The sequence below is a fragment of the Trachemys scripta genome, chromosome 3 (genome assembly GCF_013100865.1).
Source record: "Trachemys scripta elegans isolate TJP31775 chromosome 3, CAS_Tse_1.0, whole genome shotgun sequence".
Classification (NCBI taxonomy): Eukaryota; Metazoa; Chordata; order Testudines; family Emydidae; genus Trachemys; species Trachemys scripta.
Genome location: NC_048300.1, coordinates 196,839,197 through 196,910,111, shown reverse-complemented (window position 1 = coordinate 196,910,111; position 70,915 = coordinate 196,839,197). Strand labels below are relative to the sequence as shown.

General features: G+C 48.4%; 1 protein-coding gene across 4 annotated transcripts; it reads left to right on the top strand.

Annotated features, from left to right (window-relative positions):
- The first annotated feature begins 12,215 nt into the window (after positions 1-12,215).
- On the top strand, positions 12,216-60,357 carry ZNF395 (zinc finger protein 395). Of its 4 annotated transcripts, none has more exons than XM_034766756.1 (10): positions 12,216-12,289; positions 26,780-27,037; positions 34,969-35,228; positions 37,158-37,270; positions 41,823-42,058; positions 42,915-43,015; positions 46,666-46,924; positions 49,773-49,865; positions 50,254-50,357; positions 54,453-60,357. In XM_034766756.1, exons 2-10 carry the CDS (start codon positions 26,789-26,791, stop codon positions 54,562-54,564), a joined length of 1,527 nt encoding a protein of 508 aa, XP_034622647.1. In that variant the 5' UTR covers positions 12,216-12,289; positions 26,780-26,788; the 3' UTR covers positions 54,565-60,357. The 4 variants fall into 4 exon arrangements, with proteins under 4 accessions (XP_034622647.1, XP_034622648.1, XP_034622646.1 ...); XM_034766757.1 differs by lacking the exon at positions 12,216-12,289 and adding an exon at positions 13,831-13,886 and having other exon boundaries at positions 46,666-46,726; XM_034766755.1 differs by lacking the exon at positions 12,216-12,289 and adding an exon at positions 13,831-13,886.
- The last annotated feature ends 10,558 nt before the right edge of the window (positions 60,358-70,915 follow it).

Genomic DNA, 70,915 nt, shown 5'->3' with positions numbered 1-70,915 from the left:
GTTTATTGTAGGGTAGCAATAAACGACATGGCAATTTGTTATTATAGGCTGCTCGTGAATTCTGAGATGTCCACTTTGGTGTCTTAGAGCATGACTGCCCATGAACACTGAGTGTTATGGGAAGAAAGGCTATGTTATTTGCTCAGTCAGTGAGACAGTCATGTAGACCTTGGATTGGAACTCAGTTGTTCTTGACACCTGGTCATGTGCTCAGACAATTTGAGCACACCTTGCTTGTCACAGAAGCAGCACACAATAAACCCATCTTTTCCCAGAGGCCTTACTGAAACATTTCTGTGTCTCACACGTACACTACATACAGAAGCAAGCAAGCAAGATGCTGTGATCCTTCACTAACATACAGGTAGTCCAGGGGTGTGTACTGGGAGATCATTCTTACATATAACTCTTCCCATTCCCTGCTGTATTGAGAGAAACCATCCTGCACTCTGGCAATTGCCTGGTGGAAGCACTGTTACCCAGAAAACAATAAGGAGTTGTTACAATCTATTTTGAGTCCTTTTGCAGGGGCCTTAATTCAGCAAGGTACTTAAGCAGTAGTCCCATTGACACCTGACTAATCTTCATCAATGGATTTACTCATGTGGTTAACGTTAGGCATGTGCTTAAGAACCTGGCTGAATTGAAGCCAGAGTTGGGGAAATCTTTAATACGTGGCGTATGGATGTTAGGTCTGTCATGGCATAGCTGTTTTGTGTCAACGCATCCTAGATTCCATGGATCACGCGAGGGGTGACATTCTGGCCCCATTTAAGTTAATGGCAAAACATCCATGGACTTCAGTGGGGCCAGGATTTCACTTAAGAAGCAATTTTTGCCTCTGCCCAAATACAGCTGGCATGCAGATATGCTGTACAGAGGCAGATCTAGGATGAAATTTTAGATCAAGGCATTGTACTATCTACTATCAGCTACCATCTGTATGCTGATGACTCATGGATCTACATCTCTACTCCAGACCTGTCTCCTTCTGTGCAAACTAAAATCTCAACCTGTCTCTCTGACATCTCCTCCTGGATGTCTAGCCATCAGCTCAAGTTCAACATGGCTAAGAGCTCTTAATCCCCTCCCAACACACCTCTTTTCGATCACTGTGGACAACACCCCCATCCTGCCTGTGACTCAGGCCCATAACTTTGGTGTCATCTTTGACTCAGACCTCTCTCTAGGTCCTCACTTCCTTCACTGTCTAAGTCTTGCAGATTCTTTCTGCATAATGTCTCTTAAGATATCTGGCTCCCATGGCTCTATCATATCAAACATAGGCTACTTTTCTTCACTTTCAAGGCCCTCATGATGCATCACAGATGCCGGCTTCCTCCTTTCCCCAGGGGTGCTCAGCCCTAGGCCCCGCCCCCACTCCACCACTTTCCCCAAGGCCATACCCCACCCTGCCTCTTCCCGCCCACTTCTGCCTCCTCCCCAAAGCGTGCCCTATTCCCACTCCTCCCCCTCTCCCCAGTGCCTCCTGCAGGCTGCGGAACAGCTGATCGTGGTGGGTGGGAGGCACTGGGAGGGAGAGGGAGGAGTTGACCAGTGGGGCCGCTGGTAGGCGGGAGGAGGGGAGCTGGCTGATGGTAGGTACTAAACACCCACTAGTTTTTTTTTTCTGTGGGTGCTCCAGGGCTGAAATATCTAGCTCCTAGGTGCTCTACCTGAGCATTGAAGGCACACGGGCACTTTCCATAGAAGGGGGATATTAAAATCTAGACTTTTAGCCAAAAATGTCCATCTTTTGCTGTTTGCCAATATATTATGTGTGTGTGGTTCAGCAGAGATAATAGCATGTAGCTAATGATAAACTTTGTGGTTGTCCACATTCGTAGAGTTCATTTCATGCTGGGGAGCTCTGTGATTTTGGCAGCCAGTTTGTCTGGCTGCACACGTTGTTTAGATGTGTATCTGCCTCTGGCGTGATGGGTGTAATCAATTAGGTCTCATTTTTTTTAGTGTGTCAACCAATTTTGGGTGCCTGGCTTGATCATGATTCGAATTTCTGACTGACCTCAATAAGAGCTGCAGGTGCTTAACACTTCTGAAAAATCAGGCATGTGTGTGTCAAGTTGAGCACCTAAAAATAGAAGCATCCAGAATTAGTGGAAGTGTAGCCCACACCACAGAGTTCAGATTCTAGTACTGCCAACCCCAAGTGTTAAACTATCATGAGTTAAATTCCCCCAAAATGTGAGATTAGCTTAAAAATCATGAGTTGTTTTTTTTAAAAGTAGGCTTTTTTCAGTTACCTTTTGGTGTTTGAGCCTTTAGGTCTCACTCAATTCACACTTTCAAGCTTTTCTCTACAACCATGAGGCCTAGAAACTTACTTTTAAAAAACAATGAACGTTGAGCTTCTCTCCAAATCACATGCCTTCAGGAGCTGGAGCTGCAAGAAAACATCAAATACCACAAGACTTGTGATAAAGAATCACAAGAGTTGGCAACACTGTTCCGAATGTTTCCAGTTTGGTGGTGTTCAGATCTGGATTTGGTTTGGCCCATTATAGGGACCTAAAGCAAAAGTCTGCATGCACATTTCTCTGTATTTTGGAGGGTGTATGGGTTTGATGGTTTGGTTCAAATTCACCGCTACTAAAAACGAGATAAATTATATGAATGGATTCAAAATGTTAGTTAAGCAATTTGAGAGCTGGTATGCCTAGAAACAAAGCATCTGTAGAGGTTCATAGACAGATGCCAAAGTAAAATGTCATGCACAACAACAGGCAAATAGTGTTGAGCCACCTGTATTCAAGCAGACAACATTGTTAAATGCACACTAACATGTAATATTAATTGAAGTCACCTTAGGCTGTGATTAAATACCATTCTGTTGACATGTTTTATTATGTGTGGCATTTCTTGCTCCATTGCTTTTTGGTCTATATATCTTTTAAAGTGTTACCCAAATCTTTATTAATTTCGCAAGTTCTTTGGAACCATTGGAAAAGCTATAACCAGGAACAACTCAGGAAGAAAAAATAGAGACACTTCTGAATTCCTCTGAAATAGTGTAAAATAAGTTAATGCTACTACATAAACGTCAGAAGTAAGTTATTACCATATGGCACCTTTCTAGCCTGTGAAATTGGTGATTCTCAGTGCAAGTTCTAGTAGATTAAAGTCCACATATAACAAAACACATTTAGCACTAATTGTCACCCTTGCTGACAATCTTAGCAGAGATGCTAAAGTGTGATGGGAGAATCAACTCCCATCCTTCTTCTAGTTTATGGTTCACTAACATTGAGAGAGAATTTCGCTGCCTCTACCATATCTGATCTGTGGACAGAGGAATTCACACAAACTGTCAAGGTGGGACCTTTCTTTAGCACTAAACTTGCACATCCACACATTGCGTTCACTATATTCATAAATGCTGTAAATATTTTAACCACACCTATCTTGATTCCTTAGATCCATGCTTTATAGGGATGCCATGAGTATTGTGTGTGTGTGTACACAGATTCCACACTTATTCAGCTTGTTTCGTGTGCAATTTAACTTCAGCTGAAAATCAGTCTGACAACAAAGCAAGCATGAATCAAACCAGAAGCGGCAATGATTTTGCAGTTTGTTGTCCAGTAAGGCTAGGATTTTTGGGAGGGAGAGAATGGAGAAATACAGAAAACAATGTCCTGTTGGAAGAGCTTTCTACCACCAGAGAGGAATTTTGGTGGATTGGGGTATATATTTGATCAGCACAATTCTTACTAATTTATTATCTTGAGCTGATGTTCATTACTGGATTGTAGCCATGTTTAAAGCAAAGTACAAACTGAAGAAAATGTCCTCATAAATAAAAAACGTTTGCACATGCTACATGTTGGTAAGCGCTGTGGAGCTTTGTGGTCTTGGGATGCCCTGTTTGTGAGTTAACTGAGTGGTAATTGTTTGCAATTAAATGTCTTGTTTCTTTAAAAGAGGAAAAAAAAACACCACACTCCTACAATTTAACTGAACTTTTCCCCTTTTAATAGCATAAAAACAAACAGTGTCCCCCAGGGCTAGTTTGAGGCCGGACTAGAAGGGTTGCTGCCCTTCCTGAATTCTGCAGGATTGTCCAGATTTCAACAGTTGGCCACACGTTGTGCCAGGGTTTTTCACATTTTCAAGCAGTGTTGCAACCTGACACTCTGCCTTGCCAGAGTTCATGCCCCTCACTGAGGGGCATTGAGGAGGGGAAGTTTCACCCTGCAGTGCTACTGAGGGAGTGGGTGTCCTGCCCCTCACACTGGGGCTGCTGTGAGAGGAAGTGGGGGCCTTGTCCCTTGCTGCAGTGTGTGGGGTCCCACATCCTCCAGGGTGGGAATGCTGTGTGGAGGAGAGGGGGCTCATGCCCTGCAATGTCACGGGGGAGCACTGTGTGTGGGAAGGAGGGGGCTCATGTACCTTAGGGAGACAGTGCTGGGTGGGGGGGAAAGGTGAACCAAGCTCTGCAGTGTCCCTAGGAGGTTCATCCGCCTCAGGGGAATGTTGTGGGGGCAGAGAACCCATACTCTGCAGTGTCAGGGGTGCCATGCCCCTTGGGGGGGGATGCTGTGGGAGAGAGGGAGGGAGGGGCCCACACCCTGCAGCATCACGGGTCCAAGCCCATTGGGGGGGGGTGCTGTGTGGGGGAGGGGTTTACACCCTGCAGTGTCAGGGGGTCATGCCCCTTGGGGGTTGCTATGGGGGAAGGGGCTCACTCCCTGCAGTGTCGGGGTTCCAAGCTCCTCAGGGGGGTTGCTGTGGGGGGGAGGGCTCACACTCTGCAGTGTAGGGGTCCAAGCCCATAAGGGGGGTGCTGTTGGGGGAGGGGCCAACACTCTGTAGTGACAGAGGGGGTTATGCCCCTGGGGGACGGGTGCAGTGAGGGGGAGGGGCTCCAAGCCCGGGGGGGTGCTGTGTGGGGAGGGGCCCACGCCCCGCAGTGGCAGGGGTCGAAGTCCCTCGGGGGTTGAAGTGGGGGAGGGGCTCACGCCCTGCATTGTGGGCGGGCAATAAGTGGCCGCACTGTGCGGCATCCCCTGCAGCGACGCCCCGCCCCACACTCTGGGGCGGAACCCAGCACAAGCAGTGCTCGGGGTTGGGGTGGGGCACCGCTCCGCTGTCTCCAGCCCGCGTGTGGCTACGAAATGGAGTGGTGGGCGGGGCCTCACCGCTCCGGGGCTCTGATTGGCTGTTCCTTGCTTTCTTTTTCCTCCTCCCAGGCTCCAATTGGCTACTTCTGTTCCCCCTTCACGCCCCAGTTTCCGCTCCGGGTTCTGATTGGCTGCCCGCTCCCCGGTGCCCACCCACCCTCCCCCCTTGCCTGGCGCGAGTGTGCAGGGCGGCTGTTCTCGGGCCTTGGGGGGCGAGGCAAGTGGCTTTCCCGCCACATGGGGCTTAGCACGTAGTCAGCCCTGCGGGGGGAGGGGCGTTTTGGGGGAGCAGCCACTGCAGGGGGGAGGGGGCTTAGCAGCGCCTGACTGTGGCTGGGTTTGGGGGATGGCGCCAGTCGGGGTGGGGGAGCTGCCTGGAGCTGCCTTCCCCATAGGACAGAGGTGGGGGGAGAGAGAAATAAAGCCATCTTCCCTATAGGGAGAACTAGAGCCACCTTCCCCATAGGAACTGGAGGTGGGGAGGGACTGGAGACGCCTTCCCTATAGGAATTGGGCAGGGCTGGGGGGGATGACTAAAGCTGCCTTTCCCATAGGAACAGGGGTGGGGGCAAGAGCTGTCTTCCCCACAGGAACTGGGGGGACTGGAGCCACCTTTCCTGTAGGAACTGGGGGATGGGGGGGGGGGATTGGAGCGGTCTTCCCTGTAGGAACTGGCAGGGGGTTGTATGGGAGCCACCTTCCCCATGGGAACTCAGCTGGGGGGACTGGAGCTGCCTTCCCTGTAGGAACTGGATGGGGATGGGGGAGGGGACTGGAGCTACCTTCCCCATAGGAACTGAGGTGGGGGAAGGGACTGGAACCACCTTCCCCATAGGAATTGGGAGGTATGGGCGCTACATACACCTCCAAATGGCTCTGTACCCACAGGCCACGGCATAGATGCTGAACTGCCCTGGAGGAGAAGAGGGTGACTGTCTGGTTGACATACGCATACTGGGTACAAACCTCTTCCTTGTTGGAGGGAGAGATGTTAGATAGAAATTCTCTGGCGCCCTTCCTCGCTCATCCTGTCCACTGGCTTATAATGTGGGTATTTTGAAAAATGTTAGCTAACACCTAGAGTTGACAGGGCAGGCAGTATTGAAATGTGTTAGCTGGTCAAGCTGAAACTTTGACTCTCCTCCTAAGCACCTTGTCTTCGCTTGGACCTTAGCCACATTTTTTAAAAGCACTTTGGTCCCATTTTCAGAAGCGACGGAGGTGCTTAAGAGCTTGTTTAATTGAAAGTCAATGGGACTTAGGCTCTTAAGAGCCTGTCACTTTTGAAAATGGGACGTGGGCACCTCAGTCACTTAGGAAAATACAACTTCCCTGACTACACTCGAGTTTAAAAATGTATTAGTTAAAACAGGCCCAGAGTATTACCCTGATTGCAATGGGACTACTTATGGTATAAAGTACCTTCATTCACATTGAAAAGTATCACATTGACCCCTTGGTTGTACATTCTTTAGGGCAGGGACGTTCTTTTCATTATATGCGTTTGCACAGTGTCTAACACTATGTGGCCCTGATCCTGACTGGCCTCTAGAGGCTATTGTAATAAAAGTAATCATAAAAAGGAGAAATGACCCTGAATGAGAAGTTCCTCCCTTCAGATGCGTGAGGCTTGGCGGGTCTGATGTTAGGATATCATTAGATGTAACATCCCAGTAATAAAAAGTCTTGGATTAGGAATCGTTGTTCACGTGACCTGCCCCTATTCAAACAACATATGCATGTCTGTGATTTATTATTTATTTTTGTTATTAACAGGGGAACAAGGATCTTAATTTATTCTCAGAGAAACCCATCCTCTTTTTTCCTGCATCCAGATTGCTTCAGCCCCAATTTCTCTGGTATTGAATAATCTCATGCACACAGTGGGCCAGTTTAATCCCAGGAGTATTTATTATTACTTACTATTTTTATTACAGTGGTGGCTTGGGCCCCAGCACTCCCTGGTGCTAGATGCTGTACGTACACATAGTAAAACACAGCCTCTGCCATGAAGATCTTACAATCTAAATAAACTAGACAAAGGGTAGAAAAAGTGTTCTCACCTTTGGACAGTTGGGAAACTAAGGCAGAGATTAAGGCTTTGTCTGTACTAGAAAAATTGCATTGGTTTGACTAAATTAAACTGATGAAAATCCCTAATATAGAAGCACTTAAACTGTTTTTTCGTTGATTCCAAGGCCAAAAGGGGCCACCGTGATCATCTAGTTTGACACAGTCTAGAGAACCTTCCTTAAATAATTAGAGCAGATCTTTTAGAAGAACATCCAATCTTGATATAAAAATTGCTAGGATGAAGAATCCACCGCAACTCTTGGTGTAAATTGTTCCAGTGATTAATTACCCTCACTGTTAAAAATTGATGCTTTATTTACAGTCTGAATTTGTCTAGCTTCAGCTTCCAGACATTGGATCGTGTTATACCTGTCTCTGCTAGATTGAAGAGCCCATTATCAAATATTTGTTCCCCATGTAGGTACTTTTAAACTGTGATTGTCACCCCGTAATCTTCGCTTTGTTAAACTAAATAGATTGAGCTCCTTTAGTCTATCACTCTAAGATGAGTTTTCTAATCCTTTAATCATTCTCATGGCTCTTCTCTGAACACTCCCTAATTATCAACATCCTTGGATTGTGGACATCAGAACTGGACACAATATTCCAGTAACAGTTGCACCAGGCCAAAGATAGAAGTAAAACAACTTCTTTACTCCAACTCAAGAGTCCCTTGATTATGCATCCCATAATCTCTTGATTATGGCACTAGCCCTTTTGGCCACCGCGTTGCACTGGGATCCCATATTCAGCTGATTATCCACCACAACTCACAAATCTTTTTGAGTCACTGCTTCCCAGTAGAGAGTCCTCCATTGTGACCTACATTCTTTGTTCCTAGATGTATACATTTACCCATATTAAAACATATTGTTTGCTTGCGCCCAGTTTACCAAGTGATCCAGATCATGCTGTATCAGTGACCTGTCCTCTTGCTGGTTACCTCTTCCCCCAATTTTTGTGTTGTGTGTAAACTTTTATTAGTGCTGATTTTGTTTTCTTCCATTGATAAAAAGGTTAACTAGCATAAGGCCAAGAACTGACCCCACTAGAAACAATCCTGCTTATTTTGATTCCCTGTTTAGTTACATTTTGAGACCTCTCAGCCAGTTTTTAATCCATTTAATGTGTGCCATATTAATTTTATATCATTCTAGTTTTTAATAAAATGTTGTGCAGTACCAAGTCAAATGCCTTACAAAGTTTAAGCATATGTCTAAGAAGTCTACTTTTAACCCTCGCTTAATTCTACCAAAACAGAAGCTCAATTGATTTAGTCAGACTAATACAAGTTTTCTGGCATAGGCAAGGTCTAGAGGACTTGCAAAAGGTCACCTTGAGCCAGCTCTCCTGAGCCCCAATCCAGTGCCTTAACCACAAAGTCATCTTTGCTCTCTGATTGAAATTAAGGGAGTTATCTGAGGGTATGTCTACACTACAAAATTAGGTCGATTTTACAGAAGTCGATTTTGAAATCGATTTTATACAGTGGATTGCGTATGTCCACATTAAGTGTATTAAGTCGGTGGAGTTCGTCCTCACTACCGTGGCCAGCATCGACTTACGGAGCGGTGCACTGTGGGTAGCTATCCCACAGGTCCCGCAGTCTCCGTCACCCCTTGGAATTCTGGGTTAAGCTCCCAATGCCTGATGGGGCAAAAACATTGTCGCGGATAGTTTTGGGTACATGTCGTCAGTTGCCCCTCCCTCCATGAAAGCAACAGCAGACAATCTTTTCGCACCAGACACCAGGGCGATTAGAAGAGCACAGCAAGGCGTGCTGCGCATCAGAGAGGCTTTGAAAACCAGTTTCATGACTGGCCAGGCTTCGGTGTGAGAGTTGTGTGTTTCTCCTTGAGGCAAACCCGCCCCCTTTGTTGATTTTAGTTCCCTGTAAGCCAACCACCCTCCCCCCTTTGAAATAAAGTAACTATTGTTTTGAAACCACGCATTCTTTCTTTATTAATTAAAAAAAAAAAAAAAGAGATAACGGACAAGATAGCCCGGGTGGGGGAGGAGGGAAAGACAAAGCCACATTGCTTATTGTAGTCACACTAAAAATCAAACTGTTTGAATGACAGTCTTCTGTTGCTTGGACCATCCTCTGGAGTAGAGGGGCTAGGTGCCCGCAGCCTCCCCCACCCCTGTGTTCTTGGGCGTCTGGGTGAGGAGGCTATGGAACATGGGGAGGAGGGTAGGCAGTTATACAGTGGATGCAGCAGGGGTCTGTGCTCTTGTTGGCTTTCCTGCAGCTCCAACAGATGCTTCATCATGTCCATTTGCTCCCCCATTAGCCTCAGCATCGTGTCCTGCCTCCGCTCTTCGCTCTCAGTTAATTCTTTCCTGGCCTCTGCCACTGAATGCCTCCATACATTAAGCTGTGCCCTATCAGTGCGGGAAGACTGCATGAGCTCGGAAAACATGTCAGCGGGAGTGTGGGTTTTTTGCCTTTTAATCTGTGATAACCTCAGGGATGGAGATGATAGGGGGAGCATAGAAACATTCTACGCTCTACGATTCTCGGGGGACTACATGGTCACCTGTGCTGCTGAGTTCGCCACGCTGACCAAACAGGAAATGAAATTCAAAAGTTCCTGGAGCTTTTCCTGTGTACCGGGCTAGTGCATCCGAGTTCAAAGTGCTGTCCAAAGCCATCACAATGGAGCACTCTGGGATAGCTCCAGGAGGCCAATACCATCGATTTGTGTCCACACTACCCTAAATTCGACCCAGCAAACTCGATTTTAGCACTACTCCCCTTGGTGGGGAGGAGTACAGAAGTCGATTTTAAGAGCCCTTTAGGTCAACGGAATGGGGGTGGTTGTGTGGACGCATTCATTTTTTAAATCAACCTAACATGGCTAAATTCGACCTAACCCTGTAGTGTAGACCAGGCCTAAGTGGATGAGTTTGTCTAGGGTTACCATATCCAGCAAATAAAAAAGAGGACCCTCCACGGGCACTGGTCCCGCCCATTTCCCCACCCCAACTCCGCCCCCTCCCCGCCCTAACTCCGCCCCCTCCTCCCTCCCACTCCCAGCCACGAGGAAAGGGCTGCCCCAGCGCTACCGGCTTCACGGTTTGCCGGGCAGCCCCCAGACACTGCACCCCCGGCTGGCGCTTGCCCAGCGCAGCTGGAGCCCAGGAGGGGAAGCGCCCAGCCAGGGGCGCAGGGTCTGGAGGCTGCCTGGCAAACCGTGAAGCTGGTAGCGCTTGGGCTTCGGGCAGCCCCCTTGCCTCCGGACCCTGCGCCCCCAGCCGGGCACTTCCCCTCCCGGGCTCTGGCGGCGCAGGGTCCAGAGGCATGGGGGCTGCCCGAAGCCGGTAGCGCTGGGGCAGCCCGGCTCTTAACAGAGCCGAAGAGTCAGGGGAGGAGCAGAGCCACCATTTTCCCGGACATGTTCGGCTTTTTGGCAATTCCCCCCGGACGGGGGTTTGAGTGCCGAAAAGCCGGACATGTCCGGGGAAAAAGAGGACGTATGGTAACCCTAAGTTTGTCCTATTCAATTCAAATTGCCTTAAAGATGTAACAAAAAAGCCTCTAGTATTCAGGAGTCTGTGGCAGGGAAAGATCTGAAATTACAAACAGAAACCCTTATCGATGGATTTGAGAAGGGTCAGAAATGGGGATAGAAAAAGTCCTATAACTGAAGGCCGTTAAATTACAGAGTGGCCACAGCGATCTTAAATGCATTCCATGTCTCTCTTCTCATTAATGCAGCAGGCCAACGCGTGGCAGACTACAGTCCCCGGCATGCCCTCCTCTATATTGATTTGGAGTAGCACAGAACTAAATGGGTGTGGATTTCAGCATGCCAAACCTCATCTTGAGCCAAGCGGTCTGGAGCCAGTAGAGGGTCTGAGCTCCAGCATATAATGTTTGTACTCGATCTTGGTCCAACACGAGCATGGGATGCTGGGATCTGTGAATTTGTGGGCAGGCTGCCCCTGCCCATGTACTAAAGATGAGAGTTACTGCTGCAACTACTCTCATTTTATGTTAAGGAGGTGCTGCTTTCAGCATCTGGCAGGCTGCCAACCTGTCCCCCCTCGGTTAAGCAAAATGTGGACGTTCTCCCTGAAAAAGAAAGAGACCTTCCAGCCCGTACAGCATAGGAAGCAACACAAAATATGAAGCGTGTTGCCAAACGCCACGCCTTCCCTGCCTCCCCCACCCCCCCTTCGGAGCCAGAAGCGTTTGGGTAAACAGGGATATTCCTGCACGTTTTAGAGCCGCATGGTGCCCAACCCATGCGTGTGCAAGAGAGCCGGAGACCCGGAGCGGGGTCTAGCGGGAAACTAACGCGGGTGGCTTAGGCGCTGCGGGCTGACAGAGCCATGGGGATGGAAAGTTGGCCTTGAGCTGGTTCAGCCCCCCGGGGAGGGTGTGGAGAAATCGAGCCAGGACCTTCCTCCCCCTCTAGTCCTGTCACCGAATTCCGGGGGGGAATTGGGCAGTGAGTGTTCCTTGTTCCCCTGCCAGCCACTGCATTGGGTGGGGGGGGGGGGATCACCAAGGGGGTGGCCACCCCCTCTAGTCTCCCTGCTGCTGGGAGAGGAGTGGGTGGGGGTAAATCGGGCATGGAGCGGCTCTCTGTCCCTCCCCTCCCGTGGGAGCAGCAGAAATGGAGCGGCTGGGTGATTTCAAGCTGCAGGATGTAGGGGGGGGTTGGTGGGGATCCCCCCCCCCGCTGCCATTCTGCTGGGTGCGCACCCCCTAAAAGCAGTGGCTGTCACGGCTTGGGCGTAAGGCCACAGGCGGAATGGTGCAGGACTGGCAGGGCGGAGCCAGGGGGAAGCCGCGGCAAGCTCGCCCCAGCCCCGCACTGTTTATTTTTTGCTGGCTTCGGTGGGGGCGTGTATTTAAAGGGAGCCGGGCAGCCAATGCGCGGGAAGGGGCTGAGCATGTGGGCAGCTTGTTTACCCCAGACCTTCCCGAAGCGCTTTAACCCGGCCGGCAGCGGGCAAGAGACAAATCCCGGCGCCGGGAGCACGTGTGTGTGGCGTCTCCTGGACGGGCAGCCCGAGGGATGGGCCAAGGAGCGCGGGGGAATTCCTAGAGCGCGCAGCTCAAGGTAAATAAGCCTGCAGTCTCCTCCGCAGGTGAGGCACAGGCAGGTAACCATGCAACTGGGGGGAAAGGGATCCCCCAGCCGGGAAGGGAAGATGTCCAAGGGCTCCCAGGTTGGCCTTGTGCAGTCACATGGGCTGCTAAACCCAGAGCTGCACCTGCTTCGATGGAAGGGCACCAGTGGTTGCATGCGTGCCCGCCTCTTTAATACACGGGTGGTCCATGGAGACAACTGGTCCCAGCTGCTGGTCCCACCATACAGGCTACTGGGTCTCAGCATCTGTGCATCCATCTCCAACCCCTCATACCTGTGGTCTCAGTGGAGGGTTTTTCTGTTGAAAGAGGGAGGGCCAGGAGGTATAACTCTGTCTCTGCAGACTGTGTTTGGCCCCAGGGCTGCACTTTGGCCAGCCCCTGGCCTGGATCAGGGAATTAGGCAGCTTGGAAGGGAGGTGTGAGGATGAGTTTTCCTGGTCCCCCTCTCCTGTAGAAAGAAGTGGCCAGCAAAGTGGCTTGAGCAGCGTCCAGGGTATTTGAGAGTAACCATTATGGGGACTATGCAGTGGGGCTGGAACAATTTGTATAGGGGGGGTGCCCACAGCCATTGAATCAAACTGTAAACCCTGTATATGATGGAAACCAAGCCAGAGGTGTTGCTGCATCGCCAGCACCCGTCGTTCCAGCGCCTATGGGAATGAGGGTGCAACAGCGGCATTGTTTTTCTTGGCAAGGAGAACGGTTGGGTTTTGGCTGCTCCTGTGTGCACGAGACCCCGCTTGTCTTTGTGTGCACCCCTGTGACTTTCCGTGCCTACGCTGGCTACCTAGGGGCTGTCTACACTTGTATAGCTTGCCATGCCAATAAAATATGAACATACTGGATTACATTGTGTGGCTGCACGTGTGTGTGGCAAATTATACGTATGCAGGCACGCTCCGTTGAGACTGCATATATGTGTGATGGCATACAGCCATGTATATGCACCGTGTGTGTATGTATGCCTGCTGTACCGGGCCTCGAGTGTGATCCATGTAGTCGTGTGTGTGTGTGGGTGGATGTATATGTGCGTGCCGTGCTGAGATCTTGATCTTCAGAGGTGCTGAGCACCTATAATTCCAAATGAATCAAATGCAAACTATAGTCAGCACCCCTGAAGATCCGGCCATGTGTCTCTGCTTAGCAGTATGCCTCTGTCTGCACTGACAAGGCCTTGTGTGTGTCTGCATGTGTCCCTGTTTGCCTACAACTGAGCATCTCCCTGTTAGGAACCGGTAAAGGTTCCTGTGTTCCTGGCCCCATAGTTGTAGCTGTTCTCTGCCTATCGCTGTCTCGGGGTGGGTGGCTGTTCGCGTTGTATCTGTGTGTGTGTGTGTGTGTCTGTCCCTGTGGCTCTCTCCTGGTGCATTTGATCTCTGTAGCTGTGGTGTGTTGGCAGCGAAGTCCCTCGCAGTCCCTTCCCAGCCGGCACTCCAGGCCGGGGGCTGCCGGCAGCCGCGTACGTGAGGCAGCCTGTGCCGGGGACAAGGGGAGGGGGGAAGGGGAAGGTTAATTTCAAAACAAGCCGAGCTCGGGAGGGAACGAGCGAGCGAGCGGAGCGGGAGGTAAGCGCCGCGCCGCGCGGCCGGGCAGGGGGGCGGTGGTCCCCGGGATCGGGGCACTGCGGGGAGCTGCCCCCGCGGGGCGCGCCCCGGGGGACCCGCTGCAAGCACAAGGCGGCGGGGGAAGGGATCAAGGCGTAGGGAAGGAGGCGCGGACCCGGCAGCGCGGGCTGCAGGGCACGGACCCGGGCGGCCGGAGGGGGTGTGTGCGCGCTGGGACTGCAACAGGCCGCCGCGTGCAGCCGCCCCGTGCACCCCCTGTTNTACCCCCCCGTATCCCCGTTCTCCCCCGCCGCGCGCACCCCCTGTTCTCCCCACCCCGCTCCCCCGTTCCCTCCCGCCGCGTGCAGTCGCCCCGTGTACCTCCTGTTCCCCCCCCGCTGCGTGCAGCCGCCCCGTGCACCCCCTGTCCCCCCACCCCGTTTTCCCCGCCGCGGGCAGCCGCCCCGTGCACCCCTGTTCGTGCAGCCCCGCCTTGCCCCCCGCCGTGCACCCCGTTCCCGCCGCCGCGTGCAGCAGTGTCGTGTATCCCGATATCCTTCCCCCACGCAGCAGTGCCGTGCACCCCTTATGCCCCCCGCCGACCACCTCTTGTTTCCCCAGCCAAGTCGTGCACCCCATGTTCCTGTATTGTCCCGCCGCACAACCGACCCGTGCACCCCCCATTCCGCGCTGCATGTAATGGCCCCTTTACCCCTATTCCCATAGCTCTCCGTTGCATGCAACCACCCCCGTCGCCCGCTGCACACAATTTCCCCTGCACGCACCCCCAGTTCTCTGCGCCGCGTACACCCTTATTCCTCGTTGCATGCAACCGCCCCTTCTAGTCCCTATTTCCCTCGCTGGGTGCCACCGCGCTGTGCACCCCCCATTGTCCCGTCCCGTCAGCCTCCCCTGCACCTTCTGTTCCCATCTATGTTCAGCTTCTCCATGCACCCTTAGTCCCTTTGCCCTCAACCTGCTCTACACCCTCTATTCCCCTTAGTATACATCTGCACACCGCACCCCCGTTCCCCTCACGTGGAGCTGTCCCGTTTGTTCCCATTCCCTTGTGCACCCTGTTTTCTCTGTGTGTAAACAACGTGCATTTCCCTTCCCTCCTGCACCCTTGTTCCCCTCTACATTTGCCCCCCAGCTCCCTCCCTGGCACCTCTCCCCCTGTGCATCACCTCACTTCCTTCTGCATGTAGCACTGTACAGGGATTCCTATTTCTCTTCTGTGCGGAGCTCCATTTCCCTCTGTGCAAATCCTTGGAAACTCACGTGTTTCTTTGGAGTATCCCCCCATATCCCTCTGCACATGACCCCCTCGCTTCCCTAGTGTTGCTCTGCTTGTTAGTTCCTCAGCCCTCTGTGCGTGCACCCGCTCCCTGTTCCTTTACACACACGCCATGACTCCACTTGCACCTCTTCCCTCCCGTACAGCACATGTCTGTTGCACATGTCCCAGGGTCCTACCCCTCCCTGCTGCACCCCTGCACCGGGCACTGCCTCCTGGCTGCACTCCTGCCCTGTTTTATGCGTGCCATGCCCCCTCCTGGCTGCACTCTTGCCCATTGCATGTGTGCCACACCCCCTCCTGGCTGCACTCCTGGCCTGGCGCACACATGCCACGCCCCCCTCACTCTGCTACACTCCCGGGCCCTGTGCACACACACCACGCCTCTCCCTTCTGCTGCACTCCTGCCCTCGTGCACACATGCCACGCCCCCCTCCTGCACCACCTCTGTTCCTGGAGCTTTAGAATACACACCACACCCTGGTCTCTGCTCTCTGTGTGCATTTTATGCTTCTGTCCATGACTCTTCATATGCCTTCCAGACCCATTCCAGCTCATCTGTGTGCATGTCCATCCCTTGTACCCCACTGCCCAATTCTGCATGCACTTCAGCGCCTTCCCCAATCCTCTGGCATGCAGGCCACGCCTTCTGTCATATTTTTCTGTTTGCCAGTTTGCAGGCATGCCACGCCCCCGTTCTGACATGCCACGCCCCCTTCTGTTGTTCTCCTCTCTCCTGAAAGATTGCCACACTCTTGGGCTGCCCCATTGCCTGCATTCCACAATCCGCCTTACAGCCCGTCCCCCGTGCCACTTTGCATGCCCCTCACATTCCCATCCTTGCCCTTTTGCAAGTGTGCCACAGCCCCTGCTGAAGACTCATCCCTGCCCCTTTGCAGTCATGTGCTGAGGGTATCAGATGGGAGTTTGCCAGCAGTAGGCTTGGTTTTGAGAAAGTAGCAAATCTCCACTTTTTCCTTCCCAGACTCTGTTACCTTAACCCCTTAGAGCCAGCTCTCTTTCTCAAATGCTAGCAGATGGCTGGTGTTGGTTGAGGGGCCTTCTTAGGGTGGTGGGCTGCTGCTGTTTTAGGGACAACCTGGTGTATGTGTAGGAGTCTGTGTGTTAAAGATAATATATCTTTACTGCCCAATTAAAAATTCTCTCTCCTCAAAATCCCTATCTCCTCCTTGAACTCAGCAGCAACGCAGACACCCACACCAGAGTGAAATGGGCAAGGCCCAACGGGAGGGCCAGAGACCCCTACCCACCCTAAATTAAGGCCATAGGAAAAATGCAGCAGTATGAAATGCCAAGTCTGAAGTTTTCTGAAACCTCTTTGCATGAGATGGGTGGAGATGAGACTTGTCGTAGTTGTTGTCAGCTTAGCCCCAGTTTTAACAAGGCTGTCTGGCATCCTCCAAGCTGGGACAGTAAAAAGTGTTTCTGATCAGAAGGATCCCAACAGTATTTCAAAGACCATGAATGAATACAGGCCGCGTGGCTAAAATGCAGCCACCTCTGAGATGGAGGGCAGCAGGCAACATAGCAGGTTTTGAATATAGGCCCCAAATCTTGCAACTGGCTCTGGGTGGACATCCATGACCCATGCAACAGATGCAGGATTGGGGCCATAGTCTATAAAGTGCTTTCTGAGCCTTCTGGAGGAAAGGCACCGTATGAATGTGAGTTAGTGGAGTTAAGGAGACAGAAGTTATATGTATCTTTCAGTCGGTCATAGTACCATTTCACTTTTGACACCCTTATTCGTGTTGAGTAACGTTTTACACCATGAGTAGTTCCATTGACTTCAGTGCAGTAAGATTCTGTGTCATGTGAGCTAAGCTTTAATGTGTGCTAATTGATATTTCCAAGATGATGAAACCTACAAACTTCTGTTTTTAAGAAACCGGGCAGTAGTCTAGTTTGTAAGCTCTCCGGGGCAGGGACTGCGGCTCTGTAATGTGCTTATACAGTACCTTGCTCAGTACGGGAGGGGCTTCTAGTCACTTCTGCGATACAAATGCTAATAGCAAAATTACTTTTCCGCTACATTTGGGTGCCCTGACTAGGGAGCATTAGTGGTTAGAATGTGGAACTGGGGGTCTAGTCCCATCTCTGCTGTGATTTGCTGTGTGAATTTGGGCAAAGTGCTTCACCTCTGTGCCTCGGTTTCCCCATTTGTAAAATTGAGTGACTGATAAAGAGTCACCTTCTCTGTCAAGAGTTTTCAGACCCTAGTTAAGCATCTAAACATTGCTGTTATTTATTAATATATGAATCCAGTGTGGAAAGACTGAAGATGGACATCTTCCCCACTGCTTGTTTAAAGCCGAACATTGACAATTGCCTCCAAAGTGTATGCTCAATGTTCAAGAAATAATTCTGGATCTCTGCTGATTCTCACTTGTGTGAAGTGTGATTGCTAGCAGCTGATAGGCACTGTGTGCATTCATAGGCAGTGTTCCTACAGGTCAGAGTCTAAGTAGTGGGCATCCAAGCAGAAGACACTGCGTTCCTAGTTCTGCCATTAGCTTGCTTTGTAACTGGGGGCCGGTCAGAGAGAAATTATATGTCTCTGTTTTTTCATCTGGAATATGGGGATAATGACCCCCACCTTGGTAAATTGCAGTTGCTGTATGTAAGAGGTAGGGTCTTTCAAATGCCGTTGTTTAGCCTCACTTTTTTGGAGCCGTGTTCGTGACTCTCCAGCACAAACCTGAACATTTCCCCTCTCAGAAGGGTTCTTGTTTCCTAGCATCTCAGCTGAGCTGCCACCAGAAGCTTTCACATGGGTTTCCCCTTGTTCTTCTAAGCGGGGTGTGGCTCTTGGCAGACTTCACAGCGGTGGATCCTAATACCTTCTCCACTCACCCTGTAGCATTCAGCTGAAGCCCCTCAGCAGTCATCTTTTCAGCTGAATAGCTGTGTTAGCATGTAAACTTCATAATCACAGGCCACGCGGTATGGGACATGGGGTTGAAACAAGAGCCACGTTTCAACGTACAGGGTCTACTGAAAGCAGATGTGGTGCTGGCGTTCCTGAGATCCCTACTCTTAAACTCTTTTTGCAAGTCAAAAATACCCCAAGCTCCTCTTCTGCATCAGAGCCAGGTGCTGCACTGAAAAAATAACTCAAGTTAAGGGAACCTTGCAGTCCTGTTGGTTTCAGGAGTTGTTTGTTTGCATAGGGGAAATGAGCAGGACCTTTTAAAGTGGGAGAGGACTGGGCTTGGCCGGCAGTAAAACCTGCAGGGAAGGGTTGTGAATAGAATTTACAAGGTATCTGGAAAGAAATAAACTTTCTGGAGAGATACTGAAGTGTTCATTATATCCCAACATTTCTTTGTACGGAGGAGTGGGGCCGGGCTGGTACAAGGGGAAGTCTTTAAACTGTCAAGCCCCTCAAACAGCATGGAATAAAATGCCACTTATAATCCAGAATCCACTGTTTGAACAGAGTTCTTGGCACTGACAGTGTTTGAGCGCAAGTTATTGAAAGCAGGAGGCGTGGTCTATGGGCTGACGTGTGGTCTAGTGGTAAACACGGAGTTAGGATAGACAGGCCTTACACAGGCTTGCTGTGTGATCTGTTGCAAGTTTCTTTATCTTGTTCTGCCTCTGCTGCCCTGTCTGTAGAATGGGGAATAACGAAACTCACCAATAGCACAGTAATGTTTGCAGGGGGTCAGATCTGTGAACCGAAGGCGATAGATCGAGATAGATAAATGCACATTTGGATTGTTGCTACACAGCTTCCCTCTGCCTCAGGGAACATGCATTTGTACCTTGCAAAAGTCCCCTGATGTCCTATTTTTAAATGTCATGGTAAATTGGTGTGGGTGAGTGCCCAGTCTGGGAATACGGTGGCTTAGTTGTAAGGAGAGAGAGTGATTCCCAAGAGCCCTGCTGTTCTAGTAGCAATCAGGTGTGTTAAACGTACTTGCTTGCAAGTTAGTTCGGATGCTGAGGGATTTCCCTGAGGTTTTAAGGAAGGGTGGGGAGAAGTCAGCAAATTTGTCTCCACAAGTTCTCTAAAATGGAAAAAAAAACTTGGTATAGGTGGGGATGGGTTTTCCATGTGACTAAGTTGAGAGGGGAGAGGTATGTGTTGGGGCGGGAAGGGGGGAAATACAAATGTAAAGGCATTGCCACCCACTAGGTGCCAGTCAAATGGAAGGTGATGCTCTTCCCAGTGGCCTGGCCTGGTGTAGGGGGTGCTGTGCTCCTGGAAGCACCTTTCTGATGAAAAAGGGCTACCAGCGTTCAGCACCTGGCTTCGCAAAGCCCTGAGGTGGACATGCTTAAGTTTAAGCACGTGAATAATCCCAGCAAAGCACTTGGAGCACCTACAAAGGGAAGTAGGTGGTTAAGGGCTTGTCTGCACTTGAAATATGCACCACTGTAGCGCTTCAGTGCAGACACTGCCTACACCGATGGGAGGAGTTCTCCCATCCATGTAGGTAATCCACCTCCCCGAGTGGTGGTGGCTAGGTTGACTGAAGAATTCTTCCATTGACCTGGGGCTGTCTACACAGGGGCTGAGATCGGCTTAACTACATCACTCAGGGGTGTGGATTTATCACACCCCTGAGCTCTGTAGCTGGGTCAATCTAATTTTCTAGTTTAGACCAGCCCTACGTGTTTTATTGAATCAGGACCTTAATTTTTACAGCTAAATAGCATGTTTCTGAAGAGTAGGGTGCTAGCCACCGTGTCCTGGTAACTGTATTCTGTCTGCTCTCCCTGAAATTCCCTATGTGGTTTCAATTGGATACAATATTCTTCTTCACTTCCTATTGGAAACACTTTTGTAGTGTTACTATAGCTGCTAAATGGCTGTTACTTTCCACTTCAGAGGTGGATGCATTTCAGTGGTGGTTAAAGTGATCCTTATATGGAGCTCATAAGGCACCTTGTAAATCACATGGTTGTCTTTGAGATGGGAGATTCTTTGGGATCAGGGTCAGTTTGAAATTGTGATCACTGTGGCTAATGGGGTTCAGAGTGCTCCTTTTTTTCCTGAAATTCTGTGACTGAAATGGTATGTAGGATACAAGAGTGCTGTATAAACTACATATAGCCATCATTGAAATGCGGCCATTTCTGGGGAGAACTCCACAGCTATTTAACAGCACACAGCAACACCATGCAACAATTTAGGACTGGAAATGAAAAAGAATGCTGAAATCAAATGAAACTATATGGGGAATTTCAGTGACAGGAGGCAGAATATAGTTGTTGGAGGTGGTATTAGTCAGGACACCAGGATTTAACACCCAAACTCTTTTGGAAAAGCACCATCAGTCTTTAAAAAACAAAAGCTGCTAGGACCTTAGTTTTACTTCAATCAGAAAGCTGGCATGTCCAACAATATAGCGACCCCTAGAGGCGTGCAGGTGCATTGCTTCAGTACAAAGTCATACGGAGAGGAAGCACCACTTCCAATACTTTTTCCTGAAGCACCTACGAGGTGGCAGCTGCTTTCTACATCAGTTTCTTATCTTTAGTGTAATATATTTATCTAGGGCTTGTCTTCACGTACAGCAGCGCTGCGCGGGGGATTAGTTCGGTGTAACTGCATCTCTAAGGGGCGTCGATTTTTCACTATGTCAAAGCCTGTAGTGGAGACCTGACCTTAGTGTGGTACGTTTATTTAATTTGTTAGTCTCTAAGGTGCCACAAGTACTCCTGTTCTTTTTTTTTTGTACGTTTATTTGACGTTTGTCAAATCAGTAGCTTTGAATGGTTTCTCTGAAGCTTGAGGTGGGTTAACATTTGTATCTGGAATTCAAATCCACGTCGTGTGAGTTTGGGCAAGTCTCTTTGGGTACATCTGCGCTGGAGCTGGGGGCGTGCCTCCCAGCCTGGGCAGACAGACGTGCGCTAGCTCTGCTTCAGCTAATGTGCTGAAAATAGCAGGGTGGGGGTTTCAGAACAGGCAGCCCCTCAGGCTAGTCACTCAAGTGCAAGCCTGTCAAACCGCTTGGGTCCAAGCCAACGGTGTCCACGCTGCTGTTTTTTGTGCACTAGCTCAAGGTCGGGTTCTCTGGTCTGCTGAGGACGCTTTGCACGGGCAGCACAAAGTGGCCTGAAAGCAGCTAGTGGAGAATTCTCCCTGTGAGGGGAACTCCCCGCTGATGGAGGCAGCCCTGCTGCCTATCCTTGATGCAAGGAGAAAAAGAGGTGGGGCACGGGTGGGAGGGAGTGTGGTAAGTGGAGCAGAACTATGTCCTGTCCTCCACTGGCATAAATTAGGGCTGCCCCTGTGCTGGTAGCACCATCTCGCTGCTTGCAGCCGCCCTCCTCTACTCATCCAAACACTCAAAGTCTAGTGGATAAAACATAGGTGTGTGTGTGTGGGGGGGTGTGTGTGTCAGGATTCCTGTGTTCTAAATCCAATTGTGGCACTCACTCACTGTGTGACCTTAGTTTAATCACTTTGCTGCTCTGTGCCTCAGTTTCCCCATCTGTAAAATAGGGCACTGTGACTTTGTAATGTGTTTGGAAGATGAAAAGTGCTCAGTATTACTGTAACACTGTTTATCCATGAACAGTGCATGATGTTAGTCTTTGCTCTCATTTGTTCTTTATGTGTAAACTTGGAAAGTCTGTCCTCCCTTGGCATGAATTCTCCTTGCTCTTAGGAAAACCCATAGTTTTAGACAGAAAAATGTGCATATCTAAAGGAATAGGAAAAGCCAGACGGAGAAGTTCTCTTTATGTACTTGCTACGTGCAGCAGCAGTGAAAAGGGAAAAATCCATCACTACCCATTTTCAAGGGAGGGGGGAATAATTTTAGAAAAAAGCCTGAGAATAATTACTGTGGACGTGTTAATGTTACCAAGAGAGAAGAAAAATGCTCCTAATGGTGCTTTAACTAAATAAAGTGGAGTGGTAAGACATTGCTACTTCATTAATAACTCAGCATTCCACATGTGAAACTCTTGTGAAACTGGCAAGGCGTATGGGTGAGGGAACTCCATCACAGAAGTTAAGTGACATTCCCAAGGTTACATAGTAAGTCAGTGTCAGAGCTGGAATTAGATTCTTAGAGTTCCTGGATCCCCATCCTGTGCTTTGACCACTACAGCATGCTCCCCTCTCTTCCTCCATCTCAGAGCTTTTTGTAACTTTCTCCTTTTTTATTTTCTTTCCTTCTCTCATCTGTTCTCTTAAGTCCTAAAGGCACAACCCTGAGAGATGTAATTTTTTTTAATTTCACTTTTATTTTTCTTGAGTTCTAGATTTCCCCCCCCCTTTTTATGAGTATTAAACAAGTTTAAATTGTTGAGCCAACATTGCCTTACAGGGAGGAGGTGGTAATGACACAGTTTAGATTTAATTAAACTCTTTGAGGGTTTGATCATGTTCCCACTGAAGGCTGTAGCCAAAATTCCTATTGACTTCAAGGGGAACAGTGTGAATCTTTGTGGAAAGAATAAGCATTTGACTGTGGATTTAAAACCGCAGTTGCATTAAAACACTGATTCTCCCTCTGCACGCTAAAATCAATCCACCTGTTTCGGTGGTGTAGAAAGATAGCTGGAATTCTGTGTCCTAATCTGACTAGAGTCTTGGCCAAGGTGCCAAATTCATTGGGACTTGAGGGCCAAGCGTTGTGTTTAATTATGGTCTGTGGGCCATGGTGCACATCCAAAAATCCATATTTACCACAATGCAGAGGGCATCTTCTCTGGCCTATGTTATACAGGAGGTCAGACTAGATGATCCCTTCTGGCCTTAGCGTCTAGGAATCTGTGCATGCCCACTGGTGTTAGTGGCTGGTTTTGCACAGAGATCAAGGGAAGGAATGTCCTTTAGGAGGGAACTAAACATTTAGTTATTGATTATAGTTCAGTGCCTGAATGCTGCGTTCATCATCAGGGAGAGAATCTATTGGACTGCTGCACACAATGAGCGTGTGAGAGAGGAACCCCACCCTCGAAGACACATCTGGCTGAAAAGCCTGTTCCTCCCAGGTAGGGAAGGGAGAGGAAAGGAATTCCTGAAGGGTTCAGAAGTGCCAGCCCTAATGTGATGTTTTTAGAGGTGATAATTTCTCTCTTGACTGGTCTGGTGGACGCTCACCTTGCAGACTGTCTGCCGTTCTGGGCCCCACCAGGCCAGAAAAACATTGGCAAACGGGTGGGAATTCAGGGAAGAGCAGCAAAAGCAGTCACCGGGGCTGGGGAGGCTGAAAGGGTGAAGTATGTGCCTTCTGGCAATATAGAGGTATGTAACTGCAAACCCCAAGGGTTTACTCAGGTCGGACCAAGGGGATATAACTAGGAGGAGAGGGCTGGAAATTAGGACAGGAAAATTTAGGCTGAATATCCCAAAACTTCCACAGAATCCATAGATTTATGGCTTCTAAGGCTGGAAGGGACCACTGTGATCAGCTAGTCTGACCTCTATAACGCAGGCCTGCAGAGCAAAGCTCTATAGGCCTGTGGAATAGTCTCCATAAGGAAGGGGTGGAAGCCCCATTGCACAAGACATGTAAAACTAGACTGGACAAAGATACTGGAGGGGACAGCCCTGCCTAGGCAGTGAGTGTGCAGGCGAACTTTGCCATCCCTCATTTCCATGGTTCTCTTGATGCGGTGGTTTGAGCTGCATGTGTCCTCTGGGCAGTCTGGCTGACACCTTAACAGTGTGGATGAGCGAAGGTACCAAAGGCTAAAAAAATAACTAGTGTTGCCTGGGGGAAATTGAATTCTAGACCACGAACACACAAGCGAGAGTGAGATGAGGTAATAGAACTAACGGGGGAGGGGCATATTCGGGCACAGTTCTTCTGCATCTGGAGTCCTGGGTTGGAATCTGGATTCCTTGAGCAATAAAGTGGATCTTCAATATCCTGAGAGACGACTTTGGTCTACATCAGGAGTTTGTCAGTCTCGTGTGGCACCACTGTCTCCCTGTGCCCAGTACTGGCAAGTGGATGTTGCGGAATTGAGGGGAGCCCCCGATTGAGGTACATTGGCAGCCTCTCTTTTGGAGGGCTGGGTCTGGAATAGCAAGGGGGCTGCAGGTTGCGTGTAGGAAGCCTTCCTAGCTGTTCCCTACATGATGTTTGGCTCTCCAGGGCTACTGATATTGTTGGACCATATCTGTGAACAGCGGATGATGTCGATTTGGAAGATCCGTTTGGGGAGAGGAGGGGGGCAACACCCACAGGAATGTTACAGGTTAATCACAGGTTCCGACGAGGGGAATCTGATCCGAGGTGGCTGTTAGAAAACCGGGGTTTGCAGCAAATGTGTGTAAAGTGTAGTAAGAGTAACTTTGGATTCTCCTGTCTATTTTCTAAGCTTTCATTGTTCTTGCCTTGCTGGGCTTCCCGATTGTAAAGCACAGTCTGGGTGCATTATGTGGCTTTGTGGATCGTTGTTGAACCCCTAAGGGGCTTTGTTTGTAAATGTTTATAGCTGGCAGGTGATAAAGCCGGGGTGTCGGGAGTTGCCTTGGATGGACTCTAGAACCTGATTTAGTGGCAGCTGAGCTGACAGCCAGGGTAAAACCTCTTAGCCCACTGGATCAGATACTGCCGCAACTGATGAATGTCCTCAGAGCAAACCAGAGCTGTCTGCTGGAGCTGTAAACTTGCCCGTGGTGCATTCCCATTAGTCCCTGACAGTGTAATTGGGTTAAAAGTGTCTCTACTGATCTTCCTGGGTTGGCAGCCACCCAAAGAGACTGACGTGTAATGATCAATGTGGCCAGAGCACGGGCTCCTGGTTTAACAAGATAAATTGGTGCTTGTAGCTCAGTGCTCATAGGCCACCACACAGTACCATATCCATTGGTGTTGTCTCAGCCCTCGTGTGCGCCCCTGGGATGATATACATGTTTGTGCTGCTCAGCCCTGATGTGCACCCTTCCGATAATAATATTTATAGTGCTTTTCGTCAGTAGATCTCAGAGCACTTCACCGTCTTTAATATGTGGATCCTCACAACACCCTGTGAGGCAGGGCAGCATTTTTGTGGATGGGGAAACTGAGGCACAGAGTGGCTAGTTGACTTGCTCACGGTCACACGGGAAGTCTGTGGTGGAGCAGAGAACTGAACTCCGGTCTCGCAAGTCCTAGGCTAGTGCTCTAACAGTGGATTGATTTAAATCACTGACTTTAATAATGATTTAAATCAGAAAACCTTGATTTAAATCAACAATCTTAATCTTGTTTTGCATTGGTACTTTTTAGTTAATTTCCTAAAGAAAGGTTGATTCTCATTTGTTGATAACCATTAAAACATGTTGATTTGCAATTGACTATATATAGCTTTTACACTAAATTTGGTGGTGCTTTTTGCTAACCGGATGATACACTGTATCTATACACATTTATTTAAGTAGTTATATAACTTAACTTATGTTTATTCAGAGTCTTAAAGTAGTTAGAAAATTGTGAATGATGCATTTCTACTTTACAAAACTTTGATTAATTTTTTACTTGTGATTTATGTTGGGCTCTGTTTGGATGGAAATTAAAATTCAATTAAATGTACAGAAACATTTTAAAAAGTATTTGTTAGTTAAATACAGCTACCTTTTGATATGCTGATAGATAAGACAGAACGTTTATCAAAACGTGTTTTGAATATAAAACTAAGGAGGTATTTTCTGTAGTTATTGAATTGATTGTAGGTCACAAAATCCTTCAGAATTTTAGAACTAGTAGTTCTCATCCTCTTACACCCCGCTTATGTTCATAGATTGGAAGTGAAAAACAAGCTTTCCTGCTTTTTCAACTCTCAAGTGGTTTCTTAACTTTGAATGAACTAGTGGAATGAACTGAGAGGGCTAGATTCTCTCGCTGCACCTGCAGAAGAGGCTACTGCTGTCAAAAGCTGATTTAGCACTTGAAACTCCGGTTCCAGGTGCTTAATCAGTGGTTGCCCCAGTCCAGTGGTTTCCCTTTCTTTAAAACTTGGCAGCAAATGTCCTGCTTAACAGTATTTTTTTAATTCATGTAAATGATTTAAATAGATTTATGGTAAGTTTAGGGTTTGTCACAATTTCAAATTTAATTTTAAATAAGGTTTTTAAAAAAACTTGATTTACATAAATAAATCTGATTTTCCCCCTCTCTCCCCCCCCCCCCCAATACTTGATTTTTATCCACTCGGTGCTTTAACCATGGGACCTCCTTCCACTGTGTGCAGGAGGGGAGGGAAGCAGAGTCAGTCCAGGCTCAATGAAGAGGTTGAGAAATAACAGTGAGGGGGTGAGATGTGATTTTTCAAAAGGCTGTGAAAAATGATGAGCTGTGATGAGTGCTTTGTGTGGAGGCGTCGTTCCTTCCAGCCAAGGAACTCAAAGCACTTTCCATTTGGCGGGTGGTCAGCGATGTGATCTCCATTTTACAGGTGGGGAGACTGAAGCACAGAGAGACTGGGACGTGGCCAGGGGGGCTCAGTGAGTGTCCCATCAGAACCAGTCATGGAAATGAGGCTTCCTGACTCCCAGCCCTCTGTTTTGAGCACTAGACAGTGCTGCTAGAGGAGCTCGGGGCACTCTCAGCCCAGTACCTTTCACCAGCACTCCAGATGCAGAGCAGTTTGTGTTTTGCACTGGAGGTAATAGCACCTGTCTGTTTGTCCTTTACAGAGTGTCAAGATGGCGAGCGTGCTGTCCAGGCGCCTGGGGAAGCGCTCCCTGCTGGGCACCCGCGTTTCCACGCCCAGCTCCTTGGCAGACAGGATGCTGGGGACGGCCCAAATCCCCACATTGCAGGCGGAGCTCAGCAGAGTGTCTTCCCACCTGGCTTCGTATGAGGGTGGTCGGTGCAAGGAGCAGGGAGAGGAGAGCAGCACGATGCCCAGCTTCCCAAACCTGAACCGCTTACAGCTCCACCCAGGACAAAGAGTACGTAAGGAGGCTGTTTGTACGGGCTGACCAGCAGTGTTAATCCCTTGAACCTGGGTGCAGTCTTCTGTGGGTCTGGCTTCACTGCAGAGCTAGCCTGGGCTGTAGGCCAGATGTTACTCTCCCCCTTCCATCCACACAGAAGAACCCCTGGCCCAGGCTTGCGGGTGCTCTAAGCACAAGCGAGCAGGCGTCGCTGAGGGTGGTTTAGGCTTGAGCTAGCATTTCACTTTCCAGCCTGGCAACCCACCCTCTATACAGTGAAAACATGGGCTTGCCAGGGTGCTGTTAGTCCTCCAGTCCTATCCCACGATGCCACCTGAGCTGTACTTTCTTGTTGAACTGCTCCCTTCTCCTGTACCTCCATAGCATTTGGACAGAGGTGCCGGCCAAGAAATCCATTTCCCATGCTGCCAATTGGCCAGAAGCTGTGCCAGCCTTCTGGTAACGCTGTGGTGTGATCCCAGTAAGGCCTATCGGGGCACTCTTGCACGGGAGCCCAGGAAGGACAGACAAGTTCTCCCACTGTATGCGAATGAATTCATAGGGTTGGCCCAGTTTAACGCACCAGTGAGAACCATGGGATATCCTGTTAGAAAATCCAGCCCAGCACACGGACTAGTATAGCACCATTGTGGATGCAACTGCATGGGTCTGACACAGGTAGGGCTTTGCAGGGGGGACGCTCCACTAGGATGGGGCTATCTCTGCAGTGAAGACATGCCCTCTGTGGTTCAGGGGATGGGAAATGGGATCAAAGTGTCTGACTGCATTAGTTCAGGGATTAAAACTGAGTTGCTGGCTCAAATCTGGCCTAGCTCTATAATTACTGAGTCATTTGCATCTGCTAGCTGTTGGGTAGCCAGTGTGGAATGAGTTTAGCGGGTTCCCAGTGGACAAGTGTCTCTATCAGCAGCGAAGTGGGTACTAACTGGCTTTTTTGCAGCCAAGCTGTCCAGCTATATTCAACTCTTGGACCAGATCCTCTGTTCCACTTATGTCTAAATCAAGAATTGCCTCTCCTCTGGTGGGTTCCAGGACCAGCTGCGCCAAGAAGCAGTCATTTAAGGTGTCAAGAAACTGTATCTCTGAATCCCGTCCTATAAGAGCCAGGGTCACAGACCTGTCTTCCTTGTCTCTCTTGGATAAGGAGGAGGCACTTGCCCTGCCCAGGCTGAGTTGGGATTAACCCTCTACCCTGAAGCATAGAATCAAATGAAGTAAAAATCGTAAATGAATTAAACTGTACCATAGAATCTCTATGGATAGTAATTCCATGCTCTAATAATAAGAATATAGCGGTAGGGATATATTCCCAACCACCTGACCAGGATTGTGATAGTGACTGTGAAATGCTCAGGGAGATTAGAGAGGCCATAAAAATAAAAAACTCAATAATAATAATAATAATAATGGGGGATTTCAATTATCCCCGTATTGACTGGGTACATGTCACCTCAGGACGGGATGCAGAGATAAAGTTTCTTGACACTTTAAATGACAGCTTCTTGGCGCAGCTAGTCCTGGAACCCCCAGAGGAAAGGCAATTCCTGATTTAGTCCTAAGTGGAGCACAGGATCTGGTCCAAGAGGTGAATATAGCTGGACCGCTTGGTAATAGTGACCATAATGTAATTAAATTTAATATCCCTGTGGTGGGGAAAACACCACAGTGGCCCAACACTGTAACATTTAATTTCAGAAAGGGGAACTACACAAAAATGAGGAGGTTAGTTAAACAGAAATTAAAGGGTACAGCGCCAAAAGTGAAATCCCTGTAAACTGTGTGGAAACTTTTTAAAGACACCATAATAGAGGCTCAACTTAAATGTATATCCCAACTTGAAAAACATAGTAAGAGAACCAAAAAAGAGCTACCGTGGCTAAACAACAAAGTAAAAGAAGCAGTGAGAGGCAAAAAGGCATCCTTTAAAAAGTGGAAGTTAAATCCTAGTGAGGAAAATAGAAAGGAGCATAAACACTGGCAAATGAAGTGTAAAAATACAATTAGGAAGGCCAAAAAAGAATTTGAGGAACAGTTAGCCAAGGACTCAAAGTAATAGGAAATTTTTTTCTTAAGTACATCAGAAGCAGGAAGCCTGCTAAACAACCAGTGGGGCCACTGGGCAATCGAGATGCTAAAGGAGCACTCAAGGACGATAAGGCCATTGTGGAGAAACTAAATTAATTATTTTCATTGGTCTTTACGGCTGAGGATGTGAGGGAGATTCCCAAACCTGAGCCATTCTTTTTAGGTGGCAGATCTGAGGAACTGTCCCAGTTTGAGGTGTCATTAGAGGAGGTTTTGGAACAAATTGATAAATAGCAATAAGTCGCCAGGATCAGATAGTATTCACCCAAGAGTTCTGAAGGAACTCAAATGTGAAATTGCAGAACTACTAACTGTAGTCTTTAACCTAGCATTTAAATCAGCTTCTGTACCAGGTGACTGGAGGATAGATAATGTGACGCCAATTTTTAAAAAGGGCTTCAGAGGTGATCCCGACAATTACAGGCCTGTAAGCCTGACTTCAGTACCGGGCAAACTGGTTGAAAGTATAATAAAAAACAATATTGTCAGACATATAGATGAACATAATTTGTTGAGGAAGTGTCAACATGGTTTTAGTAAAGGGAAATCATGCCTCATGAATCTACTAGAATTCTTTGAGTGGGGTCAACAAGCATGCGGACCAAGGGTATCCAGTGGATATAGTGTAGTTAGATGTTCAGAAAGCCTTTGACAAGGTCCCTCACCAAAGGCTCTTACACAAAGTAAGCTGCCACAGGATAAGAGGGAAGGTTCTCTCATGGATTGGTAACTGGTTAAAAGATAGGAAACAAAGGGTAGGTATAAATGGTCAGTTTTCATAATGGAGAGAGGTAAATAGTTGGTATCCCCCAGGGGTTTGTTTTGGGACCAGTCCTATTCAACATATTCATAAATGATCTGGAAAAAGGGGTAAACAGTGAGGTGGCAAAATTTGCAGATGATACAAAATTACTAAAGATAGTTAAGTCCCAGGCAGACTGTGAAGAGCTACAAAAGGATCTTTCAAAACTGTGTGACTGGGCAACAAAATGGCAAATGAAATTTCATGTTGATAAATGCAAAATAATGCACATTGGAAAGCATAATCCCAACTATACATATAAAATGATGGGGTCTAAATTAGCTGTTACCACTCAAGAAAGAGATCTTGGAGTAATTGTGGATAGTTCTCTGAAAACATCCACTCAGTGTGCAGCGGCAGTCAAAAAAGCGAACAGAATGCTGGGAATCATTAAGAAAGGGATAGATAATAGGACAGAAAATATCATATTGCTTCTATATAAATCCATGGTACGCCCACATCTTGAATACTGCATGCAGATGTGGTCACCCCATCTCAAAAAAGATATATTGAAATTGGAAAAGGTTCAGAAAAGGGCAACAAAAATGATTAGGGGTATGGAATGGCTTCCGTCTGAGGAGAGATTAATAAGACTCAGACTTTTCAGCTTGAAAAAGAGACGGCTAAGGGGAGATATGATTGAGGTCTATGAAATCATGACTGGTGTAGAGAAAGTAGATAAGGAAGTGTTGTTTACTATTTCTCATAACATAAGAACTAGGGGTCACCAAAAGAAATTAATAAGCAGCACTTTTAAAACAAATAAAAGGAAGTATTTCTTCACACAACGCACAGTCAACCTGTGGAACTCTTTGCCAGAGAATGTTGTGAAGGCCAAGACCATAACAGGGTTCAAAATAGAACTAGGTAAGTTCATGGAGGATAGGTCCATCAATGGCTATTAGCCAGGATGGGCAGGGATGGAGTCCCTTGCCTCTGTTGGCCAGAAGCTGGGAATGGGCGACGGGATGGATCACTTGGTGATTACCTGTTCTGTTCATTCCCTCTGGGGCACCTGGCAGTGGCTACTGTCAGAAGACAGGATACTGGGCTAGATGGACCTTTGGTCTGACCCAGTAGGGCCATTCTTATGTTCTGGTTGTGCTCAGCGGGATGGAGGCCCTTGGAGGGTCAGTGCAGTAGATAGCACGCTCTTAGGGGCAGGGTGCTTTGCAGAGCACTGGATCTGTCTTCAGTGGCATAGGAATGATTGCTGTTCACAGAATCATAGAAATGTAGGACTGGAAGGGACCTTGATAGGTCACGTAGTCCAATCCCCTGCACTCCTGGCAGGACTAAGTATTATTGTAAACCACCCCTGACAGGTGTTTGCCTGACCTGTTCTTAAACATCTCCAGTGATGGAGATTCCCCAACTTCCTTAGGCAACTTGTTCCAGTGCTTAACTATCCTGTCAGGATAGTTAACAGGAAAAGGTCTCAGTGTGGCTGTCAGAAATGGAGCAGGGCAGCTGCTGATCTGCCACCAGGGCCCCATAGTTCTTCCTAGAGAATTGTAAAACATATTTAAGGCAGATCTCTTAAAACAAAGTGTCAATTATTATTATTATTTTTTTTTTGGCTTGCACACAGAACCGTCCTACAAGCTTACAGAGAAGCCAGATTCCTTTTGCTCTACATTTTTAAACACATGACAGGGAGGGCTGTTTTCTCCAGTACACATCAGTGTTGGGCTTTTTTGTTCTTCACACTAGAAGCCGTATAAAAATAGTCATTGGGAGTGGGGTGCTGTATTTACATACCAGCGACAGATGACTTTTTTGTGTTTGGTTGCTTTGCAGCCTCAGCAGATGCTAGAGCATACGTGTTCTGCTGCTCAGTGCTTGGCTAGGTCTGGGGAGCCCGCCGGCGTAGTTAATTGTGGAGCCTCATTCCTTATTATCTGCAAAGAAACTCTTGGAGAGAAGCGGGGTGTAGTGGTCAGGAGCTCCTGCGTCCTAATCCCCACACTGCTGCAGCTGCTCTCTTTGAGTTTGGGCAAGTCACATGCCCTCTCTGCTTTGGTTTCTGCATCCAGTGTCCGCTGAGACATTTTCTCTCTGCCTCAGAGCACTGTGCATTTATGTATCCATCGTATACAGGCCTGTCCACACATCACCTCTGGTATTTAGGTATAGGAGTGCATGTCCCTATAAATAGCTATGAACACTAACCTACACAAGTGTAGTATATTTCAGCACAGATATGTTTACCTTAATAAAAATAGACTCTTAGAAGCTAGGGAGAGAAGCAGCCGAGTAGGTCATTGGGTGACCTTGAGAGAAAGAGGAAGAGGTTGAATATTTCCAATACTTTCCTCTGTGGAGAAGCTGAGAATGGGGGCCAGTCATGACATGAATGAAAGTTCTTCTTTGCCAGACTCTGCCTGTCTTGCAAAGGAGGGTGCATATTCCATTGGTTTTGTCCACCCACGCAAATGAAGAAAAGTCTCAGCTCTTGGTTTTTCTTTTCTCCCTTTCCTTAGATGGTTGATCAGTCCCGTTCCTCTGAGGATTTGACGCTTTTAACCAAGGAAACCTCCTTTCTCCCTCGCCTGTCTTTTTGTTTCATCCACCTGCTATGTCTTGTCGTAACCCCCCATTGTAAGCTGATTGGGGTAGGGACTGTCTTGGTACTTCATGGCTCTGCTCACCTAGTGCAAGGGTCCCTGATCGCTACCGTAATGCAAATAATAAGGGGAACCCAAGGATGTGACATGGGGAGGTGATGGGGCTGGTTTCTTTCCTTTTGGGGAGGAATGTTTTACTGTCTGTTGGTTAGGCGGTCAGAGCAGTCATTTAAGGGGATAGTTGATAGCTGCGGCTAGAATACATTTTCCTTCCTCTGTGCTGGCGTCCCCTCCAACTTGCAGAGGCAAGATTTAATTTCTGTTTATTCTAGGTGTGGGGGAGGGGGCGTTCTGGGGAAAAATAGTCGTGTTTCCCCCCCCCCCCCCCCCCCCCCCCGAAATTAGGCTACAAGGGTCAAATTTATTGTTGGCCTAAGCAGGTACAACTCCATTGACTTCCATGCAGTTGTGCCCATTTATGCCTGCCATGAATTTTGCTCTGGGGTTGTATAGTGGAGGTTCTACAAGAATGCCACCCTGTAAATGGGGCGGGGGAGGGGTTGGTCTCCAAACTCCTGCAGTCCTGCTCTGACTGTTAAAGGGGCAGTTGCCACCATCCCGGCTAAGAACTCTCTTCAAGCATTATATCCTCCACTTACTTTTCTGTACTGAATGCACCAGCTGTTCACTCTATCCGTTTTGTACTGAAGTTTGACTTTGCATTATGAAAAATCCATACCCTTGTAGGACAGCATGGTTGTCACTGATGCGTTGAATAACATGGCCAGTTGGAACTACTTCTTGGTAATAATAGGGGTTAGACACCCTAAAGGCTCAGGCCCCCCGATACTTGGGCTAATCGAGAATCTCCTTTTAGCAATATATAAACACAGTCAACCTGTGGAACTCCTTGCCAGAGGATGTTGTGAAGGCCAAGACCTAACAGGGTTCAAAAAAGAACTAGATATATTCATGGAGGATAGGTCCATCAATGGCTATGAGCCAGGATGGGCAGGAATGGTGTCCTTAGCCTCTGTTTGCCAGAAGCTGGGAATGGGTGACAGGTGGGATCACTTGATGATTACCTGTTCTGTTCATTCCCTCTGTTGGAAGACAGGATACTGGGCTAGATGGACCTTTGGTCTGACCCAGTAGGGACATTTTTATATGGCCAGACACACAGCTGGGCAGTTCTGAGTGCAGCAAGTAGAGGGCAGTGATGTGTGCGTATGGAGCCATATAATGTACACATACAAGCTTGGTCCTTACCATGTTTCTATGCTTGAAATGAAGGGATCCAGACAATTTCTTTGTAAATCTCTTGGAAGTTGTGTTTTACCCTGTATTCCGCAGCCCTTTGTCCAGCTGAGTTTAAAGGGACCTTGTTCAAGTTGAAAATTCTTTTTAATTAAATCCTCTCCCTTGTTTCTAATAACCTCTTCAAACGTTGAAATTGAGAAGTAAAGAAATCTGACATACTTTCAGCATTTCTGCTGGTCTTGCATTTTAGGTTTCACTCAGTCTGACAACTGAAAGCAGCCTCGTCAGTTTCATGTTTGTCTCTAGTCTGTTTTCCTTTCCTGGTCTCATGCTCCCGCACAGTACTGCAATGTTGTTGAGTTTATTTTTTTTCATGGGAATGTTTCTAATACATTTGTGTAAAATTTTGTTGTTGCAAAAACCTAAATTTGGCTGAAATCTGACCTGCCAGGGCCCAATTTTCCTCCCATTCAAATCAACAAAACTTCCATTGGGTTCGGAGGGAGCTTTCCAGTTCTTCTTTATTCCACGGGGGGCTCTGAGGAATACCACCACCTTTGTATTTACCCCCTTGGGGAGTCCCTCTGTTACGCTGCTGATCACATGGAGTGATGTCTTGCTGCAGCGCTGTTGCATCAGCCAGGACCATATATGGGGGGGGAGAGACGACGCCTTGGGTCCCAGCAGGCAAATGGAGAAAGTTCCGAGATTGCTAATACTGTTTCACTTAGGGCAGGTCTTCATTACAGGGGGGGTTGATTTAAGATACGCAAATTCAGCTACGCGAATAGCGTAGCTGAATTTGACGTATTGGAGCAGACTTACCCCGCTGTGAGGACGGCGGCAAAATCGACCTCCACGGCTCCCCATCGACGGCGCTTACTCCCACCTCCGCTGGTGGAGTAAGAGCGTCGATTCGGGGATTGATTGTCGCGTCCTGACGAGACGCGATAATTCGATCCCCAAGAGATAGATTTCTACCTGCCGATTCAGGCGGGTAGTGTAGACCTAGCCTTAGAGCAGTGGTGCAGAATAGGGGTGCTGAACTGGTGGATAGAAAACCCCTGGCTTTATGCCATTCCCAGTGATAGAATCCTTGCAATCGGGGCCTTGTACAGGAGGATGCCCAGAGACAGAGCAGGTGAGCTTTGGCTGGATTTTGTTAAAGGATGGAAAGTAACCCTGACCAGCTGTGACTTGTCCTCACGTAGGTTTACGTCGCCTATAACGGGCAGGAGTGCGCTGGCCTGGTAGAGCAGCACAGTCAGCTGAATGACGAGGTGCAGGTGCTGCTCGAGGTGCAGGGAGTGCACACCTGCTGGAAGACCGAGGACGTGAGACTGGCTGAGATGCAAAGATCACCGCCCCCTACCCTTCCGATGGACCATAGCCCTGCCACTGTGATGGATCAGAGCCCTGCCACTGGATCAGTTCAGAGATCGGTTTCTAGGAATATTGATGTACCTAAAAGGTATGTGTCCTTGGCTGGTTGGCACTTTTAGCTTTGGAGACTGATTCTGTTCCATCTTGCCTGGTTCAATAGCTGGGCATGTGCACTGGTTGCTTACAGAATCCCTCCTCTCTTTCTGTTCTAAACTAGTATGTAATGTTGCTGAAAGCTGTTAAACAGCGACTGGATTCTACTCCAGAGGTGGCTGCATTTCCATGTGGGGGTGAAATGATCCCTGTGTATCGTTTATAAAATGCCCTAGAATCCTATAGTATAAAGCATATTTATGGAAACAGTTGCACGTGGCAACATAAAATGTGAGATGCTGAATTCTGGTTCTGCTCATGGTCACTATGGCTAACATAGAATCCGAGTCCCCTGGTTTGGGAGGGCTCATGGGCGTAGTAAAAATCTATCAGGAGTCTGCAGCGGAGCTGTAAGATTGCACTGGAAGCTCAAAATAAAGCACAGGCGCTAATTTCTAGAATGGTCCTTAGTGTTTGTTTACCAAGAGCAGTAAAATGCTGTTTGTTTCAGTGTACGGTGAGAAATGAGCCATCTCCTATCTCTGCCTTGTTCGTACGTGGGATGAGACCACGTCATTGTGACGTGCTGTGTCAGCCTCTCCAAAGAGTGGATTATCCAGAGTGCTGTTGAATTTAGGATTAAGAGGATTTTTTTATGGTGGTTTAGGAGAAAAAAAATGTTCTCTGCTGAAGCAAACGTCCCTCGTGGCAAGTTAGAAATCGCTCCGGTTCTGTTTGGACCGGGACAGCAGACTGGGGAGAGGTCACAGGGGAAAAGAGACATGTGGTGAGACATGCAGTCTCAGTATGTGAACATTTTAGGACTGGGAAGCTAAGCAGGTTCGGGTCTGATCAGTGCTTGCATGGGTGACTTCCAAGGGAACCACTTGGAGGCAGAGGAAGTTAGCTGCAGCTAACTGTAGACAGCTGGGTTGTTTTCTGAACCCTGGCCTCTGTGTGGTGCTAGGGGCAACATGTTGCTAAATCCATGAGAATTTAAACAGAGGACCTAGTCGTTTTGTGGAGCAGTTCTTAGCCCAGAGCCACTGTTCACATGCGCCTACAATAATCCTCAATTTCAACTTCCACTTAAACTGTTAAATACAAAAGTCTCTCCCGAGCCCCAGCCGCTGTTCCCTGGTCTGTGCTGCACTGATCCTTTCATAAGCATGAGTCTTAGAGTAGCAGCATTGCTCGTGCTGTGACTAGGCAGTAGTGTCCCCACCCATGCGCTCGCTTTGCTGGGGTTTTGGGGGAGGGACAGACACCTAAGACTCAGGGCTGGATTTTTAAAGGTATTTAGGCTGTTAAAGATGCAATGGGAGGCACTTTTGAAAATCCCACTTGATGTCGCTTGGCACCTTTAGGCATCTAAATTCCTCTCAGAATCTGGGCCTGACTCCAGATGGGGAACAGACTGAGTCGAGATCCCCAGGCTGGCTTGCTGCTGCAGCGGGGTGGGGGAACGAGTCCTGGCAGAGATGGGGAGCTCAGGGCCAGGCCACTGAGAAGTTGCAGCTGCTGTTAAAAAGCAGCGCCAAGGGAACGTCTTCTCTTGAGGGTCTCCTGTCTCATTGCCAGAAGCTACCTTCCTGCCGGGGCGGATGTAGTAGGTAGCATTTTTCTCCCCAGTCCTCCCCCCAGCCATCAGCTTAACCTCTCGCATGAGTGATGTGCTTTCTATACACAGGAAGGCACGCTGGGATCCTGTGGAAAGGAAGGAGGTACAAAAAAGTAAACAATTATCATTAGACCCCTGTGGGTCCAATCAGCCCTAAGTGTAACACCTTTGGCTTCTGTGTTTGCTCCAGTGGCCCTTTTGATCGTAGGGGGTCTTTGACATCGAATCCTCGCCTTGTCTCCTGAATAGCTGCCTTCCCCTCCCCCACTGAAGTCTTTAATGTTTCTCTGTCTCCTGGTGCAGGAAGTTGGATGCTGCTGTGGAAATGGACGAGATGATGGCAGCTATGGTGCTGACTAGCTTGTCCTGCAGCCCTGTGGTGCAGAGCCCGCCCAGCCGCGAAAGCAGCATGCCGGGTGAGTCCGACCGTGCAGCTGGATGCTGGGGTCCCAAATCTGCCTGCCTCTGTATTTCAGCAACCAGAGGCTGAATTGAATTGTTTTTGTGGTACCCCTGAAGAAGGAGGGGAAAACTGCTCACCTCAAACAATAAGTTTTCCCAGGTAACCAGAGCCCCAAGTGCAATGTGAGCAGATAACTGTCTGACTGCCACTTCCATCTCATTGCACTCTCTGATGTCCCAGCATGCTCTCTGCTGGTGATGTCACCTTCGCCATGAAACTCTGCTGCAGACTGGAGCCAGCGTTTGGGGTCAGGTACCTAGAGAGGCCACGTGCTGTAGTGGATAAGCCATTGGGCTGGAAGTCAGTCGTCTGATCCATTCTAATGTATCTCCGGATCGAGAATGTGGTTGGAGATGTTCTCTGTCTATGTGCTGGTGAGGGAATTATCGGTGTGGGCTCTATGGCTGTGGGTACATACAGAACTCTGTCTGCCTGGCTGTGTTGGTGAGGGGTGTGCTCTGACCGACGTAGCTGTGCCAGCAGAAGCCCCTCGTGTAGATGCACTTGTTCTAGCAGACCTGTCCTTTTCCTGGTTTGGGGCAGCTGGAATAAACCAGGCTGGTAAAAGCACAGCTTTGCTGGTAGAAGCTGCATCCATACTGGGAGTGCTGTGGTAGTAGAGTACAGTACGCTGCCATGTACCTGAGACCCTGTTGTTCGAACCTCTGCATTATCCGAAGCCCTTCCTTGCCCCCCACCTCCCTGATGCTGGGGGACAAGGAAGGGATTCAGATAATGTAGAGGCTTGGATAAGAGCTCACAGAGCCCCCCAGCCAGGACTGTGAGGAGGAGGGGGAGCAAGAGGAGACCCCAGCCATGGGGGAGGCCACGCTGCTGCTGAATGGTTCCTGTGGCAGTGCGGGGAGCCCTCTGCCCCCCGCTGTCATGGGAGTGAGTGAGCAGGGCTGTGACCGCGGAGCTGCAGAGGTGCTGCCAAAGGATTGGTGGCACTCGATCTCTGCAGGCACCAGGTACAGGGAAGCCTGCAGTCTTGGTGGGGCAGAGCAGAGACTCCTGGCCAGGACTCTGAGGAAGAGGAGGATGAGCCCCACACTATGGGGTGGGGTGGTGGGGGGTGGTGAATCTGCTGGTGAATGGCCGTATGGCTTTTGCCCTCCCGATTATCCGAATAAAATCCATGTCCCCTCTGCTATCTGGCTTAATCGGGAGTAGGCATGTACCTCTATTGGTAGAGTGCTCCTAGTGTAGACATGGTGCAAGTCAACAGTTACATTGCTCCAGTGGCATGTAGCTGTCATGGGACAACCTGCCTGCAGAGGGTGAGCAATCTCCCAGGGTGATAGGGCCAGTCTCATGGGGGGGGGGGGGGGGTTGGAATATCAGGACAGAGACCTCGAAACGGAGCTCCATATTTGTGGGGAGTTGGTGTGCCGGGTTCTACATGGCAACCTTTGTTACTAAGCACATGGGCTGTATTAGCTGGAGCTCTTCCAGTTGTCATTCCCAGACCTCAGGAATAGCAGTGATGGAGCCTGAAGGCCCCGCATGTCTGGGTTAGCGTGGACGCTGCCAGGTTGTGTCCGATGGGATGGGATCTTCTGGCCCGTCAGAGATGGATGTGGGAAGTGTTCGTTGCCATGGCTATTTCGGGCTCCAGCTGAGCCAAAGACTCTCAAAGGACCCAAGGCTGGGGACAGCCGTAACAATCTGAGAGCAGGTGCCCTTGCAGTAGAGGAAGCAAGTTCTTTAAGTGCTTCCCTCTTCCTCCCAGCATCGCCTTAGTCTTGCCAGGGCTCAGTTCGAGCTTGCGGCTTTGCACCTAGCTGCTGATTGTAGCTAAGTGCTGGGAGATGGTGCCGATTGCATTGGCTGTAGAGCTGGGTCGTGTCCGCGCACGCCTGGCATTCAGCCTGCATTTTCCCAACAGCATCCTGTAGACCTGGAATAAAATGAGGGAGAGGATTGAGACTGCCGAGATGGGGGTCGGGGGGCTGGCGGGGTCTGTGACGACCCTGTGAGCTCAGCCTGAGAAGAAGGACTTGAGCCATTTTCAAGTGTTTCCAGGCACCCTCGCAACTTCTTGGAGGCTGGAGAAGAGTCTTTGGTGCTAAATGACAAGTCAGTCAAATGCAGCAGAGAAGTGCAGCCAGCCGACTGGTTGGAATTCCCCTGTCAGTGAGTGGGAGGAGGACTCTACCAGGTGCTCTGTCTGACCCATGCCCTGGCCCGTCCTGACTGAGAGGGATCCAGGATACTGGCAGCTGACAGCCGGTAGCTTCTTGATTAGACTTGGGTCTAATTCCCAGCTCCTTAGACAGGTCACATAACCCCTCTGTGCCCCAGGTTTCAGGTCTGTAAAATATGGTCTATGGCTGAAAGGCATTTTATTGTACAAGCACCGGGTTTTATTTGAAATATCCCCACTTGGTTTGTTGTTTTTGTTTTTTCATATTTTCTATCCAAAAATTTTGTAAAATAACATTTTTTAAGCCCCTCCCTACTTCAGAGAAATGTTCAGGGTCCGGTTCTGACCTCGCTCATGCTGGTGTCTGTCAGGGGAATGTGAGGTCCGAATCCCTCTTATAATATTACACAGGGGAAAAAGGCCAGGGACACGGCCATTCTGCAGAAGTGTCCCATGGAGTGTATGGGCCAGGAGTGGTGCATGTCCTGGGTATCTCCTGCAGAGGGACCTTTACTGGGCTTTTGCTATAAATCCCTGCATAAGTGGGTCTGGGTGTCACGAGCAGCATGTGGGCAGGGAGGAGAGTGTAGCTTAATGTATTGAATTCCTCCCAGAAAGCCTGAGTTAGGAGTGCCGGAACCCCTGTTTTAATTGGGAGACAGCTCTTCTGGCTGCCCCCCCCTTATTTATTCAGAATTGTTTGTTCTAATTATCAGGCCTAACAGATTGGGATGAACCAACTGAGAATTGGGGGGAGGGGGAAGGAAGACTGGCTTTCCAAAAGAGTCGGCGCATGGGAGTGCTGGCTGCTCAGCGAGCAGGGTGCTTTGGGACAACTGCTTTAATGCAGGTCTTCCTGAACAGCTGGCCAAGCTGGGAGGCCATATACATTCCTCGAGAGAGAGGAGAGCATAACCCTGCCCTGTACGATAGATCGGCAAGACCTATTCTGGGAGCCGCAGGCATGGGAGCACGGAGTGTCCGGCTCCTTTTTTTAGCAGTGGCTCCATTTCCAAGTAGTCAAGTGGATGTAGGTGGTTAAAAATAGGCGTCTGCAGCTGTGGGAAATGGCCATGTCCTGCCACTGGGCTCACTCTCTGCCCGGGGACTTGGCTCTAACTAGCAACAGGCAAGCCCTCGAGGGGCTAGGCCTGAGAGTCTCTGCCACAGCCCTGCCCAGAACGCTTGGAAACGGAAACCGGGTTAAAGCGGAATAAATGAACTTGCATTCAGACCATCCGTCACTAAAGGCACAGCTAAGCTCTTCCGTGGAGAGAGTGCATGCAGGGCAGCTGGGCCACTACATTATAATGTGCATTCCCCTAGAGAGCAGCTGTGTCTCGCTGAACAGCCCAGCAGCTTCCGTGCCCTTAATTGAAAAAGACGCTGCAAGTGTCTATTGAGACATTGGCGGGAGGGATAGCTCAGTGGTTTGAGCATTGGCCTGCTAAACCCAGGGTTGTGAGTTCAATCCTTCGGGGGCCATTTAGAGATCTGGGGATTGGTCTGTTGGACTACATGACCTCCCGAGGTCTCTTCCAATCCTGATATAATCAGCCTTCTGTGCCATCTGGGGAAAAGTTTGTCTTCAGGTCGATGGAGCCTTTTGCTTCCTGGGGGAGTAAATCTCCATGCCAAACCAGATTCCCAGTTCCGGCTGGGCCAGTGATGATGTGAGAGAGGCTTTATTGTGGTATTTCAGCCCTCCTGTTGCCATCCTGGCTAGAACCTGTAGCTGCAGAACTGTTGGAGGAGGAGGAAGATTCTCTGTTCTTCTCTGAAATCTTCCATCCAGGGCTCTCAAAACGCTTTACGACAGTGATTAAATGAATCCTGTGAGGTAGGCAGCATTAGCTGCGTTTTACGGAAGGAGATGCAAAGGCAGAGGGAGGCACAGGGCCACGCAGTGAAGCGTTGAGAGAGCTGGGCATAGACTCCAGGGCTCCTGGTTCGCAGTCCTGTGCAGTAGGGAGAAGGTAAATGTTACACATGTTTTGATCCTGAGGCCTGTGGTTTAAGTTTTGGGCCAAAGGTCTGTGTTCTGATTGCGTCCACAACATCCTTAATGGCGACGTAACCCCGGGGAAAGTGCGTTATGTGTCTCCCCACCATGTCTGATCCACAGAGGATGTGAGTGTTACAGGTCCTGGTGCTTGGTCGAGCTGTAGGGACGGATGCTTGTAGCTTCAGAGGTCCGTGATTCAATCCTGGGTGTTAGTCAAGATGGAGGTAATTGAACAGACCGACTGGAGAGGGGCAGGGGGCTGGGAGCAGAGCTACCGCATCCCGCAGGCAGGAGCTATGTTTGTGCCTATTGGTTTTAATGTCTGTTCCCTTCTCCTCTTTTCCCCTGACTCAGCGTCCCAGGCAGCCTGCGACTCATGGAAGGAGAGTGGCGACGTGTCAGACAGCGGCAGCAGCACCACCAGCGGGCACTGGAGTGGCGGCAGTGACATCTCCACCCCATCACCCCCGCATCCTGAAGCCAGCCCCAAGTACTCGAGTGAGGCCTTGAGCTCCCCTCAGGCTGACGACGGCTTTGAGACCGACTCGGATCCCTTTCTTCTCGATGAGCCTGCCCCAAGAAAGAGAAAGGTACCGAGGGCAGGAGGGGCAGGGGGAACTTTGCTGTGAACTCGCAGTCATGGGATCTGCACTGCCCAGTGAAACTGACAAGGTGTTTGTAAGTTTCACCTGTCTCTGAAGCTAGCAGGAGAGAGCGGAAGCAAAGTGCCTCTTACTAACCCTTGGCAAGCTTCACCTTGAAATCCCAGAGCAGAAGGGATGCTGGGGATGGGAGAGGGGAAGAGACCCCAGGGATACAAAGGGGATTGGCGGGGAAGAAGAGACAGTAGTCCAAGGGTCAGTTGCCTGCCATCTCCCCAGATCCTGCTAGTGACTCCAGAGTGCTCCCTGCTCCCATTCACTCCTGTCCTTCACCAGCATTTCCCACTTTGCCTGATATCTATGGCCAGAGTAGGGAGCCAGGGGTGGGTCAGGGGAGTGCTCTGTTCCATGCACCGAGCTCTTTCTCAGCTCAGTTCTGTGCTCTGTCCACATGGGCCAGGTGGAGCAGGCACACTGATCATCAAAGGGGCCGGAGGGAGGAGGGAAGGAATGTATGGGCAACAAGCAGCTTTGATGTAAACTTTAGGGCAAGAGAAAGAGGAGCGGAAAGGGAGAAACGGGCAGGATGGGAGGGGGGATGTAAATCCAGACAATCGGCGTCTTCCTTGTGTCTGGCTGAAACTTGGCACCTCTGTGGACTGGCACCTTGAGAGGGCCAGGGAGGCCCAGGATTGTGTGTGGGGTGGATGGGACAAAAGGGCAGCATCGTGGAGCCTGTTTTCAGTGATCCTGAGTGAATCTTAATTCTCTGAGGCTGTTTCTGTCCCTTCTGAGCTGGGCTAGGAAGTAACCTTTCCATGCCATGGGGCTGTCTTTCTCCTAGAACTCGGTGAAGGTGATGTACAAGTGCCTGTGGCCAAACTGTGGTAAAGTCCTGCGCTCCATTGTCGGGATCAAGCGTCACATCAAGACCCAGCACCTTGGGTAAGACCTTGAATGATGATTAACCTGCAGAACCTAAGCAGGGCCGGGGGGGAAGAGAGAGGGGGCTGAAGGAAGAAGGAATTCCACAGGCTCACAGAATTAAAAGATGGAATCGATTTGGCAGGACATAGTCTCCCAATTGAGGATGTATTGGGTGTCAAACTGGTACTGCCCTGGCATCCGAAGAAGTGAGGTTTTTACTCACGAAAGCTTATGCCCAAATAAATCTTAGTCTTTAAGGTGCCACCAGACTCCTTGTTGTTTTTGTATGAAGTGAGTTTGGAGCTTGGTGGGTAAAGCACGTCAGTCTCCAGAGCTGTGGGTGCAGAGTTCCTGTCACCAGCGCTTAGGGCAGATGCCAAAGGATTTGCTGCTGCACTTGATCTCCACTAAACCTGCTGCTTGGACTAGTAGGGAGGGCAGGAAGCTACCCTGGCTAGAGAATTGCTGCTGGCCCAGATGGCTGGTGGCTGCCATAACCTGCTTTCCAGCCTTCCCCGAGCCCTGTCCCTCTTGGACACCACCGGGATGGGCTGGATATAGTAGCTCAGGGCTGCGTTGCCCACCCCGTGCCCTTCCCTTCTGTGCTCTTCTCCATCTTTCCATCCTTTTCTCCCTCCCCCATCTCTCTGTGTCCCTCTTCCCTCACGTTTCCTGCTCCCTTGCTCTGTTAACTCTTCTCCTCCTGCCTTCCACCCCCACCTTCACCCAAGAATACAATAAGAAAAGGTAGATTTGCCAACCATCATTCTGCTCGTGCATTGCATCCCTTTTCTCCAGCCTCTCTGTCTTGTCTATTTTAAAGCAGAAGCGCTTTGGGACAGGAATTGTTTGTTTGTGTGATGGCTGCCGCTTTGGCCAACACCTGGGAGCGAACTGGGGGCCTCCAGAGCTAAAATTATGAGTCTCTGCAGCCCGAGCTAAGAGTTGGGTGGGAAGTGAGGTTGCATCAGGCTCATACAGAGGGGAATGCATTACTGACCAGTGCGTTACATTTGGCACAAGGGAGGCCCTAATTCTGTTTAGGGCCTTTGGACACAGCTAAAATACAAATAAATAACAATGATGGAGATTGAGGGGGTATCGAGAAGGGGAGATGGGATGTATCTTTAAGGTCCTTCCCCCCCCACCTCTCCCCGGGTAGTAGGAACTAAGACAGTTAAAACTGGTATTTCTTGGAAACAAGCCCTTTGCTTTATGCTCCTCTTTAAGCTGCTAATTAACTGACCAGAACTCAAGTAATGACTATAGTCCAGTGATTCTCAAACTTTTGTACTGATGACCCCTTTCATATAGCAAGCCTCTGAGTGCAACCCCCCTTTATAAATTAAAAACACATTTTAATATATTTAACACCATTATAAATGCTGGAGGCAAAGTGTGGTTTGGGGTGGACACTGACAGCTCGCGACCCCCCATGTAATACTCTCGTGACCCCCTGAGGGGTCCTGACCCCCAGTTTGATAACCCCTGCTATAATCAAGTATCAGAGGGGTAGCTGTGTTAGTCTGGATCTGTAAAAAGCTACAAAGAGTCCTGTGGTACCTTATAGACTAACAGACGTGTTGGAGCATAAGATTTCGTGGGTGAATACCCACTTTGTCAGATGCATAGTCGCTCAGTTCACCTAAGGCCTGTTTCTGTTGTGGCGGGGCCCCCTAGTGGCAATTCAGGGTTGGTTCTCCAGGCATTGCAAATTCCCTAAAGCGAAGGAATGTAAAGGTGGGACATGAATGAGCTGTAAGTGCCTCTCTCCCAGCCCATCAAGGGCCCAGAGTAAAGAATAAGTGGCTGCACCTCCAGCCAGGGGGGCCCCTTGCTGCCCCGTCCGACTGATACAAGCACAAGCCGCAAAGTGTGACACTCCTGCATTTATACAGTAAGTGTGGTACAGTGAGGAAAGAGGCTTATATCACACAAGAGCAGGACGCGCAGGGGAAGCTAACGTCCCGTCAAACCTCCTGCTTTGCTAATGTTTCAAAAAAAAATCCAGCCCTCAAATGGAAGTTGGTTTTAGTTTAATTTTTGTGTTCCATGGTCTCCCTGTTGTACTGTACAACTTATCACAGAAGAGAAGCTGTGTCTGAACATAGGGCTGGGAGCCAGGAACTCCTTGGCCGTGGGCAAGTCACAGTCTGTCCGTCCCCTTGTGCCTCAGTTTCCCGATGTGCAAAATGGGGATAATTCTTCCCCTTCTTGTAGGGATATCGTGGTGTTGTCCATTCTAAAAACCCATGACTGCCACTCAGTCCCCCATGCTAATGTGGTTTTACAGCCTCACATTTTCCTGTTTTGTGAAATGTTTTTTTCTCTCGCCTTGTTTCCATGTGACCGCTCCAAACAAACAATGGGGGAAACTGTCTATACAGAGGACGTGGGGAAAGTGACAAAACACGAAATACTGTCAGGTGCACAAAATAAACGTGCTGGCAATATAGAGAAAAAACCTCTTTTTTCTAATTTCTTTCCTACGCTCCTCTCGGGTTTTATTTGCAACAATGACAGATAAAACAAAATTAGTAAGCAGTGAGATTTTGAAGCGGAAGATGTCTATTTAACTAGTTAATACTTCTAAATCCCTTTGAAGATATAAGGCACCTTCCCATATACGTGCTAAATATTACTGGGGCAGTGACTGTAGACCATTGATACCCTGAAGCTTCAGGGTATGTCTGGACAGCATTTTGGAGCCCTCAAGAGCAAGCCTCCCAGCCCAGGTTAACAAAACAGCTGTGTCGACACCGCTTTGAAGTTGCTGTTTCAGCCCCAGCTTCAAAGCGTTGTCCACACAGCTATTTATGCAGCTCTCACGCAAGTCCCGTTAACCCAAGTCTGTCAGCCAGGTCTGGGATGCTCACTCCAGCAGGCTCTAAAATGCTGTGTAGATGTACCCTTAGAGTCCAAAGGTTTGCTTGACACGTCTTCCGTACTTTCTGATGTACATGACACAACACAGGCGATGCTGAGCAAAGGAACCGAAGTAACTGAATCTTTATGCAGCCAGGAAAGGGAGAAAGGAAAAATATTCATTTCCCAAAAGCAGCTAACAGCACTGGATATGGTGGCAGGAAACGTAGATGGTATGAACGGGGGTCACAGAATATTGCCAGAACTGCATGCGGATGTTGCGTTACAATGTTTTACTGGGTCAGCATGTGCTGGTGCTGCTATGTGATTATTTCATAGCCCTTTGCATCTCCATTTGGGGACCAGCCAGCTCTCCGGGTTTCAGTACGACTGGTGTGGGCAAGCCCGTCAGCATTCCTGCACGGAGCAATAGCTCACTGTTGTCTTGAGCATCAGAACTTGCTTTGTTGGCAGAGGAAGTGTTGGCCAGGACACCTGGTCTCTTGGAAAAGTGCGTGGAATCTTTAATCCGAGCCGGGCCAAAGAGACCTTGGTTTAACAGCATAATTGAAGAAGAGAACCCTCCGCAAGGGTGACCCCACCTCACTGTCAGCTCTGAGAATGAGCTTGAAACTGGGGCAGGTCTTGAACCTGTGATTTTTTTTTTTTTTTTTTTTTTTATAGCTCATTGGTTGAGTGCTGCCATCCACCTCATGCTGGCACCTCACACAGGTCTGATTGGAAGGGGGAGTTACGTAGCGTGGTTATTGACTCATACCCTTTTCCCTTTTAAACCACCACAGAGATGGCGCAGACTCTGACCAGCGGAGGAGGGAGGAAGATTTCTACTACACCGAAGTTCAGGTGAAAGAAGAAGCTGCTCCGGAGTCTGCCACCAGCCCCACCTTTGGGTCCTCGCCCATTGTCATCCAGCAGGCCCTAGCCAAGCCAGAAGCCTTGGCTTTGGACCAAGCAACCTTGGAGTCTCACCTCCCAAACAGTGCCCTCAGTCAGTCTGCCCCCAGTTCCTTCTGGCATATCCAGGCTGATCATGCCTATCAGGTATGTTGGCCACTCATGGAAACAATGATGGAGTGGCATCTGGCATCCTCATTCTTAGGGGGCATTTGTTTTCATATCTAGTGACAAGGCTCAGAAACCAGCTGGTTACTTATAGAATCTTCCTTACCACATCAGACCATTGGTCCATCAAGGTCAGGGTCCTGCCTCTGGCAGTGACCAGTGCCTGATGCATCAGAGAAAATAACACATAGTATATTCTGTACTGGTTGGAAGGAAGGAGAAAATCTCCTTCCTGGACCCAGCAGTTGATCAGCTAATGGTCTGATTCTCCTTGTTGTTTTGGCTTGGTTAGCTACAGAAGTTAGTGATTCTAAAATGATCCAGTTCTGTTTTAAAATCCAGCCACAATATTTGACTGTAACTCCTGCTGCAGTGAGTTCCGCAGATTGGCTATAGGTGACATAAAGTATTTTGATTTGTTGGTTTCAAATTTACTTAGTTTTGATCCAGTGTTTCCCTGATTTTCATACTGCAAGACAGCATATGGGAGGAACTTCATTATGTCTTGTAAATATTTGCAGCCTTGATGTCGTCCTACCTGCTGGCTAGTCTCATAGACTCATAGACATTAAGGTCAGAAGGGACCATTATGATCATCTGGTCTGACCCCCTGCATGCTGCAGGCCGCAAGACCCTTCCCTGTACTCTACCGTTGAAGTCCCCAGTCCTGTGTTTTAGTGACTTCAATCGGCTGAGACCCTCCTGCTAGTGATCCCTGCCCCATGCTGCGGAGGAAGGCGAAAAACCTCCAGAGGCTCGGCCAATCTACCCTGGAGGAAAATTCCTTCCCGACCCCAAATATGGCGATCAGTAATACCCCGAGCATATAGGCAAGAGTCTCTAGCCTGAGTAGTCCTCATAACCATGGAGCTGAGGATCCGTAATTCTTTGTTTAAATGATTGGTGGATTTCTTTCTCCAGTCTATATAACGCAGTCATTCTCTTGCTATGAGCACTCTAGTTTCCAGCCACCCTGTAATTAGCCAGCTTGGTGGTATGCAGCATGTCCCTATGTATGCAAATAAAACACAACCAGGAATGTAACTATACCAGATCCTTGCACATCTTGGGTATTAGGAGTCCCAGTTCAAATGCCTTTAAATACGTGGGCAGCATGGGGATCCGATGTAACTGCATCACTTGCAGTTCCCTGCTAAAACTGTTAGGCCTTCTCTACACACACACACAAGGGTACCTCTTTATATCAGTTTAGTTAAAGCGATACAGCTGTCCTATTGCTTATGGTGTTATACGAGTGTAGGCGTGTTTAGGCTGGTGTAGCTTATTCCTGTATGGGGAGGGGAATACGCTCTACTGATATACGGCACCTTATATCTATTTGCACGCTAGGGCTTGTACTGGTATAACTACATAGGTTAAAAAAAAAAATCACACCCCTACCCAACCAAGTAATACTGGTGAGAAACTGTGCAGACCAGGCCTTACAGCCCAGGATATTCCTGTGTTACAGAGGGGACAATGCATAAGCATTTCCACTGTAACTCCCTGTCTTCAGTCACTTTCACCTTTCAGGCGTGGTCTCTGCCTGAGGGGAAACTGGGTTGTGTGGAAAGTCTGAAGGAAAAAAAATGTATCCTGTTGTTTGAAGTAAGGGGGTGGGGGGGAGAATACGCATAGGGGTATGTGGGAGGGGCAGGGAATCTTGTAACATTTTTCTCACTAGCCTCACAGCCCAATCAGGTGGGGGCTGAAATTGAAATTTGTGTAACTACCTTGGAGAAATCCGCTTCAGGGGGAAACGTTTCTCAGCGCCCTGGGGCAGCTTGTTTGGAAGGAAAGAAAGCAGCCCGCTGTGCGTGAGCAGTACCCCTTGCACAGAAAGAGAGCAGTTAAGGTTGGAGAGGAAGGGTTGCCCCATAGTCATGGCACTAGGCTGGGACTGGGGAGATTAGGACTCAATTCTAGACTCTGCCACAGAGTCCGTGTGACCTTGGGCAAGTCATTTAAGGGTAAAAATTTCAAAAGTGCCCTAAATGACTTGGGAGTTTAAATTTCATTGGCGTTCAGAGCCGAAGTCTGTTGTAAAAATGGGACTTAGGCTTCTAAATCACTTTTGGAAATGTTACCCCTAATTGCGTGCCTTAGTTCCCATCTGTACAATGAGGATAATCTTTCCTCTCCTCCCCTTTTGTCTTGTCTCTTTAGTGCCTATCTTCAGGGCTGGGGCTGCTTTGTGCTGTATATGTGTATGTATGTACCTACCACAATAAGGCCCTGATCTTGGCTGGGGTCTCTAGGCACTACCATAATACAAATAAATAATCGTAAGGAGGGTTGCTGTGTGCATATGGGTGCCGAGGCTGCATGCTGAAAAGTGAACTGAAGGTGTAGCCCTGCTAAGGGTGGGGGACTCTGCCTCTGGGCTCTGTAGCAGGCCAGCAGCTGTGCTAGGTGTCTGCCCAGTGCAGCGCAGAGTCTGTGCTGGAGCAGGGGCTCTGAAGGCTGATATCCCACAGCTCCTGTGGCTGGCAGGTCAGGTGCCCTCTTCCGCAGACCTTGTAAGGGTCCTGGAGAAGGTGTTCTGGTGGGACCTAGTGAAATCGTTCCAGGTTAAGGAATTGACCTAAGAAACATCCTTTAAAAACTCCATTAAGAGAACATGCAGGCTGCGTGGTTAAGAGCGCAAGAGTCAGGGAGGAGGGGTATTGAGGCTCGGGAGTTAAGGTGTTTGGCCAATTCACCCAGTGAGCCAGTGATAGTCAGATGGAACCCAGGAGTCCTGGCTCCCTTGTCCTTACAGTTACCAACACTGCCTCTGAAGGGTTAACATTAAACCACTAACCTTTGCTCCCCTTTCCTTCTACAGGCCTTGCCATCAATTCAGATTCCGGTGTCACCACACATATTCACCAGCATCAGCTGGGCTGCTGCCACCTCCACCATCCCTTCTCTCTCCCCAGTGAGTCCTGCTTGCTTGGCTCTTTACACGGTTAATTGCACAGCACCTTTGAAAGGGTGATCGAGTGGGGGTGAGAGGGCATAGGGAGTGGGAGTTTTAAAGAGAACCTGGTTTAGCCTTTGTCACTCCCTGAAGCTTATGTGCTGTCTGAGGGGAGATCTGTGCATTGCCACCGACTCAGAGGACATGGCATCCCATGGGTTGAGCTATGCAAGAACATATCTGTTCTCTGTGCTGCTTTATGCATGCAGTAAAATCAGTCTCCATGGGCTATTGTGTACAGAGGCTGGGCTGGATCCGTCTGACTGGACAGACCTCCTCAGCAGAGAGCGAACTCTGTCTGATGTGTGTGATGACTCATAGATCTGGAATTGATTCTCATGTGCAGGTTCGAAGCAGATCACTGAGCTTCAGTGAACACCAACAGCCAACACCAATGCTGAAGTCACACCTGATCGTCGCGTCTCCTCCCAGGGCTCCCAGTGGCACCAGGTAAGAGTTTGCAGGGAGGGGAAGCAGGGTGGGGACCATGCTGCCCTGGTACTGTTGGAGAAGAGAGAGTGTTAGCATAGAAAGTAATGAGCAGATACCACATCCTGCACAAGGACAGTTGGGTGTGGTTACACCATTGCAGATGGGACAGTGAGGGAGGAAGGATGCTGTTGTGGTTGTGTTGTATTAATTTAGGTGGGCTGTATGGGCCCAAAGAGTCAAAGGTGTTAACCTGACCCTGTCACTGACCAACATGAAACAGTGTTAAACAAGGTTCGGGGTTTGGTAGAGAGACTTAGTACCATGGCAAACACACCATTTAAACATCCTTTTAACCTTTTATTAAAGATGCACACAAAAAAGGAAAAGCAGTTAAAGCATTTGAAATGTAAAAGTACCAAGTGGGGCTCTCCTTTTAACCACATCCCTTGTTGCCTTTAGGTGATGAGAGTTTTTAGATGGAAAAACTTCTTGTTTGAAAGTCTTTCGGTGGTATGAAAGATGGTTGTAACTCTCCTTTTGGGGGAAACATGGGACTGAAGACCTGGGTTCTCTTCCCAACTGTGCGACAGACTCTCTGTGATCCTGGGCAAATCACTTAACTGCTCTGTGCCTCAGTTTCCCCATCTCCCGAATGAGGATAATAATAATATTTTCCCCAGCAACTTAGTGAGGCTAAGCGGTTTGTGGCAGCAGCCATCTTTGTTCTGTGTTTGTATGGCACCTTGCACTGTGGGGTGCTGGTCCATGAGTAGCTGTGGTAACACAAATAATGTCCCCAGAGTTCTTTGAGATCCCCAGAGAGAAAGTGCTGTCCAGGGGCCAACTATTATTGACTCACTTCTGCCCTAGCCCAGATCTCTGGCCTTGTCTCCTACCAAGTTTCCTCCTATCTCCTCCACTCTGCACAGGAGGACAGCCTTGTATTTCCTAAGCCTCTTCCATGCAACCTCTGCCAGTCCCTGCTAACCAAGCCACCAGCCTCTCGTGGCCCAGGAGCCTCGTTTTGAACTCTCTTGACTATCTGGCTTAAAGAAGCGTGAATTAAAATAATAAGAATGATAGGTAATGAAACCTCCAGATGTGCACATTCCCAAACTGGGTCATCCTGTGACCTCTCTACAGACCTTGTCCTTCCTGTGTCATGTCCCCGGTTAGCTTGGAAACTGGCATCAGCACCTTGTCTTTTGATATGTTCCTCTGAGGTGCCCAGCATGCTTTTGGGCACTGTAGAAAACATTGATGCTCAGGGACTGCGTGATCTAGGATGGTGAGATGTTGATGGGGATGTTTTAGAGGCATATAATCTTCTCCTGTGGCTATTTTGTATTGGTTAAAGTCTCATCACCCTTCCAGCCTGCATAGCTTCCTTGCTGGGGCTTTTGCCTGAATAGGTGTCTTCAACTCAACCTTTTTAGCCTTGTATAAGACATTAACAGAGTAGTCCACACATGTCTAATGTGCATCCAGGTGACAGGCCTGGTGCTGTCACACCAGCATAACTCTACGTTGGGCAGGGATCTACACTCGTGGTCCCCGGAGTAGGTTAGTGCCCTGCAGGGGAATTGCCCCATGTTCCTGAGAAAACACCCGAAACCCAAGAAGCCTTCACACGTTCAGGAGACCAGGTGCATTCCTGTATAGTCCAGGATTACCCTGGGGGCCTTCCTCAGCAAAGCCCAGAGCTGACCTGTCCATATTTCAAAAGCTGTGTGAATCTCCTGCAGGAGCCTCAGTATCTCCCATCCCAGAAGGCTCCTGTTGCTCTGGGGCCCCAAATCTGAGGGGTCAGTTGCTGTCCTCTGCCCCCTTCCATCTTGTTCCTGTTTAAAAAAGGGAAATGACGATGTACTTTCTGCCAGCCCCAGCTCTGGCCTGGAGCTATGTGTGGCAGTATATAAATAACGGACCTCCACTGTACCATACTTTGGTTCTCTGATTTCTGGAGACTAGCCTTCAGGTGAAGCCATCAGACTTTCCCACCCTGCTAATTTATGTCAGGCCCATATCTGTTCCAGTGTGTCCCTTCAATCCAGCAAGCTGTTGTACACTTGGCAACTTCTTCCTCTTTGCTGTCTGCATGTAATAGCTTTGCCTAAATACCTAATAACTGGGAACACTATTCTTTATTTCTCCTCCTAAAAACTCTTGTGTAGCACTGCTGGTACAGAGCAGCTGCCACGCTCCACCCCAGAGGTGACTGCATTTCAATGGTGGATGACTGAACTCTGTACACCTCTACCCCGATATAACGCTGTCCTCGGGAGCCAAAAAATCTTACCGCGTTATAGGTGAAACCGCGTTATATTGAACTTGCTTTGATCCGCTGGAGTGTGCAGCCCCGCCCCCCCGGAGGGCTGCGTTACCGCGTTATATCCGAATTCGTGTTATATCGGGTCGCGTTATATCTGGGTAGAGGTGTATGTAGTTTGTCTGCTGCTTTGTGACTCTTCAGAATGAAAGCGGGTATTATTATGTATTTGAATTATTGCCCCAACTAAGATCAGTGAAGACCCCTATTATACATAGGCATTATCTATAATACACATAGTAAGAGACCCAAAGAGCTTATGATTTAAATAGACAAGAGAAATGAAGTGTGGGAGAAAGGAAGTGGTGTTATCCCCATTTTACAAAGGGAGTTCATAACACAGATCAAGTGGTTTGCCATGGATCACACATGGAGTCTGTGGCAGAGCTGGGAATTGACCCTCTATCTCGTGAATCTCAGTCCAGTACCTTAACGATAAGACCAGCCTTCCTCTGTATTAGAATTCTAATAATGGTGCTATGGAGATGACTAGTATTGCTGAAAAGAAGGAAACCCTTTGGTTTGAATTTCCACTTTCCTTGGACTTTGACGTAGGCCTGGTCTACAGCAAAAAGTTAGGTCAACCCAGCTACGTCACTCAGGGGTGTGAAAAATCCACACCCTTGAGAGACTCAGGCCTTGTTTACACTTGCAAGTTAGAGCGCATTAAATCAGCCCTGGGCACCCTAACTCCTGAGGTGTCCATGCTGGCAAGGCACTTAGAGCGCCCGGACTCCGCGGCTGGAGCGCTCCTGGTAATCCACCTCCACGAGAAGCATAGAGCTTGCTGCGCCCAGGGTGTCAGTGTGGACGACGTGTTGCATTACTGTGCTGTGATTGGCCTCCGGAAGCATCCCATAATCCCCTGAAGTCAAGTGGCCACTCAGGTCATTGTTTTGAACTCGGCTGCAGGAATGCGGATATTCCCTTTTAAAGCTCCGTTTCTGACTGCCGGCATGCTTGTCTGCTCCGGGACAAAAAGCAAACCATTACTGTGGAATGCTCCTGCGGCAGAGGCGTGCGTGCGTGTGTTTGTGTGAGAGAGGGGTGGGGGTCGATGTCAGGCTTCCCCCTGCCACTGTCTGAACTTACAAGATAGCATGCTGACACATGCTGCCCCCCATGGTTTGCAAACCCTTTCCACAGCACACTGCAGCCACTTGCACGCTGGGATAGCTACCACAATGCACTGCTCTCTGTGGCGTTGCAAGAGCTGCTAATGTGGACATGCTCCACAGCCACAAGGAGCACCGTGTGAACACACAGCAGCGCTTTCCCTGCTGCTGTCTCAGAGGGCTGGTTCAACTCCCAGCGCTCTACATCTGCAAGTGTAGACGTAGCCACAGTTAAGCTGACCTAACCCCCAGTGTAGGCAGTGCTAGGTCAACAGAAGAATTCTTGCGTTGACCTAGCGACTGCCTCTCAGGGAGATGGATTACCTACACCTACGGGAGGTTCCCTCCTGCCAGCATATGTGGTGTCTAGACTGAAGTGCTCTAGCAGTGTAGGTGCAACTGCGGTGTTGTAACATTTCAAGTGCAGACAAGCCCTTAGAATTCTAGAAGCTGCCCCATAGGAAAGAGATGGTACAGTGGATTCAGCCCATCCCTCTGCTATTGCAGGATTGCTGTTTACTGTGAATGTCTAATGCTTTGTTCACACTGAGGCTTCCTCCTCAGGTTTAGCTCAACCTTGCATTGCGTCGCACACGCTCTTTTCTCCCCTGAGCTCTGTAATGCTTTAATAACCATGTCACCCTCTGGGTTATTTTTGTCACGCTGCAGAAAAGTCCGTGGCGAAGCCAAGAAATGCCGTAAAGTGTATGGAATTGAGCACCGAGATCAGTGGTGCACGGCCTGCCGGTGGAAAAAGGCCTGCCAGCGGTTCCTGGATTGAACACATGAACATTTCAGGAGTATTGAATTTCTTTCTCTCTCTCTCTCAGCCGAGAGCACCCAAAGTTGGTCATTACTGCAACCAGGGCACAGCAAACTTGGAGGTATCTATCTCCTGTGGCTTCAGCAGAGATCTCAAGAGCTGCATGTAAATTCCAAGTTCTGTATATTGTATGTCAGCTGGATTTATTAATTTTTTACACTTTCTGTGGGTTTTTTACAAATGTTTTTAAAAACAAAACTAAACTCCCATTTTATAGTAAAAATAGGGAAGGAAAGAAAGAGAGCTGGTTGCTTGGTGTTCACAGGAGACTTGTTATTTGGTGGTCCAGGGACCAAAGAACTTTTTACTGATCTCCCAGCTCAACAGTCAAGTCTACTGAACTTTCAGGTCAGTAGCTGGGATAAGGAGGTGAGGATCATCTCTCTCTGTTACTTGACTGGCTAGAAAGCTCGAAGTCTGCTGTTGTTTAAAGGGACACGATCAGAAGAATAATCATAGTTCAAAAAAGGAAAATTATGTTCATGCTTTACTAGTAACACCTTAAATTATTGGAATGGGAGGAATTTAAAATTCTTTCCTTTGCTTTTTACCAATGATACTGTGTTTGCTTTTTACAGCTCTCAGCTCTGACAGTAAAGCTGGACTTGCTATGTCTCCGGTCAGTTTCACTTCCTGGTTTTTATGTGTTCTGATACATCTGCAGCAGCAATGTTGAAATCTTAAAATATACATCTACATATATTTTTATATTTTAATTGAAAATTTTTTTTTAAATGAAACTAATTTTTTTGTTCATCTTAGATTCATGAAAACAACTTATTTCTTTGAAAAACAGAAATTTTGGGTCTAACAGTGTCTCTTTAAACTACAGGGAATGGGTTTTTATTTTGAAACCTGATGTAGCTTTCTGCAAAGTTGGCAGGATCAATATTGTTAACCCAAGAGGACTAAAAAGGATGGACACACACAAATTTAGGCCCCCAGTTCAGCAAAATGCTTACATACATTTTTACATTCTGTTGAAATCAGTGGGACTAAAGTACATGCTGAAGGAGTTGGGATTATTTGCATGCTTAAAGATAAGCACGTGCTTATGTCATTAGCTGAATGAGCATCATAGATAGGTATGTTACGAAATTCTGAAGTGTGAAAGATGTCTGAACCCAGCTTTCTGGCTTTCATTTTTTAAAAATTCATATTCTCTTTACATGATTCAAATGTTTCTGGTTTGATGATCTGTCTTTGTGTACAGTTTACCGTCCTCATGGGGTAGAATTTGTCCCTGTTTGCCTGATTCTCACTTATAGCAGTGTAACTTCAGGGGAGTTACTCCTGACTTGCACAGTTTAAATAAGAGAAGAATCAAGCCCAAGGAGTCTTTCTGGAATTGCCGGGGGAGGGGTTGGGAGAGCTGGAGGGAAAGATCAAAGGTTCCAGAGGCCCCTCTGATTTTGGAGAAGACCACCATTTAATTCACCACCAGCAGTCAGGTCCAATTTTTATTGTTTTTGGTCTTTGCTCTCATGACTGATCAACCACATGTAGGAAGTGCCCAATCTACTGTCTGAGCTGTGAAAAGCCACTTGGCAGCAAGTGTAGTCCAGCCACAATACCAGCACACACATTGCAGCTGCTGTGAGGAGCAGCAGAGTGCATCCCATGGCACAGTGAGCTGTCCTGTGGAAGTTTGGCCCTGCATGGACAGGACCCTGGCGACCAGGATGCTAGTGTCAGTGTCTCCGTCCATCTCACTGTGTGGCCTCGGAGCACAAAGGCAAAGAATTTTGTTCCATACGTCCCCATTTTGTGTCTTGGGGAGTCAGTGGTTGTTTCCATAATTGAACCCAGTACGGCATGCGATGGTAGCAGTGAGGGTTGACTGGGACACTCCCCCGGAGTGTGCCATTTTGATCATGTTGAACTCAGTGGGTGTCACAAAAGTGCTCTGGCATAGTCGCTAAGGAGCCGTGGTTTCTCTTAACGGGGCAAGGAATGCCCCTGTCACTAAAGCCATTCAAGTGCTACACTCTGTTGTGCAGAGAATCCTGGCGCTGTGAAGTCTGTTTTGTTTGTAAATACAAAATGGCAGCTACACACCAGCCATGTGGTCCATGTTGTGCATAACTCGGCTGCAGTCAGAGTTGAGGGTTTTGTATTAATGGGCGTGGGTGGGAAGGGGGTCATTGGACTTTTTGCTGCGTTTTTGATAATCATAGGCCATAAACTGCAGACCTCAACCCATGGGCAAGGCAGAAACAAGCCTGGTGTATTTTTAAGGACCATATGATTGACTACACTTTCTTTGTAAAATCAGTTCATGTGACCAGGAAGGTGTTGTTTCCTCCCGGTTCAACGTGAGCCTGGTTGATAAAGGGGCAGGTGGTGCAGTCAAAGGGGGTTATATATGGGTGTGCTTGTTGGTATTTTTTTTTTTTGTAATTTTGTACATATATACAGTATATTGTTTTAGAACCCAGTCTTCTGCATGCTGTTAAATTGGTGGATGCCAAATTGGCCTATGGGAAGCAGGAACAAAGTGAGTGTGTCTCCTCCCTATTTGTTTTTTTTTTTGTTTTTTTTTTTACCTAGTCCACTGGTTCTCCAGTGGGGTCTGAGCCAATGGAATCAGCTAGGTCTGATTCAATAGGGTCAGGTTCTCTACCTGGGTCCATGTGGGTCTGATGCAAAGTCCATTGAAGACAATGGGATTCCTTCAGTAACTGCGGTTCAGACACTTTATGAAGGAAGGAGTCCTTAAGAGGCCCTCTCTTACACTTCAGTCCCTCCACTGTGACTCTTACTCAGATGACCACCATAAAGAGCTAGCAGTTTGAGATCCACTGGCTTAGTCTAATGTAAGAAATATGGATTATGAAAGCAGACAAGTTGCTGAACAGGTGACCTTTAAAGGAAAACTGCAGTGATTTGTCATAACCGGTGTTATTAAGCCCCAGGGAGGTATTATATTTGACTAAATACTGTAAAGGAATGACATTTCAAAAGAGATTTCAGACACAGTGGTTGCTCTGCCTCAGAAGTACCATTCAGAGAAAGGGGTTGATGATAGTCAGTTGGGGCTGCCATTTTCATGGTGAAGAATTGTGCTTCCCTACTTGAACCCTGACAGGACATAGTTGAAAATCGGGCCGTTCTAAAATATTTTCTATTTCTTTTTAAATGTTTCAGTTGATTTAATGGTTGGTTTTAACCAACTTCTTGTATTAATCAAAAACAATGTAAAAACCCCACAAACCTTCAAAACAGTCTAATTTCCAGGTGTTTTTACTTGACTTGAATTGGCTGAATCCTAACCCGCCAATGCACCTTTCTGTTTATTAATCATCCGTCTTTATTGTATTTCAGGCACTAGGGGCCTACTCTTGCAGTGCTTGTATGAGTACTCCCAGTGACCTCAGCACTGCAGTGGGACTACTCACATGAGAAAGGGCTGCGGAATTGGATATATAGCTCTTAAAAGCAGTGGTTAAACTATCTTTTGGGTTACACTGCAGTTTTCCTTTGAGGCTGACACCTGTGCCCACTGATAAAATTATGAAAGGAAACCTCTTGTCTCCCAGTTTGAACTCTTGATGTTGGATGCTGCTTACTTGCATGCAAGTGCTACTGTGTTTTTTTGCACTCGAGTTATGGAAGGTTAAAGTAAAACTGACTAGAACCATCGCCTGCAATTCAAATACAAGTCTTTTTTGAGGCCCCAAAAGTTCAGATTCTGATTTTTATTAGTTGTTTTTTTCATTCCCAGTTCTGGAACCAGAGAAATGCCTCATCTCTTATTCCTGGCTCTGCTGTTTAAGGTTTTCATCTCTCATTACTGTAGTATCTGAGCACCTCAGAAACTTTTAATGTATTTTTTTCTCACAACACCTCTGTGAGGTAGGGTAGTGCTAGTGTTCCTATTTTATAGGTAAAGAATTGAGACACAGAGAGCCAGATTTCTAAATGTGCTAGATGCCTGTTATGGGGCTCCCCATCCCAGAGCACTGCCTTATGGCGTTGTCGTCTCTCTGTCCTGGAGAACCCTCTTGTGATGGAGTCATCTCTCTCGTGTAGTGGGGTACTTGGCCCTCTGGCTATCTCCCTCTAGAGTCCCACCCCTTTTGGGCCATGTGTCCTTAATGTCCTTCATCAGTATTAAAATACACACAGGGAACCAAAAAGTCTTCTGCCCCACCCGGGGTCTTCAGTTCCAGTCTCTTCACCGAGTGACAGCAAGTGAAACAGTGACAGCAACTCCCTTCCAGCTTTATGAGTTTGAGATTTCAGTCTCTCTTCCAGTTCCCTTTAGTCCTCTGACCTATTGTCAGGACACTGACCTGCAGGGCCTCAAGTCCTGCCCCCCCCCCCCCCCCCAGGGGGCCCGCGCCTGTAGTTAATCTTGGCACCTGAAGATTATTCCGCTTTTCCCCCTGTCACAAATCTGGTCACCTCACCAGCTGCTATGAGGAGAAATCCAACCTTCTTGATCCCCAGATGTGTTTTAAGCCTCCAGAGTCTGAACAGAGCCCAGGCACTGTTCCAATCTTGAGATTCCCTACACATACTCTTGGAGCACAGATCCTCTAACACTCCCTCCAGAGAGCTGTGACCTCGCCATCCACTACCCAGCGCCTGGAACCAATGCTGAGACACCACAGACTCCCCTTGTAGCTTAAACACTCCGCTTCCCAAAACCGCACCCAAAGTGTGAGCCTTCTGGGTTACCGTTCAACCCTCTCAGGGGACGCATAGTAGTTGTGACATATAATAGACACTTTGCGCAGAGTTCTCGAACGCTGCTGCTCTTTACTGAATCATACAAGAGATACACAGATCCATACAAAAATAAAAAAAAGCTATGCTCATTTCCCTGCCTCAGTTTCTTCACCAGGGCATTCTTTGGGCTGGTGTCAGAGCCTCTGGGACCAACCAGGTCCTTCTGCTGTGGACCGTTGGGTTCTGAAACATGGAGTCTTCTCCCCAGCTCAACTACTAGTACTTTCACCTTGACTGATCCATGTCTTTCCTTCCTTCTTCCCAAACTTCCTGTGTGTCTCACTCTTCTCCTGACCTACCCAACCTCTGTGTTCTTTAAAGTCTAGCATTAACACGTAGGTATCTTTGTTCTGCTTGGTACCTTTCTGTTCTCCACTTCTGGTTCCTTCCTTCAGAGAGGTAGGGTAAAACTGTTTTCCCCGTAGGCCTAAACTCACCCACTGTTCCAAGGCGTTATCACTTATTAAGTTCTAAGGACCTTCTGTTGTATCTGGTCTACTAAGAGGATGTGATCCAGCCCTGCTTAGCCCATAGTGGATAGCATAGCTGGAGGAACATTTATGATACAGCATTTTTCATGGTAACCACTTTATAGTAACTTTGTAGTATCAACCAGAAGTTATAAATTGTACAGATATGGGGTGTGACAACTTGGGGGATCTATATCAAGGTCCTTCTTCAGACTCCCCCCCGAAGAGGAGTTCCACCTTGCATTTCTTCTTAAGTTCCTCTCCTCCCTAACTGGCCACACCCTCTCCAGGTGTAACCAGTAGAGTCACTCAAGCTCTCCAGCTGTTCACTAAAACTTTCTTTGCTGAACTTCTCAGATCAGCCCCAGCCCAGGGCAGTTACCCCAGGTGCAGACCAGCTCCCCCTTAAAGGGGCCCAGTCACCCCATGACACCATCTAATTCCCATTGATTTCATTGGGAGTTAGGCACTTACATACATCTGATCCAGAGAGACTAAGGACAAGATTTCTAAAGATCCAGACATAGGCATCTACTGGGATTTTTCAGAAGCCCCTACCTCATGGGAGGCGCAGTAAGGAATTGAACCCCCAAGTCTTTTGAGTTACAGCCTAGCACCTTAATCACTTGACTGTCGTGTCTCTCAGGAAGTGGAGAGGTCCAGAAATCTTATTAGAGAGCCTATTTTATGACCTTCTTAGAACAATTTGCAGACTTCAAATAAAGCCATCTTAGCAGTTTACTGATTGTAGTCTCCTCTTTCTCTCCAGCCCTGAGATTGGAGGATCAGGACACAACTCACCCTGCCCACCCGTCGCTCGCTTTCTCTGGGACTGTTGGGCCCTTCTCTTGCTTAGGACCCTGCAGTTCATAAGGTCAATCTGGGTCACTCAGGAAATTAAAATAAGCATCCAGACTCAGGGGTGCTGATCAGACCAATCCTATGAGCCTCTTTAAGGTTCACCCCTCAATAACTGGCATTGTAGCATTGAACAATCCAGAGTCCCCAACCCAAAAATTTGTATGTGTTTTTTATATATATATAAAATGTTTATTTCAAGGATAACTGTTTTGCTGACAGAAGATTGGGTTTTGAAAAAAAAATAACATTTTGCTTTTGTTAAATGTGATTTTTAAAAAACGTGTAAACGACTTTGGAATAAGCAGTCACCTACAGAATCATGTGGTATACAGTATACCCTCGCTAAGCGGCACAAACTCTTAGGACAGAGAGGAATGCAGAATTTATCTGCTATTGCCATGGTATCACAGGCGTGTGTGGGATGGGAGGAAGGTAGGCAGGAGAGAAGTATTACACCACTAACACACACTAAATACTGTCCACTGGCTTTTTCCCCCTATCTTGCAGCACCTTTGTTTATACACATAACCATCTTGCAATGCCTGATTCCAAAATGAAGAGCACTTAATAATAATAATAATAATAATAATAAAAAGATCTTACATAGGAATATTTTGTATCAGTGTTTTTTAAAAGATTTGAAAGGGGATAGGGGATTCTTACACTTTATTTTGAGGGCTTTTGCGGTACAGATTTAACTGGACAAAATAGTTCTTAACCATATGGTGGTTGTTTTATATGTGGGTGGTTTTTTGTTGGAACAGCTGGTGCAGGTATTTTTTAAATTTTATTTGATTACACTTTTTTATTTGTTGGCAGATAAGACACAGCAAGATTTTTAAAAGTTTTTTGTTTTTTCTTCACTTTTCTCAGCCTAATTTTCTAACTTGCTTCCAACCACACTTGGTAGACTCTACTTTTCCTTCTGTCACTCTTGTATATGCATAGACTCCATGCTTTAGAGCTTTTCTAAACCCTCAACCTCCAAACATTAGGTAGCCCTGACCTGTGAATTCAGCTAAGAAACACCTCCCATATGCCCCTGTTTGGTCTGATTGTCTTTTTGTGCATGTATGTACATAGGAACCTTTCTGCTAGGCATTAACTGGAGCGTGTTCGGCCTATACGTTGTGACCCTTCATTGTGGATGGGAGATTGGACCTCTAAAAGAAGCAAAGCAGTTGTGTTGTGTGAAGTTCAGCACCTGGTGACCCCCCCCCCCACCCCATTCTGTCACTCTACACCTCCACTGGATTAAAGTAATGGGAAGTCTTCAGGTAGATACCCAAAGCTAGGGTAGGGTGTAACTTGGTTCTTTGTGGAGTTATGGGATATGAGAAAGTGTGGAAAGGATGGGACATTTGTTGCCAATAGCTGCTCTTTGGCATGCTATTCAGCTTAACGGGGATATGCCGTATCAGTGAATTTCTCTCATTGGAGCTTTTTTCAGCTGTCTTCCAAGTATTATTTTTATTGTAATAAAATAAAAATGTGAAATGTAATTTTTACAGCAGCAATATAAAATATATTTTATAAGAAATAAAATGAAAAGTTGCCTGATATCAGACTGTGTCCTTTTTTCTTCCTTCTGTTTAAGTACAGGTAAAGCAAGAAAAACACTGGGTACTGGACTAGAGTAGCTATTACATGTTTCACTGTTTGGCCTGATGTTCATGTCCCAGAGCGCTGAAGGGAACATTTTTTCCAGCTTGATGTATCCTAACTTGAGACCACTTTTGCTTGGCTAAAAAGTCTTGTTCTTTATACATTGTATTAACCTAGTTTTTAAAGCAGACAAGAGACTGGAATGGCAGCTGCATTGCGTCCATTATGTACAGCAGGGGTGGGGAACGTATGGTCCACGGTAAGTCTCTGCGCCATGGGCTGGAAGCCCTGAGCCTCGGCACCCCTCTGCAGGGCTGGAGCCATGAGCGCTGTCTCTCTCTGCGGGGGAGAAGCTAGGGTTGCCAGGCTGTTAAAAGTCCGATCGGCTCTGCACAAGTTCCAGAAGCAACAAGCAAGTCCAGGAAGCAGTCAGCATGTCTCTGGGTCCTGGGAAGCTCCGTGTGATGCCCCTGCCTCCAGCGCCGGCTCCGCAGAGCTGGCTGGTCACGCCTTTGCCTAGGGGCTGGACAGGCCAGCCACTTCCGGGAGCAGCGCGGAGCCGGGGCAGGCAGGGAGCCACCCCAAGCTCCCTGCCCCAGCTGGGAACCCCATCCCGCACCCTAACTCCCTTCCAGATGCCACAGTGCCACCAGCACCCCAAACTCCTGCCCCAGCTGTGAGCCCGCTCCCACATTCCAAACCCCTCGACCCCAGCCTGCAGCCCGCTCCTGCACACCAAACCCCTCATCCCCACCCCAGAGCCCACACCCCCAGCTGGAGCCCTCATCCCCTCCTACACCCCAACACCCTGCCCCAGCCCAGAGCCCCCTCCCACACCCTGAACCCCTGATTTCTGGCCCCAACCCAGGGGAAGCCCTGAGCCTCCGTACCCCCCTGTGGGTCTGGAGGTATGAGTGCTGGCTTGTCCTGTGGGGGGAAGCTCCGAGCCTTTGCCCTCCCCCTCCCCCACGGGGCTGTGTGTGGCCTGTGACTGATCTTTTTTCTGTGGGTCAGTGGCCCCTGATAGAAAAAACGTTCCCCACCCCTGACATACAGGTTCAAGACACTTTACAGTTCCTTTGAAAAGAAAAAATAGATCTGGCTGAACTTTCTACGTTGTAAACAAACCCTAAGAACATAAGAGCAGCCACACTGGGTCAGACCAAAGGTCCATCTAGCTCAGTATCCTGTCTTCTGACAGTGGCCAATGCCAGGTGCCCCAGAGGGAATGAACAGAACAGACAATCAAGTGATCCATCCTGTCACCCATTCCCAGCTTCTGGCAAACAGAGGCTAGGGACACCATCCCTGCCCATCCTAATAGCTACTGATGGACCCGATCTTCCAAGAACTTATCTAGCTCTTTTATGAACCCTGTTACAGTCTTGGCCTCAGGGCCATCCCCAGGCGGCTGCGGGGCCCGGGTCACTAGAAACTTGGTGCCTATCTGCCAGGGGGTGCTCCACCCAGCTCCGCCCAGGCCTCCCCCACACTGCACCCCTTCCCCCAAGGCCCTACCCTCACCCGGCCTCTTCCCACCACTGCCCTGCCTCTTCCCGCCCCACCTCTTTCCCGCCCAGTTCCACCCTCTCCCCTGAGCACGCTGCACCCTCGCTCCTCCCACCTCCCCCCCACCACCTCTTGATGCCATGAAATATCTGCTCCACAGCAGGCGGTAGGTGCTGAGAGGGATGGGGAGGCACTGATGGGCAAGGCCCACCTGTGGGCAGGAGGCACTGGGGAAAGGGGGTGGTTCTGGTAGGGGGGCTACTCGCCCCGCCCGCCATTCGTCTCCTCACCCCGCTTGTCCGCCCGCCTCCCCCGTCACCTCCCCGCCTACGGGACCCCCCCAAAGCACGGGCCCCGAGGCAGTCACCCTGATTCACCATACCCAAGGGACATCTCTGCTTGGCCTTCACAACATCCTTCGGCAAAGAGTTCCACAGAGATTCAAGGCAACTTTACAGTTTCCTTTGGGAAAAATTAGATCTGGCTGAACTTTCTACATTGTAAACACACCCTCTGCTTTACCGCCCATTTTTTGCTTTGGTTCTGCTTGGTACCCATTTTGCCAGCTGGCTTGAATGGAGTCACAAAAGAAGGTCAGGTAGTCTTTCTCAAAATCCTACATTGAGTGAGCCGCTCAGCTAGGACTGAAGGATTCAGTCTTGCTAATTCCCCATTTTTATTTCTAACCCCAGTTGCCTTTCATGAGAAGCGGATCCCGTCAAAGCCGTGGGGGCACTGAGGTGGACAGAATTTAATGGCAGAGACCAGCTTTATGTTACGTGTTCATGCAGCACTTAGCAAAACAGGGACCCGTTCCTTGGCTAAGGCTCCTGGGCACGACAATAATCCCATTCATGATGATGAACCCATCTGTAATTTGGCTATTTCATCCCTATCTGCCCCCATCTCTTTTATGTGGATCCTGGCCTGAGTAATAGTTCATACTGAATAAAACCGTGTGTGGGGGGAGGGGAGCCTATTCTCCCTTCTGCAAGTGAAGCGGGATGAGAGGCTCCACTGGGTCTAGGGGACATGGAATCATTGTGCTGTCTCTGCAGTATACTCCTCCCCCCAATCCCACAGAAACCCTTTTCTGGGTACACTGAGGGGGCATTGGACTTCACACGAATCTGAATGCATGAGGTAGGCAAGAGCAACAGGACTGGCCTTACCATGAGGTGAACTGAGGCGGCTGCCTCAGCTGCCAGACTGTGGGGGGACGCCTCTAGGACGCAGGGGTAGGCAACCTATGGCACGCATGCCAAAGGCGGCACGTGAGCTGATTTTCAGTGGCACTCACACTGCCCGGGTCCTGGCCATCGCTCCGGGGGCTCTGCATTTTAATTTAATTTTAAATGAAGCTTCTTAAATATTTTAAAAATCTTACTTACTTTACATACAACAATAGTTTAGTTATATATTATAGACTTATAGAAAGGGACCTTCTAAAAACGTTAAAATATATTACTGGCACGCGAAACCTTAAATTAGAGTGAATAAATGAAGACTCGGCCCACCACTGCTGAAAGGTTGCTGACCCCTGACCCAGAGTGTAGAAAATTGTGTCTGCTGCTGGTGCAAATGTATTCTCTCTGCTCTAGATACAGAGATGGTGGAGTGCTGTGCTGGAGGAAGGAGGGCACAAGAGAGGTAACAGGCAGGCAGGAGAAAAGGTGAGAGGGAATAACAGAAAGCAGCAGGAGCTGCAGGGAGAGAGAGGAGGTGGAGCCTCTTATGTACCTCGCTAGCACCCCCAGGAGCCCGGACTGATTAAAACTAGCTTCTCAGGGAGCTTCCTGTCTCCTGTCGCTTCTCTGAACCCACTTGAGGAGAACAAGCAGTCAACTGAAGTAGTAGGAGCCAGTTAGGCCCTTAAGACGCTGATATCTTCCCTCACTCAGGCCCTGCTACCAGCCTGCTAATTTGTCCCCTTCAATTGAGTGTTGAGAGCCACTCTAGCCGGCACAGAACACCAGTCATGAGCGAAAGAAGAAAACGCCCCTCTGGGGCAGCATTCGGAAAAAGAAAGCAAAGGAAGCTTTTCTATCTAAGCAGGAAGGAGCTCTCCTGAGATACATACACACAAATGTTCACAGTGAGCCTTCCGGCCCCAGTGAGGACGTGAGTGGTGAGGAGATGCCTGATCTTCCAGTTAGTCGGAGTGCAGGTGACCTGGCAGCTACTGCAGCATCCATATCTCCATCTCAAATGGATGTAACCATGCACATTCCTGAAGAAAAGTGTAGATCAGAGAAGAGTGTGGTGGAGGCGGAAGAAACAGCTGCTGCTGAGTTTAGTTCCTTAAGTCTAGATGATCCAGGACTGTGGACCCACTTGAGCAGTAGCCTGAGGGACTTCCTTGTACTGCATGGGCCACAGCAAGTGAAAAACTTCATGTTCCCCAAAGACAATAAAAATAGAAGTTTCCATCCAACACGTTACTGGCGTGAAATCCCCAATGGTGACAAAGTGGACACCTCCGTCGCATTGCCCGCAACATGGGCCTGCAGGTGGAGGAAGTGGTCGAGGCAGAGGACCCTATGGTAGACATTCTTGCCCCAGAAGTGCATGAGAGGGACAGCATGAGGGAAATGGCAATCCACTGAAGGAAGGGAAAGGGAGAGAGCGCAATACTAGAAGGAGCCAACAGAAGCAGAAGGTGAAAGGGACAGCCACTGAAATGATAAATGTGCCACTGCTGATTCTCTCACTCTGCACTGAGGGTCTAGGAGGAGTGTGAATGGCAAATTCAATTTGACTTTTGTTTAGCATTAAACCATTACAATACATTTCCTTCATGGAGTACATTCTTGTCTCTGTGACACTGATTCCTTCTAGTGCAGGGTGAATGCATTTGAGGTGCTACTAGTAATACTCCTGATATTTATATGTCATGGGATGTGAGAATTTGGGGGCATCCACAAGAATAGTGTATCTTAGCTCATCCATCCTTTATCTGACTACTTGATTTCTTCACTGTCTTCCACTGTATATTTTCCATTTTAAATATGGGCCAGAATGGCCATCTCCAGGCTTTCTTCTAGAAAATGCAAACAAGTGTGCTGTATGCAGTGGTTATTCTAATATTAGAGCACCTGGGAGACTGGCCCCTATCAGGGCAGTGCAATTAAAATGAAATAAATGCACCCTCTTCCCAATTCTATGAACTCTTTACAGCTGTTAAATTAACAGTGTAACGCTTTCACTTCATAGATGAAGGATCTTTGCAGATCATTTCAGTGTTCCAGACTGTAGTGCTAAATATTAGTACAAATCCATACCTAGGTAGCTAGTGCACACATTCTCTAAGGCTCTAGGGCAACGATAGCAGCAGGACTTCAGAAAGGGTGCTTGTATTCAGGCACCAGTGAACAGCCACCTAGATGGAAATGGGTGTGGTTCCTGGGTTTGATCAAAATTTAGGAGCGAATTCATTTCTAACCTGTCCTCAAAAGGCCAAGCTCTTAATTAACTGCTTAAAACCTCTTATCTCTGAATATGAAATAACACACAGGATCCCATTTATCTGAATCTAAGTGTAACCCAGATTAATGAATTGGATGAAAAAGTAAGCCAAGCTTGTTGCCAGGTAGATGAGAGAGGGGGAGGGCTACAGTATGCTCACCTCACCAAGCGGGGGTTAAGCCTGTGATTGAACAAACGCTGAGGGATGGAAGGCTGACTAAGCCAATTGGAGGGGGGATGAGAGGAGGAGAGATCTTCTTGGGGGGGTATGAGCAATCTCCTGTCTCCCCCTGCCTAAGGGAGGCATGGATGATCCCCTGAACTGTCTCTCCCCGCCTGAGGGGGGCATGGATGATCCCTTGACTGTCTCTCCCCGTCTGAAGGGGACACGGACGATTCCCTGACTGTCTCTCTGCCTGAGGGAAGTGGGGGTGATCCTCTAACTATCTCTCCCCGCCTGAGGGGAGTGGGGGTGATCCCCTGACTGTCTCTCCCCGCCTGAGGGGAGTGGGGGTGATCCCCTGACTGTCTCTCCCTGCCTGAGGGGAGCGTGGGCAATCCCCTGTCACCCCCCTGCCTGGGGTGTTGCGGAATTCCTCTGGGAGAGAGCAACTGATCTTGGAAACACTGAGGAGGCCCCCTATGCCATTGGGACTTTTTCTACTGTAACATTTATTGCTGCCACAGAGAGTTTAGCCCACTGGGCAAATCAGCACCCTCATTATCTTGCCGCTCTCAAGCACCTTCAGGCCTGCAGCACCTCATCAAGGTACACAGGTTCCTCCACATTACAGAGCCCACTAGTGTGGAATAATCATGAATCCAGGGAAATCCACCTGGGGTTTTTTGTTACTTGCAGGTTGTATGGTGTTACTGATGTGCCCACTCCAAATCCATCTTCCCCTTTGCTTTACATGCTTCCTCTATATTTCCCTTTGTAAGTAAAGTGTACCTTGATTGTTGTTTCATCCATTATGGAGGTGTCAGAAGAGTATATGTATGCAATATCAGGCTAGTCATACAGATAAGTACCAGGTGGGTTCATTAAAACCATATAGCTAGGTAAGGTAGGGTTCCTGACTCCCTTAAGCAGGTGTAGGCACAACCAGTTAGAGGCTAAGAACCCAGGCTGTTGAAACCCACTGCAGCCAAAGCAGAGGGACACATGGTAGGGAACCTGTTGATTATTAGCTGCCCTTAAGGATATGGCGACCCATAAAATCCCTTTACATTCTTGGAGACACCTCTGGGCCTGTGAAGAGGAAATCCTCCCCGCCTTCCTATTATCCCCGCTGTTAGTCAGCTTGGATAAAGAACAGATCCTAGAATGGTGTCAAGGGGATGAAGTAGACCCACAACAGACTGTGGTGGTAGGAGGCTTTAGCAAGAGTACCTCTAAGGCACAGATTGTACAGGCTGTGGCTACAGTAAAGGCCTTGGGCCAGGTTACCTTTCATGGCAGAACCTATCATGAGAAAGAACAGAGATAGTATATATTCTGGGTCCATGATGTTTGACATGCAGATAGTACCCTGCAAAATAATTGTGGATGATGAGGGGATGAAGAGGACTCTACAAGCTGTAGTCACAATGCCTATTATGCCCCTACTCCATGGGATAAGATGATTTTCAAAGGAGAAATTCAATGTTTGCTCGAGAGAATGGGAAAAAGGGAAGAAGATTTGAGGGCATTATATAGTCCTGCCCTATCTTCTCACCCTCTGACAGAAGATTCATTCCTGAAGGCCATTATGCAAGTCATGGGATGAGTGGTAGGCCTGGAAGCTGGAACTGGCAGTTATCAGAGACTAAGAACCTTTACAGGGATAAAACCTACCTCTGGGAATGGGGAAGAATTTGAGGCCTGGTTAGATCATGCTGTTCATATGGAACAGTAATGGGCTTGCTCCAAAAGAGAAAAAAGAAAGAAACTAGTGGAAAGTCTGTGACGACCTCCTGCTGAATCTATCAGGTCACTAAGGGCACGTAATGCAGAGGCAGCTGCAGCTGAATACCTCTCAAACTGGAGGGTGTGGTTGGATGCACTGAAAATGGAGAGGACATTATATTAAAATTCCAGATCACCTGTCAGGAATTCAGAGAGAAGCTGTCTTAGTACCTTGCATGGATGGAACGACTCCTGAAGATGGCCCACTATAAGAAGGGAGTTGCGGGGATGATTTGGATTGCCTCAGGCTGGAGCAAGTGTTAAAGGGTGCCGACAAGCTGGATTGATGCTGCTCCAGTTGCAATTAGAGGACAGTAAGAGGAAATTCCCCATCTTTCACAACATTGATGAGAGAGGTCAGGGAGTGGGAAACTTGGGACTCTGAAAATAACCCTTCCCGAGGGACTGAAATTAGAGTGTGTACTTTGGAAGCCACTCACTGTAACACCCCTCCTGAAAGTGACCATATGCTGAGACAGACAGGTGAGTTGCAAGAGAAAGTAGCTGTCCTGACAGTGAAACAGCACTCTTTAGTGTCTCCCCAACTAATGACAAGAGGTCGAGTATCTCAGCCCCCAGAGCAAACATGAGGTGGATAGCTGTACCAGAAAGGCAGGGATCAAGAAAATGAGAGGAGCTGGCAGAACCCCCACCTCTTGGAGCCCATGCATTTCTGTTATGGGTGTGGAGAAGATGGGCACTACCTACGTGGATGTCCAAATCCTGTGGGTTGGTTCAGGATTGAGGAAATATTTAAGGCCCTCTACATCAGTAAGACAGTGGGAAACTTCAGAGGGAGAACCTTGGGTCCCATAAACACCTTCCCTCAACTCAAAAATGTGAAGGCTGAGTCTTTGCCTCTAGCTATGCCAGGCTTGCCTGTAGGCCTGTGGAGACCAAAGTCTGAGGTTGGAGTGAATACTGAGGGAATAGAACGTACCACTGTTCTACATAGTGGTTCTCAGGTCACTTTCATCTGCAAACCCTTTTACCAGCAACATCAGACCCATTAATCCCTGCAACAGAGGGTCCTGTGGCACCTTTGAGACTAACAGAAGTACTGGGAGCATAAGCTTTCGTGGGTCAGAACCTCACTTCTTCAGATGCAAGTAATGGAAATCTCCAGAGGCAGGTATATATCAGTGTGGAGATAACGAGGTTAGTTCAATCAGGGAGGGTGAGGTGCTCTGCTAGCAGTTGAGGTGTGAACACCAAGGGAGGAGAAACTGTTTCTGTAGTTGGATAGCCATTCACAGTCTTTGTTTAATCCTGATCTGATGGTGTCAAATTTGCAAATGAACTGGAGCTCAGCAGTTTCTCTTTGGAGTCTGGTCCTGAAGTTTTTTTGCTGTAAGATGGCTACCTTTACATCTGCTATTGTGTGGCCAGGGAGGTTGAAGTGTTCTCCTTCAGGTTTTTGTATATTGCCATTCCTGATATCTGACTTGTGTCCATTTATCCTCTTGCGTAGTGACTGTCCAGTTTGGCCAATGTACATAGCAGAGGGGCATTGCTGGCACATGATGGCATATATAACATTGGTGGACGTGCAGGTGAATGAGCCGGTGTTGTCGTAGCTGATCTGGTTAGGTCCTGTGATGGTGTTGCTGGTGTACATATGTGGGCAGAGTTGGCATCGAGGTTTGTTGCATGGGTTGGTTCCTGAGTTAGAGTTGTTATGATGCGGTGCGTGGTTGCTGGTGAGAATATGCTTAAG

What these genes read in the sequence shown, in the direction of transcription:
- ZNF395 (XM_034766756.1), top strand. Translation starts at nt 26,789, where the DNA reads ATGGCGAGCGTGCTGTCCAGGCGCCTGGGGAAGCGCTCCCTGCTGGGC. An exon ending in AGCTCCACCCAGGACAAAGA is followed by an intron (nt 27,038 to 34,968) that starts GTACGTAAGGAG and finishes GTCCTCACGTAG; the next exon opens with GTTTACGTCGCCTATAACGG. An exon ending in AATATTGATGTACCTAAAAG is followed by an intron (nt 35,229 to 37,157) that starts GTATGTGTCCTT and finishes CTCCTGGTGCAG; the next exon opens with GAAGTTGGATGCTGCTGTGG.